General features: G+C 36.5%; 2 protein-coding genes across 3 annotated transcripts; one reads left to right on the forward strand and one right to left on the reverse strand.

Moving 5' to 3' along the window:
- Positions 1 to 17,419: 17,419 nt before the first annotated feature.
- On the reverse strand, positions 17,420 to 20,748 carry LOC143553976 (uncharacterized). The gene is made up of 2 exons (XM_077043853.1): positions 20,690 to 20,748; positions 17,420 to 19,703 (listed from the first exon to the last, which is right to left on the reverse strand). The coding sequence occupies exon 2, from the start codon at positions 19,395 to 19,397 to the stop codon at positions 17,598 to 17,600; it is 1,800 nt and encodes a 599-aa protein (XP_076899968.1). The 5' UTR covers positions 19,398 to 19,703; positions 20,690 to 20,748; the 3' UTR covers positions 17,420 to 17,597.
- Positions 20,749 to 39,051: 18,303 nt separating this feature from the next.
- Positions 39,052 to 42,121, forward strand: LOC143553975 (rhodanese-like domain-containing protein 6). Of its 2 annotated transcripts, none has more exons than XM_077043851.1 (2): positions 39,052 to 39,136; positions 40,208 to 42,121. In XM_077043851.1, exon 2 carries the CDS (start codon positions 40,213 to 40,215, stop codon positions 41,926 to 41,928), a length of 1,716 nt encoding a protein of 571 aa, XP_076899966.1. In that variant the 5' UTR covers positions 39,052 to 39,136; positions 40,208 to 40,212; the 3' UTR covers positions 41,929 to 42,121. The 2 variants fall into 2 exon arrangements, with proteins under 2 accessions (XP_076899966.1, XP_076899967.1); XM_077043852.1 differs by lacking the exon at positions 39,052 to 39,136 and adding an exon at positions 39,283 to 39,314.
- Positions 42,122 to 72,089: the final 29,968 nt, after the last annotated feature.

Consider the following 72,089-nt stretch of genomic DNA (forward strand, 5'->3'; position numbering starts at 1 on the left):
GAAAGAGAATGAACAGATGGTTAATGAAACTAATTCTTCTTATGCCCAAAGACTGGGGGGCATAGTGTATAATAATGTGAAAGCCGACCAGCTGTGGGCGAAGGATGGATCACTTATTTGAAACCCCTAAGGATTTCATTGTTTGGTTTGGCCCATAGGAAATAAGGTTAGTTTTATTTTATTTGTGTTTTTTTATTATCAAGCATTAAAAGTATTTTTAATATTTTTTTGTTTTGCAGGGAAAACAAAAGGCTGATAGGTGACTGTTTAGGGCTGCAAGGAGCAAACGAATCTTAGCCCATTCCGGGCTCTTTCAAGTATGGATGAAAAAGCGCACAGACAAAGATGACCTTGACCTTTTGGTGAAGATGGCTGCCAATGACGATCTGCTGCTCTTGTGGAAGGGATCAAGAGACGGTCTTTTTGGCTACACATTTAGAAAAAAAAAGTAGTTGGCCCAAGGGCATATGATTTTTTTCATTCAGTTGGTGGTTACTATTGATTTTATCTAGGAAATATGTTTACTCCTGCTGTTTGGATCTCCTTTTATGTTTGAATGTACACTTTTTTTAGTTAGTTTCAAAAACATGTTTATGTAATATATGCTGACTAGGTTATTGACCCGTGGGCGCCACGGGTGGAAATATAGAAATCGTCTACTAAACATACATAATTTTAATTGACAATATTGTCCGTTCTTGAAAGTAAGTTCATTGAACTTGTCTAAAATCGAAGGATATACAAAGTCTATTAAATCATATATTGGATATAATGAATTGTTAACTAAAATATCATTGGAAATTTGTACATTCATTCGTCGTCATTTGGACCCCCCAACATTCCCTTCACCTATATCCAATTGTTAATTCGTAAATTATTTTATCTTTTCACATGTAAGGATTGACATCCAACTGTGAGCCTCGTGGGTTTTTTTTTTTGATAATTTAAGTACGTTTCACTTTAACAAGATGTGGGAATAATTACTTGAAGTGTAATTTAAAATAAACACGAACAAAAGTCTATACAATTTAACTATTTATTTAACAAAAGGATTATAAATTTAGTATTTACAACTCCCTAAATACTTCCTTGTATACAAGGTTTATACTTTAATTTGTAGTATTTCGGTGTTGTCAAAGATTAATATAAAAAAGGAATAAATTGGCTTTTTTAATAGCTAATAACTAAACACTTAGAAACATCAATTGGCTTATATGACTTGTTAACGATTCATAGAGCCATAACTTGTATACACTCTAATCTTGACTTGAACTTGTTATGACTTGAACTCAAGATGCTAATAACCCATATTAGCTCAAACATGTTCTAAATCATGACAAGAATTTGCACAACAATACATTTTGGCATGCCTAACTACATATCCATATGGCTACTAATAACAGGCCGGATGTGGCAACCATTTGATATAGTGACGCATTTTATTTTCCATTAGTAAGATACTAATAATGCATTAATCTTTTAATACATGCAAAAGGTGAACTAAATAATTTTTAGTGGTTCGTAAATATTTAGTTCTCATTGAGCCCAACAGTATATATAAATCTTAAATTATTGGTTTTAGTTATTGATCTATATTAATAATCTTTATATCCATGAAGACAAGTGTCTCCAAAATATGATATATTAATACATAGCTTTCTTTTTACAGTATTATTTGGAATATAGACTTTCCTTAAATCTTGTCCATATGCAATCAATATATTTATTTTCCTCCTCTAAAGCATGCACTTGGCCATGAACATCTTCTCCATCTTATTTTTGCTAGATATTAACCTTGACTTTTGTTAATAGTCGTTGCAAAACATACTACAATTAGAAAAAAAACTCCATTCTCTTCAATTTGAACGAAAGTTTCTTATCTTAAGGTGTTAGACCACAACGAATTATATAAGTGCGATAACCAGTATTAGTATCTGAAATCACTTTTACTTCAACAAAACGCATACCCAAATTAATTACTTGCAATCTAGTTCCATTACTGTAAGGCCCCGAACCCGGTGACCCTACTTTAGCGTCGGATTTACTCATAAACACAGTTCTTCAAATCAGAGTTTATTAAAACTTTTCGCGGAATATAAAACGTCAATCATTTGTTACAAAACATTAAATCTTTTCCTTGATACCATAACACCAAAACTTTATATTTAAAACATCTTTACTTCTTTCTTCAGATGCCAGCCGTTCAATCCATGCCATGTGCCATCCTCATGCTAACTCTATAATCAGCTCACCTGCGTGCATAGTAAAAGTCAGCTACGCTGAGTGAGTTCTAGTTAATCACATAATCATACAATACATTCTTGCATTTCATACATTCTTACTTTCATACTTTTATACATTCATATATTCATACTTTTATTCATTCATACTTCTATACATTCATGTATTCATGCTTTTATTCTTTCATACTTCTATACATTCATGTATTCATACTTTTATTCTTTCATACTTCTATACATTCATATATTCATACTTTTATTCATTCATACTTCTATACATTCATATATTCATACGTTTTAAAGAGCCTTTCGCCCTATAACCTCACAGATATTATAAGGGTCTGGTCCCTAACATCACAGATATTATAAGGGTCTGGTCCCTAACATCACAGATATTATAAGGGTCTGGTCCCTAACATCACAGATATTATAAGGGTCTGGTCCCTAACATCACAGATATTATAAGGGTCTGGTCCCTAACATCACAGATATTATAAGGGTCTGGTCCCTAACATCACAGATATTATAAGGGTCTGGTCCCTAACGTCACAGATATTATAAGGGTCTGGTCCCTAACGTCACAGATATTATAAGGGTCTGGTCCCTAACATCACAGATATTATAAGGGTCTGGTCCCTTGTTTTCGAATATTAGAAGGGTTCGATTCCCTCTTCGTCACCATACAACCATACATCATACCTCGAGTATTAGTAGGGCTCGGTACCCTTTTCGTAACCATACATTATCATTTCTTTCTTCTATTATCTCTATCATGTTCATACACATAAACATACATATCATACTTACCTTACACATAGTGTTACAACCTGACAGTACGTGCAATATCCGAAGATCGTTCACGTACCATCAAGCAATCATTCCTATATATCATATCATTCACATAAGGCATACACTTATCTCTTAGGATAAGCGTATTAACAAACATATCGAGTATGCACACAGCCCCGAAAACATAACACATAAATGGGGCTAGAAACTCACCTGGATCCTGTTACGCTCGCCGTTGATCGTAATTCCTTTCTTTAACTGGGCTCGGCTAACTGTATAATATTTACATATATCAATTAACTACTAATACTCGTTTTGTATTTCTATCTATATATGACCCACAACGAACGGGGGTCCGGGGGCAGCGCCCCTGGCAGCGGGGTTCTAGGGACGGCAGCCCCTAGCGGGGTCCAAGGGGCAGAGCCCCTGGCTGGGGTTAAGCTGCCAGGTCAGCTTGGAAAAATTTTATTTACATTAACTGCCTTAACACATTTTCCATTGGGTTTTTAATTTATTTTATAATCGAACTTCACTTCAGGCGAAGTTAAACCTTAGGCGAACTTGGCTTCAGGCGAAGTTAAACCTTAGGCGAACTTGGCTTCAGGCGAAGTTAAACCTTAGGCGAACTTGGCTTCAGGCGAAGTTATACCTTAGGCGAACTTGGCTTCAGGCGAAGTTATACCTTAGGCGAACTTGGCTTTAGGCGAAGTTATACCTTAGGCGAACTTGGCTTCAGGCGAAGTTAAACCTTAGGCGAACTTGGCTTCAGGCGAAGTTAAACCTTAGGCGAACTTGGCTTCAGGCGAAGTTATACCTTAGGCGAACTTGGCTTCAGGCGAAGTTAAACCTTAGGCGAAGTTACGCTTGAAGGCGAAGTTACGCTTGAAGGCGAAGTTCATCAGGCGAACTTAATCTTGCAGGCGAAGTTATCGCGCTGCAGATCTGTTTGCCCATAACTCCTTCGTTTCTTAGCCAAATAACTCGATTTTGGTACCCACGGAATCGTATGATCGGCGCCTACAAATCCCAACCATCAAATCGGCCTAAAATCGACGTTTTAGGGGTCCGATTTGGGCAGTTGGGTTTCGGGTCCGGTTAACCCATCCAATCCTAACCATTTTCAGTAATATTAGCTTTGTTGGATTAGTTCTTACCTTATCAACTCAGATCTATTCAACAGAATCTCGGGTCTCGGCTTCGAATCTCGGTCGGTTATGTGTGTGTTTTTGAGGAGTGTAAAAGAGAAAGATGGAAATAAATGATATTTTGGACTTGGGATGGGTATTTATCTCTCTCAAGCCCACGGACCCAAGGCCCATTCTCATTTAACCCATCTTACGCAATCTAAGTCCAAGACCCACATACATTTCCCAACACTAGCCCGACCCATACCAACTCCTATTCTATTATTTATTTCCTGATAACCCGAGTAATCTTTCCCTCTATTGTTAAGTAATATAATTAATATTATCTCGAAATTTCGGGATGTTACAAGTCTTCCCTCCTTAAAGAGGTTTCGTCCCCGAAACCTAACTTATTCCCTATAAAAGGAAAGCTTCTTATATCTACACGCTTTATTGAATCACCTTCGTTCTCTGAGTTACCCTTCCTACTTCCGACTTTGCAGTCATCGAATGGTGGTCATGTGTTTTAGCTATTTAAGGTAGCTTGTCCATGAAGCCCTCGATGTACCAAGTCTCGTTTTGATCTTCAAGATGCTAAGTCTTATATCATACTATTGCTAAAACCTAAGTCAACACTCTATCACAACACAATAATTTATCAAGACTAACATGCATTTAGACAATTCGTATCATAATTAATAAACACCAGTCTAAACTTCAACATAAAATAACACGCATAGTCATTAATAAGTCAAACATAACATAAAATAAAGTCATGGCTAGTAGCTAGCCTTCATGAATGATCTTTTCCAAGCATGCGGAGGAATCTGTTAAACCTCAGGCACTCTTTCCTCCTTCCTGTTCTCCCTTTGGCGTCTTGCAATCCCTTGCTAGGTGCCCACGTCCTCCACAGTTGTGACACCTATGGTAATCATTACATTCCCAAGAGGAATGTCCTGCTCTTCCACACCTGTAACAAACACCTAATCCCTTTCTGCACTCTCCCGCCCCTGATTCCTTGCAATCCCTAGCCATGTGGTCAGCTTCCCCGCATTTGAAGCACTTTGGACGATCAGGGCATTCTCGAGAATAATGCCCACTCTTTCCACACCGATAGCACCTGTCTGTCCCAGTCTTGCATTCTCCCTGGTGCACTCGCCCACATGTCTCACATGTATCCTTGTTCCCACCCTTGGCCTTCCTCTCATCAGTTGTTGTCACCATCACGCCAGACCGCTTAGTAGAGGTAGCCCATTTCTTTTCCTTCTCTCCCCCCACCGTTCTTGTTTCCCCACAATCCCTAGCAAAGTGACCCGACTTACCACACTTATAACATTTCTGGTCCTCGGTGCAATCACGAGTTATGTGTCCCTTCTTCCCACATTGGTAGCACTGATTTGGACCAGCCTTGCATTCACCTAGGTGCATCTTCCCGCACACTTTGCACGTTTCCCTTCCCGCGACCCTTGGTATCTTTTTCCCAGCATACTCCACGACATCTACAGATCTTTTGGTTCCTTTCGCTCCTCCCTTTTCATCATCACCACTCTCACTGTCCTTTCCTGCCTTCAAAGTGGCCCTTGCATGGTTTTCAGCAGACCTGTCAGTACGAAATTTCTTCTCTGTAGCAGCTACAGCGTAGGAAATGGCAAATCGAACAGCAGGATCCAGCTGATATCCTTCATCGCTGCTTGGTCCTTGCAAAGTTTCACTTTTCTCCTTTCTCGAGGTAGTAACTAGTTCTTCAGAAGGTTTTCGGACAACGCGTAATCCAAGAGGACGTCCAGTGTGACCTCCCTTTCCAACAAACCTTCTTGCTCCAGCCATTAGTATTCTTAAATGGAAAACACAAACATCATCACTCAAGGAACTATTTAGTACAAGGATAGCAAGGCTAACAGGTAATAACAGTGGCCAGCTGTGACTAGCTGATCACGTTGCTTTCCGTGTCCTATACACTTCCCTTTATGAGTCTATTTGTGCTGGTTCTACTTAAACAGTTAGTCAAATCAATCAATCAATTACTTCTATCCTTATCGTTCACGTATCTTTTTCCTTCTCATTAACATATATCATTTAATCATACACCTTACCTTTACTGATTTTGCTTGAGCGACACATGGCATTCTTGAACTGGCATCTTCTTTCTTTTCTTACTTAAATCCCATTTTCTGTTCGAGTCTAAGCATGTAGGATGCTTAAATCTCTCGAACTTTGCTCTGATACCAACTTGTAAGGCCCCGAACCCGGTGACCCTACTTTAGCGTCGGATTTACTCATAAACACAGTTCTTCAAATCAGAGTTTATCGCGGAATATAAAACGTCAATCATTTGTTACAAAACATTAAATCTTTTCCTTGATACCATAACACCAAAACTTTATATTTAAAACATCTTTACTTCTTTCTTCAGATGCCAGCCGTTCAATCCATGCCATGTGCCATCCTCATGCTAACTCTATAATCAGCTCACCTGCGTGCATACTAAAAGTCAGCTACGCTGAGTGAGTTCTAGTTAATCACATAATCATACAATACATTCTTGCATTTCATACATTCTTACCTTCATACTTTTATACATTCATATATTCATACTTTTATTCATTCATACTTCTATACATTCATGTATTCATGCTTTTATTCTTTCATACTTCTATACATTCATGTATTCATACTTTTATTCTTTCATACTTCTATACATTCATATATTCATACTTTTATTCATTCATACTTCTATACATTCATATATTCATACGTTTTAAAGAGCCTTTCGCCCTATAACCTCACAGATATTATAAGGGTCTGGTCCCTAACATCACAGATATTATAAGGGTCTGGTCCCTAACATCACAGATATTATAAGGGTCTGGTCCCTAACATCACAGATATTATAAGGGTCTGGTCCCTAACATCACAGATATTATAAGGGTCTGGTCCCTAACATCACAGATATTATAAGGGTCTGGTCCCTAACATCACAGATATTATAAGGGTCTGGTCCCTAACGTCACAGATATTATAAGGGTCTGGTCCCTAACGTCACAGATATTATAAGGGTCTGGTCCCTAACGTCACAGATATTATAAGGGTCTGGTCCCTAACATCACAGATATTATAAGGGTCTGGTCCCTTGTTTTCGAATATTAGAAGGGTTCGATTCCCTCTTCGTCACCATACAACCATACATCATACCTCGAGTATTAGTAGGGCTCGGTACCCTTTTCGTAACCATACATTATCATTTCTTTCTTCTATTATCTCTATCATGTTCATACACATAAACATACATATCATACTTACCTTACACATAGTGTTACAACCTGACAGTACGTGCAATATCCGAAGATCGTTCACGTACCATCAAGCAATCATTCCTATATATCATATCATTCACATAAGGCATACACTTATCTCTTAGGATAAGCGTATTAACAAACATATCGAGTATGCACACAGCCCCGAAAACATAACACATAAATGGGGCTAGAAACTCACCTGGATCCTGTTACGCTCGCCGTTGATCGTAATTCCTTTCTTTAACTGGGCTCGGCTAACTGTATAATATTTACATATATCAATTAACTACTACTACTCGTTTTGTATTTCTATCTATATATGACCCACAACGAACGGGGGTCCGGGGGCAGCGCCCCTGGCAGCGGGGTTCTAGGGACGGCAGCCCCTAGCGGGGTCCAAGGGGCAGAGCCCCTGGCTGGGGTTAAGCTGCCAGGTCAGCTTGGAAAAATTTTATTTACATTAACTGCCTTAACACATTTTCCATTGGGTTTTTAATTTATTTTATAATCGAACTTCACTTCAGGCGAAGTTAAACCTTAGGCGAACTTGGCTTCAGGCGAAGTTAAACCTTAGGCGAACTTGGCTTCAGGCGAAGTTAAACCTTAGGCGAACTTGGCTTCAGGCGAAGTTATACCTTAGGCGAACTTGGCTTCAGGCGAAGTTATACCTTAGGCGAACTTGGCTTCAGGCGAAGTTAAACCTTAGGCGAACTTGGCTTCAGGCGAAGTTATACCTTAGGCGAACTTGGCTTCAGGCGAAGTTAAACCTTAGGCGAACTTGGCTTCAGGCGAAGTTATACCTTAGGCGAACTTGGCTTCAGGCGAAGTTAAACCTTAGGCGAAGTTACGCTTGAAGGCGAAGTTACGCTTGAAGGCGAAGTTCATCAGGCGAACTTAATCTTGCAGGCGAAGTTATCGCGCTGCAGATCTGTTTGCCCATAACTCCTTCGTTTCTTAGCCAAATAACTCGATTTTGGTACCCACGGAATCGTATGATCGGCGCCTACAAATCCCAACCATCAAATCGGCCTAAAATCGACGTTTTAGGGGTCCGATTTGGGCAGTTGGGTTTCGGGTCCGGTTAACCCATCCAATCCTAACCATTTTCAGTAATATTAGCTTTGTTGGATTAGTTCTTACCTTATCAACTCAGATCTATTCAACAGAATCTCGGGTCTCGGCTTCGAATCTCGGTCGGTTATGTGTGTGTTTTTGAGGAGTGTAAAAGAGAAAGATGGAAATAAATGATATTTTGGGCTTGGGATGGGTATTTATCTCTCTCAAGCCCACGGACCCAAGGCCCATTCTCATTTAACCCATCTTACGCAATCTAAGTCCAAGACCCACATACATTTCCAACACTAGCCCGACCCATACCAACTCCTATTCTATTATTTATTTCCTGATAACCCGAGTAATCTTTCCCTCTATTGTTAAGTAATATAATTAATATTATCTCGAAATTTCGGGATGTTACAATTACACAAACCGTTCTTCTGATTCATATTCCTTAGTAACATTATTGACACGCCGACTTTTAAAACCAATCTATTAGTCAAAATAATTTTGGTCTTTTTGATTTTATTTAGTATAATGTGTTTATGAAAATTTTAGTTCAAACTAAAATATAAAATAATAATTGGTATTATCTTACTTAACCAAAAAACTGATTTTTATATGGACCACATCTATATTTGTGAATTTTGTTGTTAAATATGGAAACAATATAATTTGAGTAAACCAAATATAAGTAAAAAATAACGGAGAAATATATTTGCGCCTCTAATTAACATAAATTGATTCGCATACACATATATTAATTGGTTTTAAGAAAATAAAATAATATTGGATAACTGAAAATTATGTTTCATATCATTTCTAAAAAAGAAAACAGAAAAAAAATGTGTAAACATACATTCAATGTTATTAAAAATTTGTTTATCAAAAAGGTATAATGTAGTTCATAATAAATATATTAAAAATCATTTATAATTTTATGTGACAAGTGCTTAATTTTTAGTTAATAACATATTAATACTTATTTACTATATTTTATTTAATAAAATTTTTATTTTAATACAATATAGTGTATTAACGAGCTTAAAATAAAATGTTACCGTTTAAAATGCTAGTAAGTAGTTTTTTTGGAGTTAAAGATGCACGTTTACAAAAAAAATGCATTCTTAAAAAACATTTAAAGGGTAACTAAAAAATATTAAAATGACTAACCGTTTGAATTACTTCTCTTATTGGAAGACGTTAATTGACTTTAAATTTCATTTTATTTAATTTTGAAGATATCTATAATATAATATAATATGTATAGCATATGAAAAAGATAAATAACATAAATATAAAAACCGAATTTTATAGAGCATGATGTTTCAATTTTGTTGACTTAATGAAAGATTTTAATACACAAATCAGAAAAACTAAAAAACCGGGAAACCAATACTATTAACTTTAGTGACAATTGTAGGTTATTTATATTTGATGTTCATAAAGATATTAAAGACATGGAAATTATAAATATTACAAAGGAAACAATAATAATACAACTTACACCACTGGATAGGAAGACATAGATGATCAGAAATTCATTTATGTAAAAGTATTTAACCCGTCAAATATTTCTAGAATAGTATCCCATGTTACACATGGGTTGAAAACATATAAACAACCATATAAATATAGACAACCAAAAAATTTCATAACTAACATATTAAACCAACACATATATTTAACATAAGTTTGTAACCAAAATATTAAACATTTAAATTGTGTATATAAAAAGTCAATACTTACACAAACTTACCATACACCTAAATTAAAAAACCAAACGAAGACATGAACATGTTATAATAAAATTAGCCCACCATCAACTTCTTCGACATTTCACAAAAAAAAAAGTCATTTTGCTTCACAATCTAAAAAAAATTAGCCTTAGCAGCCTAGTTAAATATACAACTAAAGTCTTAAGTTATTATGAGTTTCATTTCAACATTAATAAATAAATAAAGGTATATTTTATTATAAATTATTTTGTAAATAATCTTTTGTTTTATTTCGATTCAAAGACCTTTTAGTTAAATGTATTGCGTTAAATCGAAGCAATAAAGTTTTATTCTACTAACTTCATTAATTAAGTATAATTAAAATAATATAGAGATCATTAAAATTAAACCGATTAATTTTAATTTTATTACATAGAAGTCATTCCCTAATTAAAATTTTATTAAAGTGACTGCAATCTGCAGTAAAGTTTATTTCAAACTCTTTAACACCATTACTTTATTTAAAATCAATTTCATTATATAATTTTTTTTTTCAATTGTATACATTAATCTTGGCATTTATGCGTAACTAAAAATTGTTCAAATATAATAGATGGAAACTTTGTTTGAGATTGGAGACTATTAAAAACTACAAAAGAATTGTCAAATTCGATTGTTAAAAACAGAAATAAATAAATGTATAAATGATTGAAATGTATCATTAAAATTAAAGATGATGGTTATTTAGCATAAATAAGCAATTATAATTAATTTATAAGATTTTTTAAATATAAATTTGAAATAAGTAATAAACAACATATTAAATTGGTCAAATAAATTAATGTGTATTTAATACAAAACATATTAACTTTCGTAGAATCAAAAGTAAATTATTTAAACTTCCAGTATATATTAAATTTGTCATTAATAATAATTAAAAATTTGTCAAATATAAATGATGGAAAGTTTGATGACATTGAATATTATTAAAAACTACGAAAGATTGTTGCAAAAAAGTCAACTTCGGTTTTGTAAAAACAAAAATAAATAAATGTAAATATTATTAAAAAAGTTTTTCCATTTTTCTTGTAAATCCAGTAACTAAACAATGTACTATCAATTTTTTTAATTATCACGAAATTATTGTTAACACTTTAGCATCATTACCTTATTTAACAATAAATTTCATTAGCTAATTATTTTTTCAATTTTATACATTAATCTTGACATTTATGCCTAATTAAAAATTGGTCAACTATAATAGATGGAAATTTTTATTATTTATTTAGTTTATTAGTTTATTTTTTTAATTTAGCCGAAATAATTTAGAAAAATCGAAAATTCTTGACATTTATGCCTAATTAAAAATTGTACATATATAAAAGATGGAAAATTTATTGAGATTGGAGACTATTAAAACTACAAAAGAGTGGTCAATATTCGGTTCTCAAAAACATAAATAAATAAATGTATATATGATTGGAATGTATCATTAAAATTAAAGATGATGAATATTTAGCATAAATAAGTAATTATAGTAAATATCTAAGATTTTTTAAATACAAATTTGAAATAAGTAATAAACAACATATTAAATTGGTCAAATAAATTAATGTGTATTTAATACAAAACTTATTAACTTTCGAGTATAATCAAAAGTAAATTATTTAAATTTTCAGTATGCATTAAAATTTTCATTTATGCTAATAAAAAGCTAGTCAAATATAAAAGAAGGAAAATTTGTTGATATTGAAGACTATTAAAACCTACAAAAGATTGTTGCAAGAGTGGTCAATTTCGGTTTTTAAAACCAGAAATAAAAAAATGTAAATATTATCATAAAAAACTTTCCATTTTTTTATAAGTTTACTAACTAAACAATATAATATTAATTTTTTTAATTATCACAAAATTATTGTCAAGACTTTAGCTTCCTTACTTTATTTAACAATAAATTTCATTAGATAATTATTTGTTTAATTTTATACATTAATCTTAACATTTATGCCTAATTAAAAATTGGTCTAATATAAAAATGAAAACTTTTTATTTTCTATTTAGTTTATTAGTTTAGTTTTTAATTTGGCCGTAATAATTTAAACAAATTGGTAATTCTTGACTTTTATGCCTAATTAAAAATTGGTCAAATATAAAAGATGTAAAGTTTATTGAGATTGGAGAATATTAAAACTATAAAAAGTGGTCAAATTCGGTTCTTAAAAACATAAATAAATTAATGTATAAATAATTGGAATGTATCATCAAAATTAAAGATGATGAATAGTTTAAAATAAATAGGAAATTATAGTAAATATCTAAGATTTTTTAAATATAAAAATGAAATACGTAATACACCACATATTAATTTGGTCAAATAATACTGATGCGTTTTTAATACAAAACTTATTAACTTTCGACTATAATCAAATGTAAATTATTTAAAATGTCTAGTATAAATTAAATTTGTCATTTATGTTAATTAAAATTTGTTTAAATATAAAAGATGAAAAATTTGTTTAGATTGAATATTGCTAAAAACTAAAAAGATTGTTGCAATAGAGGTAAATGCTGAATTTTAAAAACATAAATAAATAATTGTAAATATTATTATAAAAAAAACGTTCCATTTTTTTGGAAGTTCGGTAACTAATTATTAAGACTTTCAAGATACGATTCAAAAATTTTAACACCTAAAAAATAAAGATTGTTATTCATATAAAAATGAATTAATTTACATGAATTGTCTAAGCTATATAAAATAAAAAATGATAGAATACCAATAACTAAAATACATTCGTAATGCCCAAAACAAACATAATCAACCCACTCTCTATCAAATAATTTTAGATTAATTAGAAAATAGTCAAATATTAAAATTGAAAACGTTAATGATATGAATAGTATCAATACATTAAAACTTTCCAAAAACAATAGTGAAAATCTGTTTATAAAATGACTATTAAATAAGTTATCAATATAAATAAAAAATAATGGGTATTAAATAAAAACATAAGCACATAAATGTGTATTATTTTAAAATATAAAGTTCGATAATATTGAAAAGTTAAAAATTTGTTAAATTTCGTTGAGATTGGTGATTTAATTGTCTATGATATTAAATTTAAATTAAAAATATGGACACATATTAAATAGAATTTGACCAATTATGATAACCATAAAATATATTAAAACGATTTTGCAAAATCATGGAAATTTATTAAATAGACTTTGACCAACAACAATATAAGATTAATTATGTAAAAATCAATTAAATTACATGAATTGTAAAAAATATAAAAATATATGAATAATAAAAATATATACATCTAATCTTGTAAAAAAAGCAAGACATTTTTACAACAAATACTCCATCCATGACATTAGCATTTCTAGTTGGGAGTCATAAGCTGAAATGATAAAATTAAATAAATGTTAAATAATATATTATTCTAACTAAACGGAACTTTGGTTATTAACCGGAATAATCATAATTAAATACAATAACAATTAATGTAAAATAATAGTAAAAATTACCAATTATGAAATATTTGAATTATGTAAACAAATGTAAAATTGTTGTTATAATGTATAGCCGGAATAATTACCAATAGCCGAAAAAATTGATATTGCAATAACTATAACCAGCATAATTAACATTAACAAAAATAATTTAATTCCAAATGGATGTAACGGAAATAACAAAAATAATAAAACCAATATTTGAAATGGCAAAGAAATGAATGAACAATGAAATAATAAATAATATGAGAATCGGGAATTATAGTATTTTCCATAATACCTTACGGGAAACCCGTAATAGTTCAGCATCTCCATTAAATCTTTGATTTTGATATAAAACCTAAAAAGATTATAAGAAAATTATATAATAATTAAAATTAATACAAACAAAAAAGAGAAAAGAAAAAGAGTTGTTAATGAAATAATATGAGAATCGGCCATTAAAGTATCAAATAAAACATTACCGGAAAATAATTAATCTCCCTTACCGGAATTGGTTCAACATGATGATGTCTTTTGGCTCCATTTTCCTAGTGGTTAAAAAAAATAAACAAAAAGTTCATTTTTGAACAATAAGAATTCTAAGCCAAAAAATACATCACAAAATGTAACAACAAAAATTAAAAACCTTAAAAAGAAAGATAATCGTTTTTTCTAAAGAAGTTTTGATAGTGTAAGAATGAGCGTATGGATGTTATTGTAATTAGAAAGAATAAATTAGGGAAAGTCAATTAACTTAAAATAAGGACAAAAATTAGGGAATTAGGATTAATGAATATTTAAAATTTGAATGTAATGTTCATAAATTTGGGAATAAGGATGAAAAACCTTAATGTAATGTTCATAAAATAAATCTATACTATATTTAAATATAGACTATACTTAAATAGAGAATTAAACTTACTAATGTAGAAATATAAATTAAATTTATGTATTTACAATAAATAAAATTATGTATTTCAATGCCATCAAATATAATGATTTATCAAATATAATAGGTTATATCTAAAATATAAAATTACGGTATATATTTATATATTGAATCCTCTGATTGATATTTATAAAATTATTGAAAATAATATAATTATAATCAACATTTAAATAATTCAAAACTTCATATAAGATGTGGAAAAATAAGTTACTAATATGGTTTTGATATATTAACATTAAAAGATTTTAAATAGAATTAAACTGTAATTATCGATTAGAATAATATGAATTAGAATTTGAATATTTAAAAGTCAAATCAAAACCATATATTTAAATCAATATTTACTTAATTTAGAAGTATTCAATGGGTCAACATCGGTATTTAGAGTAAACACTTAAAGCACACATTAAGGATGCTTAATCAAATATTCAAATCATTATTCAAATAATATACAACCTTTAACTAAAAAAAATACAATTTCCGTAAATAAATAATTCCTTGATCAAAATGGTTATTAATTCATAATTTACATAAATCGGAATCAACGTAGAATTTATACTCAAATGTGGTAAAATTGTATTTCTCAAATGCTAATCAAATATTCAAATCATTATTAATTAAAAAAAATACAACCTTTAACTAAAAAAAATACAATTTCCGTAAATAAATAATTCCTTGATCAAAATGGTTATTAATTCATAATTTACATAAATCGGAATCAACGTAGAATTTATACTCAAATGTGGTAAAATTGTATTTCTCAAATGCTAAATCTATATGAATATATAAAAAACATATATCAATTACATCAATTAAATTTTATAATACATATATCAACAAAATTTAAATTTAAAATCAACCTAATATATTTAAATGATTAACTGCTAAATTTAGAATAAGTAAATAGGTCAAAATCCGTATTTATAGTAAGCCTTATGGATGGTTAGTCAAATACTTAATCAAATAATAATTAATAATTAATTAGAATATACAAATTCCATAATTAAAAATGCACTTTTGTTAAGTTGTTAAAAGGTTTTAAATTTTAATTTTCAGAACCGTATATATGAAGAAATTGAGATTTGTGGATGGTTCTTATTATTTTATTCCTAAAAGGTTTGCTTAATAGTTATAAGTAAAATGTTATATTTATGTGACTCAATCGGTCAATCTTGACTCAATCTAATATCAAAACCAATTATTATAAACTTAAATCCGTAATATATGAATAATATGGATGAAATATCAAAAAAATATCAAAATTATCTATTATCTAAAATACATTAAAAATTATTTGTTAATGTGACATTATGTTTTTTTTTCCGGCTAATAAACTAATTTAAGAGATATGTTAAACTAATTTAGTAATGATAATTTTAAAAATATAATTACTTGCATAGAAATTCCCATAAATAAATATAATTAGCCGAAGTCAAATTATTAAATTAAATATCAAACAAAATAATTGAAGACATTTATTGCATCTAATTTAATTATATTATTGATTTATTTTATTAAGATGAAAAATGGAGAAACTATTGATATACATGAAAATTCTAATGAACAACCAATAGGAAGGGGGAATTTTGACATAAAGCCTATTGCTTTAATAGTATAGTTAGATTCTAGAAGAACTTTGTATTTGACCATCTGGTTTTCGTATGAACCTCTGATGCACATGTGGTTGGTAACTGTTGGTTTGTAACTGACCTCTTGATGACTATTATTCTAAAAACCGATGCAGATACGGTAAACACTTATTGGTCTGTCGCATGTGTAGGTGGTAAGTTTGATTTATGTTTTGTTAGTTATGTCAAAAAAAATTAAAAGCTTGATGAACCCAAACCTGAATTTGTTAAAAAAGCTGAGAATTCTGTGCTTACACGGGTTTTCTCGCAATGTGTTCATTTATTTTAAAAAAACTTCCATTTTAACGGTTCATGAACAAGCAGATAAATAATTAACTCCTTCATAAAACTTTCAGTATTGACTTTTTAGTGCTTATTTCACATTTTCATTATTGTATTTGAAGTAAAGCATAATCACTAATCGGGTTATTCGGGTTAACTCGAAACCCGATTATTTTCCAAAAATAAATCCGAAACCCGACCCTTTTAACAATTCGGGTCAACCCGAATAACCCGACTAATACTTTTTGACCATATTTAACCCGACCCCCAATTAGCTTATTCGGGTTTGGGTTGGGTTAATCGGATTCTGGTATTTTAGACACTTCAAGCGGTAAGATGCTTAAAAGTATATAATAGGTTTCCATGTTAAAAATCGATTGCTAAATTAGTGCAATGAAAACAGTGTATAAACGATTTCAATCTAACAAACTGCGAGAAGTGAAACACATCGCCAACGTAGCATGTTTAAATTGCACAAACCATAGTGATGGTTGGAATAAATTGTAAGCATTTAAGGCAACATTTGGTTACAACTCTCCAGCTTCTTCTTTATAATGTAGTGGCAATGTCATTAAAAGATATGTAAACCTCGAAGATGCAACTTTAAACTATTGCAAACGGGCAAGAAAATTCAGCTATTTTTAAACGAGCAACAAAGCGGACATATTTTCTCGACCATCTTCCATTCTCATGAAAACATAAACCATAGCAAAATATGAATGTTTGGTATTTTAAACTTTAAGATGACTTAAAAACAATAGAAAAGAGATTCAACTATACAAAAGCAGTTTTTAACATTTATATTCATGGAGGTATAAAATCCATGAAAAAAAAATAAAAAAGAGAAACAACACATCCTTATTAATTATGATACAGCAACATTAACAGAAAATCTCACCTATGAAAGGCATTTAATCATTTATACACACACATACAAATCACTTAAGAAAAACCATAACACTTCCCTAAAACTTAACATTTAAACCTTCAAAACCAGACCTTCCATTGATTCAATCACACCCCATCAACTGTGGCATTCTTCAAGTTCCCACCGAGCAACGACAGCAAGCCGCCACCATGAACCCGTCCCTCAGGAACCTCAAACTCCAAGCTCAACCGACTGTTGCCATTTGTAAACGACGATGAGAGTGGAGACTTCATTGACGGTGGAACCAACACTTGTGGTGGTATCAGTTGTTGCCTTTTAGCAGGCTTTTCAAGCGAGTCATTCGAATCTGAAACAATGCTCACTCCTGATGAAGAGTAGGTATTATCAAAGCTGCTCATAACAGTCGAACCTGGCCCCGCAACAACCCCGTGAAACAACCCGGGTCCAATGCCAAAACTACCCCTTTTGTTAGCGTTAGCTCCTTTCTCTTGAACCATGCTACCATGTGCTGCACATAACCCGCTCTTCCCTCTTGCAAACTTCTCACATTTCCCTTCACCACCCCAAATACACCGCTTCCCGCCACCGTGCGCCTTACAGAAATCAGTACTCCCTTGCGCCGACTTCGTACAGTTTTCAAATTTACACCGTTTCCCACCACCGTGCTTCACGCAGCAATCGGTCCTCCCACGTGCGCTTTTCGTGCACCCGGGCACCGAACACCGTTTCCCGCCACCGTGAGCGACACAAAAGTTCGTCCCCCCGTGCACGCTTTTAGGGCAAATCCCGCCACCGTCATATAAACACCGTTTACCGCCACCGTGCGCTTTACAAAGTGGGGTACTACCTTCTGCCCCCTTCGTACACCCTGCGAACACGCACCGTTTACCACCACCGTGCGCTTTACAATACATTGTACTCCCCTGTGCCCCCTTAGTGCACCCTTGAAACTGGCATCGCCGCCCGCCACCGTGTGATATGCATAAACCGATTTGTCCTTCAGCACTACGCGTGCACCCGTCGACTTTACACTGCTTTCCGCCACCGTGTTTGATGCATAAACCCGACTTTCCCCTAGCGGCTTTAGTGCACCCAGACGGGTGGCCGCACCGCCTCCCGCCGCCATGAGCAATGCAAAACTCGGTCCGACCCTCGGCGCTTTTCGTGCACCCGAGATGCTGGCACCGCCGACCACCACCGTGAGCTTTACAATACGCGGTTCGACTCTCGGCACCTTTATTACACCCCGGTTTTTGACATCGTTGACCACCACCGTGACCGATACAAAGCCCGGTAGAACCTCTGGCTCCTTTCGTGCACCCGTCGAACCGACATTTCTTGGAACTCACTGTTTGATGGTCCGACATTGTTCCCATTGAATAATCTGAGATAGCCGATGGCTCCGAGCTTAACTGTGGCCCGTGATAGGAGTTCTCACCAGGGTCCAACAGATTATGCATTTGCATACGTGGCGCGAGAAGTAACGATGGCATGTATCCACCCAATTTCTTAGCAGATGTCGAGCCCTCATCGATAACCTTGTTTGAATAACACGATGCATCATTAACCGATGTAAAACAGTGATCAGAAAGACCGAGTTTGAGACCCAAATCACCACCATCACATGACAACCCGGTGTGTGAAACCGAGGCGGGTTTCTTAGTTGAGTTTGAGTAATAATCATTAGAGTATACACTCGGGGTGGGGCCTAACCCGAGGACCAGTCTGCTCCCGTCATCGGCTGCAGTGTTTATATTCGATTCTTTCAATTTATCACAGGCGGGTTCGTGCACAGGACCCGTGTTTCCACCATACCCAAAGCATTCCAAACTTAATGTGGTGTTACTGTTAGCGTTACCATTTGCGTTACAAGAAACGAATGCGAGGCTGTTATTGAGATCCATTTGCGGGTTGCTGTAAACCATTTTGTGAAGTGTTTGAAGAAGTTGTGCTAAGATACTTACAATGATTTGTAAATCAAGATGAACAGAAAAAGAAAGGTTTCCAATTGAGTAACGCTAGCTCCACCACTCACAAAGCCAGATGTGTCTGACCTGTCCATTCAGTTGGCGGTTGCAGGCCTTATCGAGCTACACAGACACCTCGGTTGCGAGGCGTATCTGATAACATTTCTGGGATAAAATCCAATAACATAGTCGATATATACTGGTATGTTTAGATCTGCAAACGCTCTGTTTCTCCTTACTGACAAATCTTTAAGCTTCATTCACCTGCAGTAGTAAAACAAAAGGAGATTTCTTTAGAAAAACCGAATCAAATTCATACAAATATTTTGTATTGTATATGAATTGAATTGGGACTGAAAAGATCTAGCTCATACAGACTGGATATGTTATTGTATATGAATCGAGCTAATTCTTCCACAAGTTTGATTCAAGTTTCAAATGAAAAAATATATATTTTTATTTACATAGTATCATCGTGCTACAAAATAAATATCATAAAAATTCAAACATCATATGATAACGTTCAAAAGTTCCAAAATTAAATATAAAACATAATATTTCAAATACCAAAGACTCCAAACCAAACACATCTATTAAGAAAAGACAATAAATGTTCAGTTTGTTTTCAGGTTGCTCAGTTCGGGTTTTTTGTCCCGATAATCGAACCCATTTAAGGTTCGGGTAGGTCGGGTTTTCCAGGTATACTCTGATTCGGGTTTGGGTGGCTTCAAGTCAGGTTTGGTTTTCGGGTACGGTTAAACAACACACCCCTATTTCAGATGAACATCAGAAAAACCAATACAAAAGTCCTAACTTGTTCATTGATTTTAGACTGGAATTCCATTATAAACAATACTAGTATACAAATCAATTAAAGTTGATTAATAATATCTGAATGCCTGATATTATGTTGTAGATGAGGACAAATATAAATTTTGGGGGACAAAGCCAAAGATGAAGTAACAAAGTGAATTTAGCAATATTATACACATAATAAAATCTTAAAACTTCAAATAAAACATTGGATCTCTATCCAAACGTGCAACTAGAAAGAACATAACAGAACAGAATCAAACTCCTCAATATGAAACCTTAATCCTAACCTAAGTATCATATCATATTAAAAAAAAACAACATGGTACATCAAAAGCATCAGTAATAAAACTAATTCAACAGAATAAATCAAACAATTACAAACAGAGAGTAATTTAAATGCATGAGATTGTGAAGATGGATAGAAGTAAATATACCACAAGAGGCAAAACCAAAACCATGTAAAGGCAGTAGTAGATCTAAGAGGTGAAATTAATCTAATAATAATAAGATAAATGGGGGGTAAGGAAGGAGGATGTTTGCACAAGTGGAGTAATAGTTAGGTAATGACGTCAAAAATAGAGGATACGCATTCAATACAATATGTATTTTTCCCCCTTGTTATTATTTTAGACTATATGTTTGGTCCCTTGTTTTGTGATTTTCAACACTTATGACTGAAATTGTGTGTGGAGTTATTCGAATTCATGAATTGTTCATTTATAGTTTTATATGTGCAACGAGTCGAGTCGAGTTGAGTTAGAGTTTATCTAAGGTTTAGGTTGACTCGTGTATTTAATGGAAATAGATTTTCGCTCATCTCGAGTTTGATTTGTGGGTATTTTTCAAGCTTTAATTCAACTCGTGATCAAATTTCTAAATTGCAAATTGATTTGTTTATTTTAATTTAAATATATGTTGTAAAAATAGGTTTAAAAGGCCGAGTACTCGCTACAAGGTATGTCACCGGGGCGAGTTTCTTTAATGCGCCCAGTTACTAAGAATCGATCAAAAGTTTCAACCTCAACTAGAATCACATCTAATCGGTGAACTTGGCCCGATTTTGACTTAATAAATTAAACAATTTGTTTTCCTATAATATTAAAGAACAAATATTCTTTTTTTAAATTAATAATTAGCAATTTCTAGAATAACTTTATATATATATATATATATATATATATATATATATATATCTTATTTATATTGTTATTCACCTATTTTGTTATTAATATTAGTAAATTTATAATATTTGACATATATATAATACTCAAAAAATAATTTTCTCTATATTTATTATCCCCGAGTACACCCGACTCTCTAGTCAGTCACGACTTTTACAACCTTGGTTTAAATATATTTTAATCATTTTTTATGTGCATATATAAATAGATGATTATCTTATATATGCTATAATAGATGTACACAGCGTAATATATATTACTTTAGTTATATTTATAATAGCAATATTTATAATGTAATTATTCATTTATTGTAAACTTAAAAAATTATTATACTTAAATTAATAATAGGCTTGTGTACTCGGTAAAATCTATATATTAAGCTTCAGCTCAAGTTTGTTTAATAAATAAGCTTTAATTTGTGTTAAGCCTGGATTTGATGTTTCTTAAACTCTTCTCATTTTAAAATTATTTGAACTTGACTTGATTCAATGTCTTAGTAAGTCTATCTTGTATAGCTCATGAGTGATTTATCTCGTTTAAATCTTTGTTTAAAATTAAGTAACATATAGTCACATTAGTATCTAACTAAAGATAAAAATAGAAAAGGTTGTATGATGGATGCACTTTGGGCTTTAAAAATTTATTAATTATCATAAACTATTTATAAAATTTTTTATTAATATAAAGTACGGCTATTTATTCATAACTAGAATATGTCTTTAATGTGAAATCACCTTCCATGATTTAATAATAGTTAAAATGCAATCATTTTTACCATCAAATTTATTTATTTTCTTACAAAATTGAACCTATTCATGTTGATGATAAAGATATGAAATATGTACCTAAAGGGCTAAACATGACATTCTCATGTAGTACAAGGACCAAAAGAGAAAAACTAAATTTATATACTTCAACCAAAAACCAAATTATTTGGTGTGTGTGCAACAATAACATATTCGACTTCTTTTATTGCCTAAATTACCCAAAATACCCCTGGATATACAACTGTCTTTTGGACCATTCGAAGGAAGACGACGACGGCTCATTTGCTTACTTTTTAGCGACAATGACATCGTGTACATTGACCATATTACCCCCGTTACATGTGATGCCTGAGAAAACACAAGGGGCAAATCTGTCGTTTAACAAGAAACGGTGATGTCAGCTGGGGCATTGTAAATTAGTGGAGGAGGTGAAGTGTGACGTGGCAACCCCGTGCCAACAACCAATTAAAAGTGCATCTTCGCTCAGCGGTTTTTGTCTTATTTTATTCGGCTTCAAGCCGCTCCTTTTTTAGACGCGGCTAGCCGGCTTGTTCGAATGGAGGCCATATGCTAAAGCCAGGATGGCATCGCAATAAACGATTAAACGTTATATCAAATCATATTTTAACAAAAAGTATTTGATTTGATATGAAAAAGCTCTCTGTGTGTGTGTGAGAGGTTTAATAGGAAGAAAAAAGATAATGGCAAATACAAATAAAATATATATATATACAAGATATTAGTAAAAAGACAATAAAATAATAAATTCTATTTGTTGCCTTGAAAATATCATCTACCGTACGTTCTTGATATTTTCTTCATCATAGTTATCATTTTTTTTTATCTGATATAAAACAAAATTAACTTATTTGTGACAAAAAAAACTTTTTTTTAATAAATACTTGGTCATTTGACTAACTGCTTGATTATTTATCATCTGATTAAATTGTTACTTGCTTTATTTTTCGATTCTTTGCTAGTTTGTTGGATTATTTGATTATTTTAATAAATTATTTGTTATATTAACTTGAAACATAGTGGTTAATTTGAGTTTAAATTTGTCAATGTTGGAAATACAAAAATAAATATATATAAATAAACGATTTCCTAAATAAAACTTGATCGAGAGTATGTATTATCTTTTATCACGTGACCCGAGCGACCCTTAGAATTTCGGACCTCTAAAAAGTTTATAATTATGTTAGTAATTTGTATATTAGATTTTGCTCCAAACTGAAATTGCTATCGACGAGTGCGATATTATGATGGATTATCTATCGGAATTTTTAAAAATAACATTCTTGTTGTGTTGACGGAACCAGATAATTTAAATAAGAGGGTTCAAAATTTACCTTTTATAATGTAAACAGGTTACATGTAAATTATATCACTTCAGCATTTGACAAAAAGAAATTAAAAAAAATGTAGGTTTGAGTTGTTTTTGTAGTGTTGAGTTGTTCTACAAATGTCAACAAAAATGAGAAGTTATAATTAATTAAGAAAACAAAATGTAAAAGTAATAATACACATTTCTCTCTCCACGTTCAAGTCAAACGTATACAACTTTTTCATATGATATTTTTTATAAAAAAAAAAGTTTACCATAATAACAAGCGTTTTTAATCTAAAATATGAGTATGATTTTGTTACATCAAAATAAAAAAAATATATTACGTCGTTGTGTTTTATTGCTTATCATTGATTCTTTTTTCGTTATTGTTTTTTTTTGTCATTGTGTCTTTCAACTCATCATTGTGTTTTTTAAATACTAATAACACTGTGTAGTAATAATAATATCTAAATATAATGAAAAATACCAACAAATTATCTAATACATAAAACACAATGATGAATACATATTACACAATAACCTGGAATGTAAAACACAATAATGAATACATATAACACAATGGTCTGAAACGTAAGACACAATGGTAAATACATATAATACAATGACCTAAAACGTAAAACATAATGTAAACTAAATATTATACAAGGACTTGAGCGTAATACACAATGAATGTAATACTACTTTTCTCAAATTAAGTGAATGTTGAGTACAATGACTAAAACTCAATGATAAGTAGAAAGACAAATGTTGAGCATAAAGACACAGTGACGAACAAAAAGACACAATGACGTAATCTTTATTTTAATTTTCATCTTAATATGAGTACCAATTAAAAAACACAATGAGCAAAATTTATAACACAAAGCATAGAAAAACACATTTAAAAAACACAATGGACAACCAAATAACATAATATAAAAAAACCCACAATTTTTTTTTCATTTTTATATAACAATATGATATTCATATTAAAGATAAATAATGCTTGTTATTATTATAAAAAAAATTTCTAAAAGAAATGTCGTATGAAAAAGTTAAATACGTTTTAAAATGATTGGTGAATTGACATGTGTCTTGCATGTGAAGAGAGAAAGTCATCATAAGTGGGTTATTACCTTCATACTCTTCTCATCAATTTTTATTCTTAAATTAATCTACATCATTTCAAATTTAAGATCAATGAATTAGATTTCTTCTTGTTGTTGCAATGTGTCAGTAGTTCATTAGTCTTTAATTTATCATGTCTGTAATCAGAATATTGTTTGTTATGTTTTGGTTATGGTGAACTTACTGTTTAGCTTTTGGTATAGGCGGTGTTAGCCTTTGGGCGAAGTTAGGGACAACTTCGCATAGGTATGTTAAGCGAAGTTGTCGTTTACTATAAAACCTAACTTGGCCGTAGGGTTTGATAGGGTTTTAGGTGATAACTTCTGAACGCGGTGTTTCTTACGCGTTACAAGCACCGGGTTGCTGATAACATATGAGCATTTTGTTTACGTGTTTGTTTGTCGTACGTTTCCGATTCGTTCTTTCGTGTACACTCGTAATCGTATACATAGGGGATTCTGCACCCTTTGTGTACGAGATACTCCTGTGTAGATCCGGCTGGGAACCTACAATTGGTATCAGAGCTATAAGCGCTTGATTGTGTGGTTCGGGATTATCACACGAGTATTAAAATTCTTCCACGAGAATTTTAACGAATTCTACACTTAAAATCTGCCTGTTTTTGTTCCTTGTTGCCCTTACCATCCAACCTACAACCATATAGTCCAACCAGTACGTAAAAAAATAGCTCGAAATTGATGAACTCAGAATCCAGAGTGCAAGGCGAAGTTTCCGTCTTGGGTATTAGGGTTTATGCGATGATATAGGGTTAGTGAGAAGTTATCCTTAAGCGAAGTTCATAAGCGAAGTTAAGGGGATCAAGCATTAAGCGTAGTTGGTAGAGAAAGAAGCGAAGCTGGCAAAGAAAACGAAGTTATACTAACTTCGCCCCCTCACTGTTCACGAAACAAAGCTGACAAAATTTTCTTGTTCATTTCGGTTGACCATGTCTACGATAAATATCTCTGATCTGGTAAAGATGGAGGTCGAGGCTGGTTCAGCTACTAAAGCTCCAGAGCTTCTTAAAGGTACAGACTTTGTTTCTTGGAAGGATATATTTGAGCAAAACATGAAGTAACATGTTGCAAAGATGTGGTTATGTATTCTGGATGGTTATATTCCTCCAACGACAGAATTTGAAGAACGAGAACAACTAAAGAAATATAATAAGATGGAGGATGATGAAAAGAAGATGTATGAAGCAGAAAGTAAAGCCTTAGCTGCCATAACTATGGCACTGTCTCAAGAGATTCTACATACATTCAGAAAGTATAAGTCTGCTAGAGATTTGTGGGAAGTATTGGAAAATCGTTTTGAAGGGAATGCGGGCATACGAAACTCAAAGACAAAATTGTTGAAGACTCAACTTTCAGTATTCAAGAACTTTCAAAATGAATCACTTAATGACATCATCACAAGATACTACCACTTGTTGACTGAGTTGACTAACTACTCCATAAAGTATATTGAGATCGAAAAGTAGAGAAGCTTCTAGATGCTCTTCCACCCAAAGGGGAGATGTACAATGTGTTGATGAAAGAAGACAAGGATTATGAAAATTTTGATCTAGAAACGGTAGTCAATAAGTTACGTACCTATGAACTTAATATGAGAAGAAAGGAGACATTTACTGATCAGATTCAGTATCCGGGAATGTATGGTGCAAAAGGTTCTCCAAGTTCAAGCTCTAAAGGGGCCTCGAGTGCCTATTACTCTGGTAGCGAAACTAATCAACTCAAGATGGTCAGGTGATGATGAACATGGATGGAAACTTATGCTTTGTTGCTAATGGAAGTACTTCTTCAAAACCTCAGTCTGCAGTTGGCAACTCTACTGCAAATCCTCCAAGTATGAATTATTCGAAGATGTCTATGAGCGTAAATTCTGCTAAACAACGATTTGCTATTTATGCTTCTTTTATTGCTTCTTATGAGAACTACATCAAAGGAAAGATAGTCGGCCCTGCAACATTAGATGAGGACTATGATCAAACTGATGTTGATGATATTAAAGAGATGGATCTTTAATGGCAGACGACCATGATAGTAAGAAGGGTGAAAAGGTTTATGAAGAAGACAGGAAGAAAGTTCGTGGGGGATAGTCCGGGCTTTGACAAGTCAAAAGTTCGATGTTACAATTGTCAACAAAATGGACACTTTGCAAGAGAATGTACTAATGAGAGAGTTGAAAGGAGTCAAAATAGGTCTACTCATCAAAATGGAAATGGAACTGAGACGAAAGCTATGATGTCTGAACATGATGGTGGGTATAATTGGAACATTCAGGTAGAAGAGGTGAGTGAATAGGCTAATCTAGTGAACATTGTGCCTGGAAGATATGAAAAAGAAACAGTGGAGGACCAAGCTTACATGGTTGAAATGAACGACCAGCTCTCAGAGGTATGTTCTGAACTCCAATGTGATCAATGTGAAAAATTATCTGAACAATTAACTGCTTTAACTGACCAGAATATGAGTTTGGAAAAAGAATTAAAATGTTCAAAAGAAGAACACCACTATTCTAAGCTAAAAGAAAACAGTTACTCTGTAAAAATAAAATCAGATGAAAAGGACATTAGATGCCTTAAGGCCACCCTAGCTGAGAAAATACAAGTGATTGATTTAAGTTATGAGGTAGTGGAAAAAAAGACCAAACTTATAACTGAAAGAGACAAGCAGATAGCTGATTACCAAGTAAAAGTGGTGGAACTTAACAGAAAACTTGAACAGTTTAGGAACTCTTCCATGATACTAAATCATGTCCTAAGTGTTCAACGTTCTCCGAACAATAAAGATGGACTTGGATTTTATGAGGTTCCTCCACCTTACAATAATAACTATACTTATAATCCTTGTAATCAGCCACCTGTTTGTGTTCAAACTGGTCAAACCTCAACGGGTACCGTAAACTTGGACAAAACTATCACACCCATTAAGGTTGATTTAAACAAAGCCCCCGTTAACCTCGTCAACCTTGAAAAGGTAGACAAAGATGTTAAGAAATCAGCTCAGACAAATTCCTAAGTTGTTGATCAAGAGTCCCAATCTAGTAAGCCTGTCAACACTGGTAAAATGAATGATGAAGTTGTGTTACTAAAAAGGGAATCGAATGTTATTTTTGGTAATGAGAAACCTTCTTTAAACCCATTCGTTCCCCCCTACGTGAAACTCAATATCAGTAAGCCAACCTCATCTTTTGAAGTAACTCCTAAGAAGGATGTTCAGATGACCACTAGTAATTTGAATAAGAGTTGCTTTAGATGTCATATCAAGGGACATGTTGCTAGTATTTGTCCCTTGAAAAGGAAAACAACAAAGAGTATGAGACCAAACAAAGCTGAGAACAAAATGAAACCTAAAACTGGCGTAAGAACAAGTGTCAATTTCGTTAACACCAGGCCTAGGAAAAATCCTAGATTTCAAAGAAATCAACATCGTTTTTTCCCGGTTAACCATAAAACCTGTAACTTTGAGTCATCCGAAACTTTTAATACTAGAAATTCAGAGATTTTTGGTTGGTCTCATAATCGATTCTTTAGAAATCTTCCTTTCAGACCAAATGTCAGGTCTCCTCAATGGAACTCTAGACAGCCAGTTAGTATGATGTCGTTTAACAGGTTTGAACAACCCAAGACCAGGAGGTCTTGGCTCCCCCGCTTTTAATTGCTTTCTATAAATGTGCAGGAACGGTTTGAAAGGACTGTGAACAACAGGTGGGTTGTCGACAGTGGCTGTTCCCGGCACATGACGGGTAACAAGAAATTGTTACTAGACTGTAAGGATGTACAAGGAGGAAGAGTAAGTTCTGCAGGAGAAAGTGGAGGAAAAATTTCAGGCATCGGTACGGTAACTAACGGAAGGATCAAGTTGGAACGAGTCAATTTTGTGGAAGAATTGAAGTACAATATTCTAAGTGTTTCTCAAATTTGTGACAAAGAATACACCGTGCACTTTACAAAGGATGAAGTGTAAGGCCCCATTACCGGTAGCCCTACTTTAACGTTGGATTTACTCATAAACGCAGTTCTAAATATCATAGTTAACAAAAACTTTCGTGGAATAATAAAAACTTTATCCATAACATTTTACATAGCCATCAAGTTATGTCTTATAAAACATTCGTAGTCAATTAAAACAAAACATAGTCTTTAAAACATTACAACATTTCTTCGAGATGCCAGTATCTTCGATTTCATTGCCATGTGTCATCAGTCACGCGAGCTGCCTCAAACTATTTGCCTGCGTGCATACTAAATGTCAGCTATGCTGAGTGAGTTCTAGTTAATCACGTAACTTACTTTTCATACACATATACGTGCCCGAAGGTACGCATTACAACATATCAAGATCAGCATTCGTCCATACACATTCATATCTAACCATACATTATAAAGGTCGTTTCACCCTACATACCTCGGATATTTTTAGGGTCCGGTACCCTCCATCCTCGGATATTATTAGGGTCCGGTCACCCTTCATTCTCGGATATTATTAGGGTCCGGTCACCCTTCATCCTCGGATGTTATTAGGGTCCGGTACCCTTCATCCTCGGGTATTATTAGGGTCCGGTACCCTTTCTTTCATAGCTTCACACTATACCTGTCCTTAAATATTTTTCCTGACAATACGTGCAATCTCCGAAGAGCGTTCACGTACCATTAACTTATCATACGCACATTATGCATACATCATAAATATTCATACATACATCTTATCTTACATCATACATAGCAATCACGTCTTTAGCTACCACCTGACGGTACATCCAATATCCGAAGATCGTTCACGCACCGTCAAGCAATCATCATACATCCATCATAAAAGGCATACACTTACCACTTAAGGTAAGTGTATTAACTATCACATCGAGTATGCACACAGCCCCGAAAACATAACAAGAAAGTGGGGCTAGAAACTCACCTCAATGCGGTTGCGTTCACCGTTTACGGTTATTCCCTTCTTGAGCTGTGCCCGACTAACTGTATAATAATTATGGGATCCAAGGGGCAGAGCCCCTGGCTGGGGTTAAGCTGCCAGGTCAGCTTGAAAAAATTTTATTTTCATTAACTGTCTTAACACATTTTCCATTAGGATTTTGAATCCTTAAATAATTTGCTACTTAAAGTCCAAGGGCTTCTTTGTAATTAAATCTTTCTTTTCTAAGTCCAGGGACTGCTATTGTCATTCAGTTAAACTTCTAATTCCTTATTGGTTCATAGCGAATTGGATTATCCTAGCGAACTGGTTCTTATAACGAATTGAACCCTTAACGAACTGGACTCCTTAACGAATCAGTCCATATAGAGAATTGGACCTTCTAATTCGTTATTTCTTTTAACGAACTAATCATAACGAATCAAGGGTAATTCGTTACCCTTTTCCCTTAACGAATCAGAGACGAATCATAGACGAACTAGAGCTAGTTCGTTGTGCTCCCTTAAGCGAATCAACTAACGAATCACCTTCAATTCGTTAAGTCCCCATAGCGAACTAGGGTTAGCTCAGGGAATGTCAGAACATTCCCTGACATTCCTTATCCTCGTACCACTATTCCGGCGCCGCCTTTGCCGGAAAGCCGCCGGAAAACCGCGAACACGTCGGAAAAAACGAGTTTTAACTCGTTTTTCACCGTTTTTCGTCCCGTTCGATCCAGATCTGAGCTAGGGTGACCCCTAAGCTCATCATAGGTTCGGTTTATACCCGATTCCACCCGGATCTCGTGACTTAAACGGTTTAACAGTGTCGGCTCGTCGTTTAGTGACCATAACTAACGGATTTAAGCTCATACAACAAAATACTATCATACCTTGGGTCGGGATCCGTTTCTTCTTCTATATTTCAGCTAGAGAGAGACTAGAGAGAGAGAGAGCTTAAGTGTGTGTGTTTGAGAGGTGTAAGGGATATGTGTAAATGAATTAAATGGAGGATTAAAGGTATATATATATTTTTATCATGGGCTTAAGCCCATGGTCTTTCCTTCATTCCTCCATAACCCATATCCATTTACCCAACACAAGTCCATCTCGTATTCTATTCAACTAACCGATAACGACCGGCTATAAACTAAACGAACTTTATTTTATTAATATAACCGAAAGTAGGATGTTACATGAAGCCTTAGTGCTTTCTCCTAGTTTCAAGATCCCAGAAAGTTGGATAATCATGAAAGCTCCCAGAGAGAAGAATACTTATGTGATGGACATGAGGACAACCAAGGTAACAACAAAAGAATCATGTCTTTTGTCTAAAGCAACATAATCTGAATCTGAGTTATGGCACCGAAGAATGGGACACATCCATCTGCGTAAGATGAATTACATTGTCAAGAATGGTTTGGTGTTAGGCGTTCCATTTAAAAGTTTTAACTTTGAAGATAAATATTTGTCATGTAAGAAAGGAAAACAACACAAGAAGCCACATTACCCCAAGCTGATCAATTCAATAGTCACACCTCTGGACCTGCTCCACATGGATCTCTTTGGTCCCATAAATGTCAAAAGTTTAGGTGGGACATCTTATTGCTTAGTAGTGACTGATGACTACTCACGATACTCGTGGGTGTATTTTCTGAAAGCTAAGGATGAGACACTACATTTGGTGACTAATCTGATTACCAAAATGGAAAACATTATTGGAGGAAAGGTCAAATTCATCATAAGCGATAACGGCACAGAGTTCAAGAATTATCAAATTGAGATGTTTTGTCTGCAGAAAGGGATAGAACATCAGTTCAGTGCATCGTACACTCCACAACAGAATGGAGTAGCTGAGAGAAAGAATAGGACGCTAATTGAAGGAGCCAGAACCATGCTAGCAGATGCTAAGCTTCCTGTGGTGTTCTGGGCTGAGGTTGTCGCTACAGCTTGCTATATCCTTAATCGTGTTTTAATTGTCAAAAGATAAAAAAAATTGTTATGAATTAATGCATGGTCGAAAGCCTAATATGATAGGCCTTGAACCTTTTGGGTCTCCATGTTCGATATTAAAGACTAATTCAAAATTTGGTGAGAAAGCTAACGAAGGAATTCTTGTCGGTTATGTGGTTGGGTCTCCCAATAGAAGAGTCTTTAATCTATCGAGCAACAAGGTGGAGGTGGTCTGTAACACTGATATTACCAGTTACAAGTCACCAAAGCCTAGCATGGGACCATAAGAGGTTTTTTATTATGACAAACTATTTAAATCTTTTAATCTATTTTCTTATGAGTTTGCAGATGTGGAAGAAAGGATGGCCACTCAGATGTTAATTGATGAAGAAGAGGCCATCACGCATAGCTCAAGTGTTGAAGATAAAAGACCAACAATCTCCAGTGTTGAAGAAAGACCCGTTGTTTCAGATGAAGAAGAGTTCATAAATCCGTTTCATGATCAACATCATACCACTGAACTCACTCCTAATCTGGGTGAAGACTTAGTAGTTGCTCCTGTCCAAACAACAAGAATCCACAAGAATCACCCTCTTGAGAATGTGATGGTAAAAATATATTTTTTTAATAAATTAAAAATACTTCATTATTAGTTCTCTAGTTCTCTCTATAAAATAACTCACTTCTTATTCTAACCTCGCCCTATATATATGTGTGTGTGTGTGGTTCTACAAGTCTACAACACCATTAAAACAAAAACTCATCATTTACCGACTAGACATCACATTATACAAATCACCTAATTTTATGACCCCTTCACTACATGTATCCTTACACGCCTCGTTGATTTGTACTGTGGATGTGTCCTTTCTTTGCTCTACGTGTCATTCAGCCATCTTCTTACAAGCCATATGTATCTCTCACCCACTACACACATCATCTTTATCTACTTTGTTTTACACACACAAATCAAAATGACAACTCTGGGTTTATTCATATGCAACCGAATGCCTATATTACAAATATATCATTCATATATTGTTTGTTAAAAATGGCATTCAAGAATAAAAATTTAAAGGTTTATAAAGCAAACATTACAAAAACAAAATATAAGAAGTTAATTGTTGTGATTGATTCCCTCAACTTTGAGCTGATCAAACGTTTACACCTGACATCGGTCAAAGTCAAAGCTACGTGACATCTACTATGAACTAAGTTACGATTTTGCTGTGTGATATCTACTATGAACTAACTAAAGCCTTCACCGCGAAACGCTAGGGTTATTATAAAAGTGTGGTTTTAAAAACAATAATTTCTCATTGAAAGTAATAAGCTATACATGAAAGATGATAAGTCCAATAATAACCTAGTCAACTAGTCATACAAATGACGCAACATAAACAATCAAAAGATTAAATTCATATATACAATCAATAAGAGAGTAAAAAACTAAAAAGTAAATACTTAATACACATCTTCCTTTACTCTTTGTTTTGTAGATAGCGACACACAAAATATATTTTCAAATATAGGAGAAAATAATTTATGAGGTGTAGAGTTTAATAATGTCAACTTTCAACCTGTGATCTAGTGATAGAAGATTTGAATTCTTCAGTGACAATTCAATTTTGAGCATCCACTTTTGTTATTTTTTGCAGTGAAAACTCAATTCTTTAGTGAAAACTCAATCTAGTGATAGGAGATTTGAATTCTTCAGTGAAAACTCAATTCTTCAGTGAAAACTCAATTGCCCGACTAACTGTATAATAATAATGTCCACTTTTGTTACAAGAACCATAAAAGAGATAGTTATTACTTGTTGATGTGATCGTAATGCAAGGAAAAAGAATAGAAGAAGATAACGAAAGGAAAATGAATTTATACATATATAGAGGGATGTGTTATATACATAATCAGTTTTAAGTAAATTACCATAATCATATGATAGAAAATTATCATAAGTGCATAGTACTTATACTTGCTGCAATGTAAACGATAATTTGACACTTTTTAACCATATTTGTTTCTCTTATAAAACTATATGTAATTAACTTCAATGCAATACATACAAATGTATATGTAGTTATCATAACTTTTCATCTAGAATTTGTTTTATATTCATGCATCTCTATAAATATACGGCCTTTGTTTTTTATTAAAATTATTCTTCTGAACTTAATCATAAGTAAAATCATTCCAAGCTTTAATCTCAATGCAATAAAACACATAACCACCAAATTAAATACTAAAAGAAAATAGAGATGATGAATAAATAATTATTAGCGATCAAACGTCATCAAATCGAGCATCGTGTTTATTTCAACTGCCAACAAATATTATAAACTATTTGTTTAAAGTATATTAAATTCATTTATGTCCAAATTGAATTAGTTTTATTAAGGATGATGGAATCTAAGTTGATGATTCTGCCACCATCAGGCTGAGGGGTGTGGGGGGCGCGAGAGGGGGGCGCGAGTGGGGGCTCCAGCCAATAATATTGTGACGTGTGGCAGAGAGAGAAACTTGATAAGATGGGTGTTGGTTGTGGTGCTCGCGCCCCGGGCCCTGGTGTGGAGGGCCGCGAGAGGGGGCGCGAGCGGTTTTTTTTTTATTTTTTTATAAATGTATTAAAAAAACGTATTATTAAAAAAACTCATAAATTATTTAAAAAAACACACATTAATTAAAAAAACACATTAATATCTAAAAAAAAATAAAGTACTAAAAAAAAACATTATTCTTATTCTTCGGCTTGGTCTTCTTCGATCAACCTCTTCCGGATACGTTCCTTTTGTTTTTCCATCAGCATTTGGTCGACCGGATTTAGGTTACTGAAGTCATGTTTTTAAAAAAAGGTTTGGGTACCAATTTCCAGCCATGTTTTTAAAAAAAGGTTTGGAAGATAGGGTGATTTTGGGTTTTGGGTGTGGTATGTGATATTGGTTTTGGGTGGTATGTGATATTGGTTTTATAGAGAAAAAAATTTTTTTTTTAATAAACAAAGAGCCCAACGGCTCTATTTACGCATTCCCAGGCCACTTCACGCGTTCTCCCAGCCGCTACCCCTCTTGCGCCCGCCTGGAAATCCGCGCTCGCGCCCCTCTCGCGCCCCTCTCGCGCCTCGGTGGTGTGGTGCTCGCGCCCCAGGGCGCGAGCGGATGGCCTCACGCGCCCTTTCTCGCGCTCCACACCCCTCGGCCTCACCCATCGGTATCAACCATCTTTTATTGGTGTTAACGTAATATTTAACTATTTTATCATTTTTAATAATAGTTTTTTTTTTGTTAATAATGGGTGTCTTGGAATTTCTAGGCTTTGGGACCATGATGACGATAGCGGACAATAATTTCAGTTGAAATGTCCAAACTTGATCATTAAACATTTTTGTATCTTTCGACTTTATATAAAATGTGACACCTTCATAAAATGAAGTCGGACTTACTTAGAAAAATACTATTTGTTGATTTTATATTTTACAAACTGTGAAAACATATTACGTATGGAGTTTAACGATAGTTAATAGCCGACCCACCGTCCCAACCGGGGCCTTGGTATTGTCACCACAAACATCAACTGTCACCCCACCTCCACCCCACCATCGTCATCCCAACCTACCAGGTCCACAAAATCAATAATCATATATGATATAAATTTTCAAAATAAAAAAAATTCTTTTATGTGACATTTAAAGTATGAAAATTCGATCATGAAATAAGAGATGTTTTCCTTATATACATGTCGATTTGGGACAAGGGTTGGGTGAAACGTCACGATTGTTCAGAGACAGTCACAACTTAACCAAGGAAGGGAAGCCATTTTGAAAGAAGTTATTCAGAAACAAAGGGAACGTTATATACTTCAGGAACAAGCAGCATAAACAAATTGATCAACCCACCGAAATAAGTTGAGTAGTGCCTGCGATGGACTTGCTTTTCCGGCTAAGTATTTGACTTCAAAGAAACTAGCTAGTTTCATTCAATAAGACTTACCTTGACATCAGCAAGTGTACTTTGGTAGGAAACCTAGTAACTATCGACCTGCAAAGACACTACCAATTAACCTTCAAAGTCACTATCGACCTTTAGTTTATTACCGAACGACAATAACTTTTAAAAAATCATTTTCATGTAACCTTTTCTCTTTCATGTCGGTCTAATGCGGTCTAATGCGTTTCCGATGAAGTAACTTTAAAGGTAAAAATGAAAAGTTTCACGCGCCTTCAAGTCCCCTTAGACCTCACAAGAGGCCAACTTCTTGACCCTGCTAGAGTGCTACCTCTTACCTGCTAATGAGCAACCCTGGCCTTAGAAACACCCTCATAATATATGAAGGTTTCTCGTTATTGAAGTCACATAGTCTTCTATAAATGCGTGCTTTACACCTTTTAACTTATGCCATTGTATGTTATGAATTCACATTTGCTTTACAAGTAAATACTAAATACTCAAAGGGATAGCTTGATGACACTAAAATTACCAACAAAAAGAAGATACAATAACGAATGAAATGTTGAAATTCATGAATTGACTTAACTGACAAACTCTTAAGCCTATTAAAGTTTATTTGGATAGTTATCGTGTCAACCAATTGTCTTAAACATGAAAAATTAAAAACTTGCATAAGATTTAACATCTCTAATTTTCTATAAAAAATATAAGCATAAAAACTTTTTAAGGAGAGTGCATAAACTATCTTGAATTATCTACTCATGAACAATAAACACCAATATTAGACCATTCTTATACAAAAACCAATCAAACCCAATATTTATTATAGACAGAATTACAAATTTTGTTCTTTAAAAAAAGCCAAATTACGGTTCGTGTCCTTTTTTAGTTTATTTGCAGGCGGTGTACTTTAAACATTTTTTCCTACACGTTATGTCCTTTACGCTAACTGGGTTAGAAAAACTCAGTTAAATACCCTCACGTGAGGCGCATGTGAGGGCATATTGGTCTTTTCGTCTACACCTGCAAAAGTTTATCACCACTCCCATACCTCCGATTTCCGGCCACCTGAACCACCACCTCCGTTTCCGGCCACCTGAACCATCACCTCCGAAATTCCGGCCACCTGAACCACCATCTCCTTTTTCGGCCACGCGAACCACCACTGCCGTTTCCGACCACCTGAACCATCCGGCCGTAACCCTACTGTTTAAGACCTCCATCAAAACCCTAGCCGTAACCCTAGCGTAACTGGCCGTAACAATCGCCCACCCAAATTCGTAACCCTAGTCGCCGCATCATAACCCCCTCCAGCCACCCACCAACATTAAATCCACCACCACTACCGTAACCCACAGACGTCGCCACCACACTCCGCCAACACCACCATCCTCGCCACAGAGCTCCTCCAACCATCCTCGGGTTAAAGGGTTAGTAATTAAAGGGTTTTTTTTGTGGTGGTGTGGTGCTGCGTCGGTGGTGCGATCGTAATGGTGTGGTGGTTGTGGTGGTGGTGGTTTAGAACTAAAAAGAAGAAAGTGAGGGATGAGGGTGAAGGTGCAGACAGAAAGAAATTGAAAAAGTTTTTTATAAGTTAATTATTACATAGATATCTTCTTTTCTTTTTTTAAATTTAAGGATACATTAGAATTACAATTATGCCCATCACTTGTCTGGCACATGTCATACTTAACTGAGTTTTTCTAACCCAGTTAGCGTAAAGGACATAACGTGTAGGAAGAAAATGTTTAAAGTACACGGCCTGCAAAAACACTAAATAAAGGACACGAACTGTAATTTGGCTTTTTTAAAGAACAAAATTTGTAATTCTGTCTTTATTATAAAACTAATCTTTCTCTCTTCTACTAACCCAATCCAACCAAACCAAACTTTCAACACTCATTAGCAAACCAAACTTCATTTCTTTTTATTAAATAAGTATAATTTATAATTGTTTTTTATTAATAATTGTTGTTTTTTATAAAAGTGTTTAGAAATAATAAAAAATAATGTAATTCATTGATTAATATTTATTTTATTGTAAAATATTTTTATGCAATCTTATGTTTTTTAATAAAATTTATACTAGTGTGTTCAAAAAAAAAAAAAAAAAAACTAAACAAAACTGTGTTTTTAGATTTTTTTTTAAAACTTATTAATTAAAAGTTATTAAAGAAAAACAGTTTTAGTGTTAAAATTAATTAGTATGAAAAGAAAAAAGAAAAATAAATTAAAATGTGAACCAATGATCTAGTGACATGTGGCCATGCAAGTGGTGGGCAAACTAGGTTGTTCTTACGAGTTGTTTGGCCTAGTTTAAGGGCTTTTTGCATTTTTTTTAATTAATTTTCAAATAGTGTTTCAATCCAAACTAGTTCACCAATGAGAATGGTCTTATTGATCCAATGATTATGTGCTCAATATAGTTGCCAGCTAGAGAAGTGCTTAAATTAAAGAAGGTACTTGTATAGTTGTATCATCGCAATCAATATATGCAAAGATAGATCCAGAACGCTTATTAATCTGAGTCAAATTATATACTTTCAAAAGTTTCAGAGCTCCAAATCAAACCAATATTACAAAGCCACTGCATTCGTAAGTGTGTGATCATAAAATGTACCACTAGGATAGTAAAGATAGGATGGCTCTTCTTGTTAAGAAAGAGTATGGGCCATATAAATTTAAATAGAGTAAATGTGTCTACATACTCAAATGCATTATTAATATAATTTTCGAGCATTAAAATGTTCATTCGTCCTCAAACCGATTCCAAGTTTTCAACCCGACCCAAATTGCCACTTTTTATACCCCTTCACTCATTGAAACTGGTTCGTACCCAACCCGATTCTTCTGAAACCGGTTTTGAACGGACTAAATGCCCGAACCGATTCCTCTTCAAATCGATTTTTACCAAAGTTGACCAAAAAGACTCGATTTACAACCGGAATCAGTTCGGGCCCATAACCCGATTTATCCTTCCACAACCAATAACAACAAATCCCCACTTTGTGGCCTAGTGTAGAAGGCTTGGGTTCTCTAGTGGAGAACCAAGTTTGATCCCTGCTAGTGTCACTCTTGGTGGATTATGGTAATAGAAAATTTGAGCTAGACCTTGCAAGGTTGTTAGTCCAGGTTTTCGTCCCACGGTCCCACCGCATGTTACGCTAGAAAGTTATTCTATTGTGGTGGCACAACGATCGCCAAATGGCAGTCATCAGTATGATTTTCCGGGGGAACACCCAAACCAAACTTTGAAGTCAGCGTCAACCCAGTTAAGATAATATAATCTGGTCAGAATGGGGCAACATGACTCTCCATATTTGAAGAGTACGGTAACCTAACACACAATAAAGTCGTTGCTTAAAAAAAAACAATACCAGTAAAACCTCCTTTTGATTGTTCGGCCCAACGCAACAAATAATCTAATATTACTGAGAAATTTTATTAGGCCCAACACCAAGAATAATTTAACCGGTTTATATAGCTTAAATTTTTGAACCGGACCGGACTTCACCATCCATCATCACAAAACCGAACCGGTCCGCACAAGTAAATCAAACTTAGGTTCGGAAGTTGATTTGCAGGTTTTGAAAACCCTAAGCCACCGGAGAAGAATATAAACCCACCATATTAGATTCCGTTCATCATAATCTAACTCATCAGGTATTCCATTCGTTACCTTGAGCTTGAATTTGTTTGTTTGGGTTTTGCACACCAGGTGTTTGATGAAATGATTCAATGGGTGGATTGACTTATTAATATGGGTTTGAATCATGTTTCAGTATTGGTATTGGTTTTCTGATAAAGGGCTTCAAGTTTGTGCACTGATAATCTCAAACTGGTATTCTTGCTGTTTGTGTTTCTTGTTATTATGTGAATATGTGTTTCTGATAAAATGCTTCATTGCCAATAGATTTAGAGCCCATATTAGAAAGTGCAGATAGCTTTGCTATTGGTGGGATTTACTGAGTACGATGATGATGATTAGAAAGTGCAGATAGCTTTACAAACATCCCCTTCAAATTGTATTTAGGTGACTCGAACTTTGACTGCATTTTAGCAAAAAAGGGTGAAATGATTGGTTTTTTTCTTTATATTAGTTTTGCATTTGATTTCTGAAGTTGACTTTGAGTAATTGTTTTATGAACTAAGTTTATGATGAATATGAAAAAAAAGATCATAGAACACAAAACCCGAATGAATATTAACCAAGTTTAAGATAAAAAAAATGCATATTAATGCTGCATTTGATTGATTTTACTGCAGTTTGGAGACACGTGTTTAGAAACTTATAAGAAGATTTTGTAATTTTGAAAACCGGTCAAATAAATCAATGACATGAGAACTAGAACAAAGTGTATAGTATACCGATTAATTTGCAGAATGTTATAAATAAATTGAGAAAGTAACAAGAAGATGAGGATAATTTTAATTTTAACGGTTAGTATACTTTTGATCTCTAAGTTTAGAGAAGTTAGTTACACAACAGGATGATAAATCTAATTTTAATAGTCAGTGCATCTTCTGGTTTTAAGGAAATGATGACTAAGTTGTTATATTAACGACTATGCAATTAGATTAACAAATACAAATTTGAGAGCTTTTCTAGATAAGTTGAATATATTTTCTGTAGTTGATATGCAGACCTCTGTTGACCCCACTAGTTTACCAGTTAAGTAAAGTCTAACTTATTTTCGTAGAAACATAATATGATGATTCTTGTTCTTGTTGCAGAAAACATGACAGATAACAACAGCACTAATGATGACACATATGGAGTCTTATTGTACTACAAATACGCCAAAATCCCGAATCTTGACGGCCTCTACACCACCTACAATTCCAACTGCACCTCACTCTCCCTTCTCGGGCGTGTACGCCTGGCCCCACACGGTGTCAATGTCACCATTGGTGGAAAACTATCATCTTTAAACGAACACATCACATTAATGTCCAAAAATCCATTATTTGAAGGAACAGATTTCAAGTTAGCAACTTGCAATGAGCCCGTTAATGACAAAATAGCAGAAGAATGTGGTTTCACTTCTCTCTCAATCCGAGTCGTTAAAGAATTAGTCACACTTAGCTCCCACCCGCTTCTAAAACCACCTGAAATATCAAACGTGGGACAACATTTATCCGCCACTGAATTTCATTCGCTACTTCAAAACGCTTTTGAAACCTCAAAAACATCAAAAAAATATGTTCTTTTGGATGCAAGAAACTTATATGAAACCAGAATCGGGAAATTTAACGTTCCAAATGTTGAAACACTGGATCCCGAAACTCGGCAATACAGTGATCTTCCTTCGTGGATAGATAATCACTCAGAGAAATTGCGCAATAATAATATTTTAATGTATTGCACGGGTGGGATTAGGTGTGAGATGGCATCAGCATACATCAAATCCAAAGGTCCCGGTTTTGAAAACGTGTTTCAGTTATATGGCGGGATTCAACGGTACATGGAGCAGTTTCCCGATGGTGGTTTTTTTAAAGGGAAGAATTTTGTTTTTGACCATCGGGTTTCGGTGGGATCCTCGGATGCAAATGTGGTTGGTAACTGCTTAATTTGTAACTTCCCCTTTGATGATTATTCTTCTAGAAGCCGATGCAGATATTGTAGAATGCTCGTGTTAGTCTGTCACGTATGCAGGGGCAAGAGTTCGGTTTATATTTGTGAGTTATGTCAAAAATATGGTAAGCCTGATGAACCCGAACCTAAATCCGAAGCTGGTTCAAAGGGTTCAAAAAAGCTGAGGATATTGTGCTTACACGGGTTTCGCCAGAACGCGTCTAGTTTTAAAGGAAGAACCGCGTCGTTAGCTAAAAAGTTGAAAAATATGGTCGAGTTTGTTTACATCGACGCGCCACATCAGCTTCAGTTTATCTACCAAAATCAAGAAATCGGTGAAACAAAATTTCCACCAAATAAAGTTTGCAATAGAAAGTTCGCATGGTTTATTGATCCCGATGCCGATAAAAACCCAAGTTTAAACTGGGAAATAGCTCAAACTCCTTTTGATTCTCTTCAATACCAGAAACAAACTTCTGGGTATGAAAAATCAGTAACATATTTGAAAGAATTCGTGGCTAAAAACGGAGCGTTTGATGGAATCTTTGGGTTTTCTCAAGGGGCAGCAATGGCTGCTTGTGTTGCTGCTCAGAAATTGAGTTTGAAGGGTGAAATTGATTTCAGATTCGTGATACTGTGTTCTGGGTTCCGTGTTAATTTAGCAGAAAATGAGAAGAGCGTAATTAACTGTCCTTCACTTCATATATATGGTAGTGATCATGGTAAAGATACACAGATAGCGTTTGATGCTAGTAGACAACTCGTGTCATTGTTTGAAGAAGGGTCTTCGGTCACAATCGAGCATGATTATGGTCATATTATTCCTACAAGATCGCCTTATATCGATACAATCAAAGATTTTCTTCAACGTTTTCTCTAGATTTGAAGTTTTTAATCTTTAAGTTCACTTTTTGTTTAGATTAAGAAGAAAATATGATGAAGAACTGAGGCATTGTTAGGACCTAGGATCGTTTTGTTATTATGTCGTATCGTATTAGTATGTCTTAGAGAGACGGTTAATTACAGGATTTGGTTGTTGTATTTGGTATTAGGTATTTGCTCGTGTACTGATTCGAAGTACTGTTATGTTGGTTGGTTAATTTAAGTGTTAAGTAAATTTACTGGCAAATAGTCGGCATTGTTACAAAGATAGTCAAAAGATGTGAATCATTAATAGAACATAATGATTATGTTTTAAGAATTTATTCTATGAAAAAGTTCTCCACAATTGTGTGTTGAGAAAGTCACTCGAGGTTGTTTGTATAGTTTAGTGTTCACATGCAATTTACATTAGAAACCGGTATTAAGTCTAGTTGTTGACTAAGTAGGACATGTCTTGATTTAGGTAACCTTGCTTAGGTGGTATGTGGGAAAGTTTGTTAAGATAAAATATAACACAGTATAAAATAAAGGAATTGCATAAATTTACACCGAGTCTAGATATCCTTGTAAAAATGGGATCATGAAACTAAACGAAAAATTGACGTGCAGAGAGAGAAAAATATTTGACATGCGCTATCGTGTTATCATCTATTTGTTAAGGTGATGGTTGTCATCAGTAATATACATCACATTCTCTCTTTTACATGAGCGCCAATTTTTCCCTAAACTATCTATAAAGCATACAAAGAGGTGCATAAACCGGTTCGAAGGTAAAACCCACTCTGGGTTGGTCAACAAAAATTCAATATTAGGTTGAGCGCAAACCGATTCCGTTTGAAACCAGATTCAATGAATAGGATTACAAACAGGCCCCGAAATTACGGTTTCTATCGATTCCATACCGCTTTCTAAGAGATTGGTTCCATATGGCATATGTAACCAAGATCCTAACATATGGGTGGCATATGCTTGTTGAGGGAACCACATAACCAACTTTTGAATTGTTAAAAAAACTAACAGTCACTATCATCCAATCAGTGTCATATCAGCATTCATATCATCAACATATGAGACTTTTACCCAAATACAAATACGAAAAGTTGCTTCATTTTTCTCATAAAAAATATTTTGACTTTGAAGCTTCACAAGTTAGCAAAAACCAATAACCATGTCATTTTTGTTGTTTTATACCATAAATATTCATCACATAAGTATTTGCTAAGATTCATAATGTGTATCAGAAAGGTGTGATGGATAAGCATCTTTTATAATGAATACTAAGACTCGAATGTTCAAAAAGACACCTTGTTGTCAATGATTAGGTGATAAATTACTTGAATTTATGTCATTCTTACTTTGGTGAGATGGTAAGATGGTTAAATATATATAATTAGAGGTCAAATGTTTAATCCTTGAGAAATGTAGCATTTAGCTGACAAAAGAAAAAAAAAATTACATGAATTCACACATCAAATGAAAACATTTGAATCGTAGCCAGTTTCAGAGAAAATAAACACATATCTGCTCAAGTAAACGTGCAAATTAGAAACTAATTTACAAAAATATTTACTTCCACATAATGAGAAAATAAATAAGGAAAACCATTTATTTTGAATTATCAATTTTTCCTTAGGTTATTCCCACTCAAAATAAAAAATAAAAAATTAAGAAGGTCAAAGTTCTAATCACTATAATTGGATGTAGAAAAGAAGGTCAAAGTTTTAATAACTATAGAGTGTAACATATAGCCATTCAAAAAAAGAAAAATTAAAACTAAGAAAACTACTTTATAATTTGATATTTTGATTATCGGAATACTTTGAAGCAAATAAAACTGCTCAGTTACATTAAGAGCATTCTTAACCCATTTCATATTCATATCTATATAATTGCATTAAAAATTATTATATTCTTTTCTTTCATTTTCAATTAAATATACCTTTATTATTATACTTTCTTTTTCTTCTACTCACAACAACTTTTAAAAAATATTAAAAAGTTATATGGTGAACAATAAAAAATTAAAAACCAAAATTTAACTTTCCCACATAACATTTGTTCTCTCATTTACTTACTCACAATCAGTCATAACCATACCATATAATTTACAAAAGTCACTCTCATATTTATAGAAACGGAGTAACGGACTAGGAGTGCTATAAGTTATACATAAACTAAACACAATAAGTCATACATAACCAATTGAACATGACGACATAGCAGATAGTTATAGGCTCCATGATTTTAAGCATAGTATATTTTATAAATTTTGTACATTGTTTCATTCTTAGGTATTTGCCTAAAGTTAATTTAGGGTATTTTTTTCGCTTTTAGAATATAAATAAAAGATATATACATATATGTATATTTACATACGTTTATTTAATTAACTGTCCACTACGGACGTAAACTCCGGGGGGCCATTTACTAGTCATATATTAAATCTTAACATCACCCAAAATTATATGGATTATAATATGGATTTTGTTTAAAGGTATCAAAGCAAGAAGAATGAATATTAAATCTTAACATAATAACAAGTTGTATAAATTACGAAATGAATTATGTTTGAAATAATGAAGACAAAAATCAAAACGATTTATCTTATGATTATATCATCCAACTCAAAAAGCAATTTATCACTGATAATGTATCGTAAAATAACGACTTATTAGCAACACATATATGTGGTATATAAACAAGATAATTAAATAATATAAGAGAGAGAGAGATAGAGAGAGAGAGAGAGAGAGAGGAATGAAAGAATCACTTCTATTTAGGTGTATCTTGTTAAATAGAACTCATCTTGTTAAATAAAACTCATTTTATATAGTATAGTTAAGAAACCCGTTACTTTGTATATAACTTTTTTTTTCTTTCTGAATTTTTAACTGGTGAAGATTTTTTAATTCAAGTTACTATTAAAAAAATTGAAAGAACTCATTTTATTTAGACATTACCAATATAATAATGAATGGATAATCTCTTTAGAGTTACAAAATGGCAATGGTATTGGTAACAATCTCTTAATTATAATTATAATTATAATTATTATTTGTCAGGTCAGCAAATAGTTGATAATGCATAATGCATCTGGATACCTGATTAATAATTAACTATAAATAAATGATGCCAACTGAGTGACTAGAAAAAAGACACATCTTACACTATATATCTTACCCTATAAATCAAGCTTTTTCATAGTTTGTTGTGATATTATAGTGGCCACATTTCTTCATCCTAATTATCATATACACAGTCAGGAATCAACTACTAAGAAAAAAACAAAGTTTAGCACATAACTAGAATAAATAAAATATATAATAGCAACTTTCAGAAGTCAATCCGAATTTTAAATTCACCGTCGACAAGTTTTTATAGTTAGCGATTTTATAATTATTGAATAGTTTGATCAACTTTTTGCACATTTTAATCGATGTATATAAAAAAAAAAAAAAAAAAAACCGCGCATGTGCATTGAAGCGTCGTCTGGGTTGTAGCCTAATTGTAAGAGGCAAAACTTTTTTGACGAACACTCAGATTCAAACCTATACTAAGTGATTTAATTATTAAAAGGCAGATAGATAGAGATGTGTGCGTTTAGCAATGCATATGTGAATTTATCAACATTTTCTATAAGCAATGTTTCCAAATTACGAAATTTTTTAACGAAGGTGCTTGAAAACTAAACTTTAATCATAGATTTATTAACTTAAACGATTATAGTTTGATTATATGATACACTTGAAAACTTCATAACACTAACTACTTGTTTTGAGTGATAAACTTGCATACTCCAAATTTGCATGCTCCAAATCACAATTTCATAGAAAGATCAACAACTTGAATCACCTTGCACTATACATTTGCAATACTTGTACAAAGGCGATCACTTTCTTGAAAAAAGTGAGTAACTCATGTTGATTTTTTTCATCTTATAGTAAGAGACGTGTCGTGATCTCTACACTCTTAATAAGTATCTCTACACCAATTATAGACATTGAGTAAATAACAACTTTTGTTGGAAGGTTAATAAACTGTTGTATATGGATTTGTTAATATCCCACTGAACCACTCTATTTTTCTCTCTTTCTTATTTTAATTAGGGGTGCGCGAATTGTGTTTCAATGTGGTTATTACAATTAGGCATAACTGCTAGATTTGGTCATGGGATTTCTTAACCATAACCATAACCGAAATTCAATTTCAGTTAATTGATTATGAAGCTTGATTATGATTCAGTTTCGGGTAACTAGTTTCAGTTAATTAACCAAGTCAAGTTCAAACTACTAAGAAAACTAAATGAACAAGGAAAAGAATCGGCAACAGATATGGGAATTGCATGAAGGTTAATATATAAAGGTTGGCACATGTACCCAATGGCCAATTCACATATATACGTATATTTATCTCAATGTTAATTAAGGCTGAGGGTAGTGGGGCGCTAACCCCAGGGCTCGATCGATGTGGCAGCCGCGCACACCATTACCACCCTCACGCGAGCGGGGGCGCGAAGGTGAGGGGCGAGCCGGACCACGGGGCTCAAAAGAGCCGTTGGGCATGTGTTAGCTCAAAAAGAGCCGCTGGGCTTTATTTTTTTTTAAAAAAGTTTATTTTATTTTTAATTACAAACCCTACCACTTCCACTATAAATAACAACCCCATTTTATAAAAATAACACACGAATCTCACTCCCTTTCTCTCTACTATTATTTAAAAAACCTCTCTAAATTTCTCAAATTTATAACCATGTCGGGTTTGGGTTTCTGTTATATCAACATCAACGACCCTCAATTTCCCGAAGGATTGAACTACTTGGACGACGAATCGTTTCAAGCTTTCATGTACTCCGATATGTCACAATCCGAATATTCGGTCCCGGACACACAACCGGAGCTGGCTAAACCCGCAAAACAATCCCACAAAGGTAAGGGGAAGAAAACCGGAGAAGCAGGTGGTTCATCGGCACCGGTTAAGCGGAAGGTTACTCCGTGGTCTAAAGAAGAGAAACTCGTGTTGACAATTGCTTGGATTGAAATATCCCAAGATCGGAACGCGCGTAAATTATTTTGCGAATTTTATTTTTTTAATATATCTTTTAAGTTTTGTGTGAAATTATTACATTTTTTGTTATTTATTTTGTAGCCGACTTTCAAAGATGTCGAGTTTTTTGGGCCAAGGTTCGGGAATGTTTTTATAAGCAAGTGGAGAGTAGGGATCGTACCGAAAATATAGTATATTGGGTCGGTGGACCGATATTCGTAAATTTGTAGGGTTTTTTACCAACCTACATAACTGAAATGCTAACCGAATGCGGCCGAGTGGGTCCGATGATCTCTCGTCTTACCAATTCACTTGTGATAAATGGGAACAAGAGGTGTTTAGGAGGTACGGGATGGTGAAGACGTTTGACGAGGGCTACTTGTGGGAGTTGTTAAGGAAGTGCTCGAAATGGATGCAACTATGTGTGGAGGACTTTGCCGAAGGGGAAAAACTTACGAAAACTAATACGTCCGGCACATACGTCTCTTCGAGAGGGTCGGAGAATCAAATTGACTTCGACCTAAACTTTTCCGAAGGTCATTTGAAAGACCAAGGTTGTAGCCGCACTCCGGGTAGGGAATGTGCGAAAAAACCGGTTGGTGATGACGGCTATAAAAAGGAAATTAAGGAATTGTCAAGTGGTCTCTTCTCGATTGGTGAAGCTCGACATACAAAAAACCGGTTCAAGAGTTGGCTTTTCTAGCCAAAGAATTTAGCCACCTACCACCATTCGACCAAGCGATAATGGAGGAAGAAAAAGATCGTATTCGGAAGGAATTGACGAATAAAAATAAAAACGCTAATTTTTTGTATTTTTTTTAGAGGTTGTTACATGTTAAATTTATGTTGTTTATTTTCTTTTTTATTTATGTTTTAATGAAGTATTTTAATTTAGTATTTTTGTGTTTAACAAAAAAAAATTAATCAAGCCCCGGATCATCTGGACCACTACACCTCTGGGGCTTGATCCTGTGTCACGTCAGCACCTATGTGTCGTAAATATATTGGATCACTTGAGGGTGGATCAAACCCCACTACCCTTAGCCTAAGAGTGCCTTAATTTTTTTGGTTGGGTTTAGTTAAGGTTCAGTTATGGGCTGCCGGGCCTTAAACATAATTAATTAATCATTTAATCAAAATATCTTAACCATAATTGTCGGTTAAGTCTAGATTATCAGTTAATTTGGTTCGTTGACAGTTTGATTGATGTCGAAAGGTCAATAAAAAACATTTATAAAATACCTTTACTAGCAAGGGCAAGTAAGGTGTCGAATCCACAAGGGAATCGTTGGGAAGTGCTAATCAAGTTCAATACTTAATAACTAATTATGCTAGAAGCAAAAACGATGTCAAGCAAATTAAATGTTGATTTGGTTGTAAAAAAATTAGAGAAAAAGTAACCAACTCCGGGTTTTACTTTGTGAAGCAAACTAGACCAATTGATTATACCTATTTGGAAAACTCGTTTGATTACACCCATAATCAAAAGACTAGATATTTGACTTTGCTGATCGTCATAACTTAATCCGAACAATTGGCTTAGCTGAAGAATAACCTAATTGATTACCAGTTTTAGGGTTTGATATATATAAGTGATTTAATATCTAATGATAAACGGGTCAATGACTCAAAGAACTTAATCCTAAAAGTTGATGACCATAAATCAATAAATTGATAAAATCACAAAACATTCAATTACAAAAAACTGTTGAATGCATAAACAAACATTAAAGGTTAATTAACAGAATAATTGATCAACTCTAGTTCCAATGTAAATATTCAAATACCAAAAGTTCTTGCTTACAAACACAGCCCTACTTCCGGAGATGGTCACAAACGGTTTAGCCTTGTATCTTGATCTTGGATAGCTTCATTGATTGTTGCAAAGATGATAACATGGATGATTATGACGATTGGTTGGTGTTATGATGGTGGAGAATGGCCCCAAATTCGCTCAAGTATGTTATGGTATGAAGGATATTCGACCTAGGGTTTAATTGGGCTTAAATATGGAAGAAAAAAAGAAAAAAACGATTTCCCATCAGACCTGGCTGTAGCCTACGGTCTGGCCACCATAGCCTATGGTCTGGCCGTAGCATACCGGCTTTGTTCTCTGCCTTACGGTGGCTACAGCACCAAAACACCGTTTTCTTCATAAAATCTTATTTCAACTCCGTTTCCTCCCCGTTTGTGGCCGCGTCTTTGTATTTTGATTCTTATCATATCATATATCATTACTTTCATTTCCAATATATCCTAAATTCTCCAAATTAACTCCTTTAAGCACTGATCATCTGTAAACATAAAACCAATCAAGTACTTGTGTTCGATACATATAAACAAGTAAAACACACAATATAAAACACTTAAAGCACGTTATTTGATCCTTACATCAAATCCACACACTTACCATTTGCTTGCCCTCAAGTAAGCTATCATGAAACACATACAACTCGATTGATGGTTCATCAATTATCAATATTAATACTAGTGAGGTATAAAGCCATACCCAATTCCCAAGAACTGACATTGTCAAGGTTGATAACCCATCAAATAATTTAATGATACATTTTAAAACTATGGAACAGCCCAAACAAGTGTACTTTGTTTCCGGTTAAGGAAAACATGTTCATACCCCTCATAATATAAAATATCTCATCTCGGTTTAATATCCGGACCAACAAAAAATGTGCTAGTATCTCTTTGCTCTCAATACCAAGTATGAACACAATGTAATAAGCTTGGAAGCAAGTCATGTCTCCACCCATTACCCACCGGTTGCATAGAGAATATAACTAAGGGTTTTGCTGTGGCTTAGGTTAAGTTGTGGAAGCAGATTTATTTAGTGACTGATGGTGGATGAAACCTGTAGGTTCCTGGACGGATCGTACACGGGATGTCGCTATCTGCGCAGGTGCGGAATCCCTGCGTAGTTAGATACGAGCGTAGAATACGTATAAATCAAACACACGAGCAATAACCAAAACACGTTATATTGATAACACGAACACGTGACACGCGGTCACTATTACAGACTCTGACTTGTAAACACGTAACCCTAACCAATCTCGCGAACTCACGAACTCTCGAACTCCTCAAACTGTTGCGGTGAACAGTTTAAATAAACATGACAACTTCGCCTCAGGCGAAGTTGTCCATAACTTCGCTTGTTCAACAAGTTCGCCTGAGCGAACTTGTTGACAACTTCGCTCGTTACATAAACATAAACATAATCAAAAACATAATTACATTACAGACTCGATTACAAACGTTAGACTATGAACTACTGACATACATGTACCAACAGACTCCCCCTTGGCAGTAGCTTCATATCTTGATATTCAAAGCTTGAGTCTTGTAATCATGTATCTTTATGCGTGCGCTCCTTCTCTAACACATACCGACACCACCCTTTGATATTTCCTTGCTTGATCCTTCCAAGCAGGAATGTAGAAGATCTTCTTTTCGTTGAGCATCTTCAGATCAGCTTGCGATAGATTAACAAGATGCATCGGGTCGTAAACCCTAAGCACTTCTTGTTCATCCTCATCTTCCATTACCGCCTCCGCTGTTTCACAATCCACGAACCACCATTTTAGGTCTTTGAGCACGTCCTTGGGCATAAGCTTCATCGGTACTTCTTTAAGGCACCGGATCGGTTTATACTTCATAATCATCCAAGGCTTTCCATCAGCTCTCAAACCTCTATCCTTGTCTTCGACAAGTTTCCCCTTTTGTGGTTTCAGCAGCTCAAACTTCTTCTCTTTAATGCTCTCTTTCCATACAATCTTTCCGATGACTCTAGCCATGTTATTGTCACTTCGATTTATCAACCCCAATCTGGCTAAGTCTTTAACCTCACATTCAGGCAGTGTGTTTAATGATCTCAAAGTTCTCCTGAAGTACTGAATCCCGTCATACCTTTTGATCACGAAGAGCCGCAGCTGCTCATCATATATCCAGCAGATAATACCTTTCTTTGCTTCAGTGTATCCCTTAATATTGTAACTCTTTTTGAACATTTTAGGGACCGCCGGTTTCTTCGTCTTTACAAACCATTGAGCACAACCTTCCTTCCAATTCGGCTGCTCTTCCCATTCAGTATCTTCCACAACTGTCTCATCACCCATATCGGGCATCTCAACCTCTGGAATCTCGTGTTCAATATCTTCATCTACTATCTCCCCTTTTTCTATCACACTTTCAACAATAATTTGCTCACCGATCTTCTCAATCTCATCACTCGGCAGCACATCTTCTTCAAGCATAAAATCATCATCATCATCATCTAGCTCTCTCAACGCATCGATTACATCATCAACATCATCACCAGCATCCATATCTACCACATCATCACCAGCTGCGCTTGTAGACTCCCCCTCAGCTGTGGAAGTACCAAGAGCTATAGAAGTTCTTGGCAGCTCACCACCTGCACCTTCCGGTGCATTGGGATCATCGTCATGATCTTCTCTCCGTTTTGTCCTCAACTCATCTCCCCTACAGCTCATCTCCCCCTGAGATGCCAAGAACGCTTTCATAGCGTCTATGATCTTCCCATGCTCGACCAGGAGGGAGGCCTGTAGTTGGTTTGCTTCCACTAGGCTTTGAATGGTCTTGGACTGCTCAGCTACAATCCTCTCTAGTGAAGCTATCCTTTCGGAGTCTGAAGTAGGCGTTGGAGTTGGCGGGACATCAGCAGCAGAAGTGACCGCAGGTGGTACACTTGGTAACCCTGCAGCAGTAGTGACGGTAGACTCAACAAATCGTGCTACTACCACCGATGGAGTAAGCGATTGAGGTGGTAGAGACACAATTGTTGGAGTCGACGTCTGGACGGCAGTAACCTGTGCTGTAGAAGGAATAAGAGACATACCAGACAAGGCAGGTGGAGCAAAACGTACCAGCCTTGAAGTTTCTCCAGCTCCCGAACCCATACCTGTCCGTTCTCTTCTTGAGCGTCTGAGCACTAGCTGAACTGCTTCTTCTTCATCACCTTCCTCGTCATCGTCGTCAACCGTTCTCATCCTCTTCCCAAGCGTTCTCTCCCTAGACACCAGCAAACTTCTAGCTTCAGCAAATGTCTCATCAAGATCGGAGTCAGCTACCGAAGTAACTGCTCTAGTAACATCCATGGCCTGAGAACCCGCGACATCCATATCAAACAATCCTTGGCCGCTAAAAGCAGCATCAAGGTCGACGTCTTCAGCAGCAGGCACAGCAGGCGCAGCTGATACAGCATGAGGTGCTGCCGCCTGTTGTGGTCTTGGGTCTCTGAACTCGTCCCCACCAGCAGGAACATACTCCGGGTTGACAAGATACCCGAACAGTGGAGTATGCCTGGGACGCAGCTCAGGCTTGCTTCGTTCGCTAGAAGTGCGACACTGAGCAAAGATACGCTTCGTCACACATTCAACGTATCTAATAGGGCGTCTCTGAGGTAGCAACGGAGCCACATGATTGAGAATCATTTGTAAGAATCGAGGATACATAATAAATCGCTCACGCGCCACAGCCCTCCTTTGACGATCAATCTCGTAAAATATCAGCTGACTAAATGAGTATCTTCTGTTTTAAGTCAGGGCAGTCATGGCAGACTGCATCGTCGCGCCCATTCCATCAGTTCCTGCCTTCCTCCCAGACATGCACACGATCAAGACGTGCATTAGGAAGCGCCACTGATCTAGCAAAAATCCTTTTCTCCTCTGCGTGTCCCCCAACGGACCTGAATAACCCATCCTGAGATATGCCCCATCACGAAAAGGAGCTACGAACTCTGTCGGGTCATCCCTCGTTTCTTCTCCAAACTGCAAAGCCAACCGTATATCTTCTGAAGAGAACTGCACAACATGACCATTTACAGTTGCTCGCATCACCGGGGGATCAACCCGGCAATCATACTCTACCGACTGCCAAAAGTCTTCAATGTTAGGTAGTGAAATAGGCAGGGTATTCGTGATCGCATGGAAGATCCTTGAGCGCAGGAGAAATGTGATTATTTCCCTGTAGTCCTCCACGCCACTTGCGTCTGGGTCTAGCATGATGTACTGGTTATGTGCTGGAAAGAACTATCTTTGATCATTACCGTCATCACCACCAGCACCGCCAACAGCAGCCATATCTGCACTTAAACAAACCAAGTTAGATAACTGTTAAGCAGCTCACAAGTTCGCGTTATACCATGAGCGAAGTTGTGATTAAAATTGTATAGGCGAACTTAAAGGTGAGGCGAAGTTGGGAACAACTTCGCTTCATCTGTAAGTTAGTCTAAATAACTGTTAAACAAATTGCTTTAGGCGAAGTTGAAGATAACTTCGCCTTATCACAACATCGCCTCAGGCGAAGATAAGTGTTAGGCGAAATTAAGCTTCAGGCGAAGTTGTGTATAACTTCGCCTCAAGCGAAATTAAGCACCAGGCGAAGTTGCGGATAACTTCGCCTAAACCCTAACGGCGACTGTCCAGATTCCAACACCGGAAATCCGGTGTTTTTGGCTAAGTCCGACGATCAAGAACATCAATACACATGATATTAAGGATTTGAAGTTGAAAAGGATGTCCATGCACACGTTAACACAAGTTTTTAAGATTTCGGTTTCGAAGGTCCGACGACCCGAGGTCTCGAACCGGGTAAAAACGATCAAGAACGAACAAGTTTGTGAGAGATATCGACAACACATACCCTCAATGATAATAGAAACTTGAAGCAAAGATCGAAATCGGAGATAAAAATCAAGTTCGCCGGAGCTCTCGCAATTTCGCCGGAAAACTCTCAAGTTCGCTGATATATAATGAAATTTACTGTTGAAAATCACCTTATATAGGGTCAGAGTTGGTCAGGCGAAGTTAAGGATAACTTCGCCTAGGCGAAGTTAAGCACAAGTTCGCCTGATTCAACAACTTCGCCTATATTTTCAGAATCAACCCTTTAAGTTTGAACATTTTGCAATTAACATTTGAAAGTTTCATAAAGAGTTAAACAAAAATGATCAAGTCTAAGTAACCAGTTATAAAATAATACAACTACAAAAATAGAAAAACTTATAAAAATTTAACGAAATAAGGGATCAAATTTCAGTCTAGTCAGGGACCACTATGTTTTTAGAAAAGATCCTAACAGGAATCACACTCACTACGTGACTGTCATATAGATCCGTGTTTAGCCGTATTATGACATAGAGAAACAGGTTGTAAGCATGTAAATAACTTAAATGGTTTTCATCGTTTCTGTGATACGGATTAAGGTTCAATTTAGCTCAAAATTTAAGTGGGCAACAACTCAGAGATAATGAAGCCTTCTATCTATTCTCAAAGCGTATTTGGCTATACCCAAGTCACCCCGAATTGACTTCGACCCATAGTGTTTGATTAACTTGTAGATACTCGTTGTCTGCTTCCCGTTCTCTTCTTACTCCAGAATTGAGAAGTCTTGATTGTTACAATAACTCATAAGTACTTAATTTTTTTTTTTTTTTATCACACATACTTATAGACTTCGGAGTACTAAACCACTGCAAGTCCCGAATATGGATCACTGCAGTGTCTTGAAATGCTTTCTTCACGGGAATCAGAACACTTACGGGCTCGTGTATGACTGGGTAGTCGCTTTTCTGCCTATCATTCGGAAAGAAATGCATGAAGACATTCAAAACTCTTAAGGAGTTTCCACGTAAAATCGAGTAATTTAAGTTAATATCACATACACTTTTACGCACCATAAAAATTACCATGACATACAATGGCTGTCCTATAGTCTTTTAAGCCTAATAACTTCACTAGTTAAGCACACACAATCAGTATATATATCATTTTCCAAGGTTGGATCAACTTTCTGTTAAACATAGCACATTTACTTCATACGAAGTAATAGACTTGAAAAGTAATTTCATTTCCCATAAAAAAATTTTGACTTCAGTCACCCCGATCAAGTCAAAGTCTTCAGGTAAACGACAATCCTGAAGATCCAATGGATCAACTGGACCGACCACATACAAGTATGTGTCCTTCTAACTATGTATGACCGACTAATTTTCAGCGACAGAAAGAAAACACATCATAACTGCCCCGGTCACTTTCAGTCATCTGGTTAATGGCGACCCTCATTTTCTAAGTAGAAACGAGGACCAAAACATATCCGTGGATATGTCCATCAAACTGAGGTAACCGACTAATTTTAAGCAATAGTGATTTTTTTTTTTTTTTTTTTTTTTTTTTTTTTTTTTAAGACACAAAAGAAAAGCATGGTTACTCGGGATTGATCATCCCGTTTAGCTCAATTAGGTTTTGAAATCTGGATTTATCAAACGCTTTTGTAAATAAATCAGCGAAATTCTCGAGCGTATCAACTTTTTCGATCTTAATCAGTTTCTTCTCAGCACAATCCCGTATGAAATGATGACGAATGTCAATATGTTTGGTTTTACTATGTTTCACGGGATTGTTAATTACTGAGATGGCTGCAGTGTTATCAATTAAAATAGGAGTGAGTAAGAAATTCAGACCATAGTCGCGCAATTGTTGCTGAATCCACAAAACCTGTGAACAGCAGTTGGATGCTGCCATATATTCAGCTTCACATGTTGAGATTGCAACTGACGTCTGTTTCTTGCACTGCCAGGAAACTAGTCTTCCACCGAGAAACTGACATCATCCTGTTGTCGACTTCCGACTCTGATTGCACCCTCCATAATCAGAATCAGTATAAGCAACTAGTTCCACGTCTCCTCCCTTCGGGTACCACAACCCTAGCTTCGGCTTGCCCTTGAGATACCGTAGTATCCTCTTTGCACCTTTCAAATGAGATTCTTTCGGATTTGCCTGAAAACGTGCACAAAGACAAACAGCAAACATTATATCAGGCCTAGAAGTAGTTAAATACATTAATGAACCTATTATCGCCCGATACAGAGTTGGGTCCACATCTGCGTCACCATCTGATTCAGCGCCCAATTTGTGATTGACGCAGATTGGAGTGTCGTATGGAGAACTGTCCTCCATCTTGAATCGCTTGAGCACATCATGAACGTACTTCGTCTGATGAATGAACATCCCGTCCTTCTTCTGATCAACCTGCAATCCTAGAAAGAAAGTTAGTTCACCCATAGCACTCATTTCGAACCTTTTCTTCATGACATCCTCAAAATCTTGACACATGGAAACTCTTGATGCAGCAAATATGATGTCATCCACGTAGACTTGAACTAGTAGGAAGTCACTTCCTTCTCTCTTCACAAACAAAGTACTGTTGATCAAACCCCTTTCAAAACCATTCTCTAGCAAGTAGTCCGATAACGTTGAATACCAGGCACGAGGTGCCTGATGTAATCCATACAACGCCTTGCTCAACTTGTATACGTGATCAGGAAAGTCTGGGTTAGGAAAACCCGGAGGTTGCTCAACATACACAACCTCATCCACTTTCCCATTGAGGAACGCACTCTTCACGTCCAACTGAAACACCTTCATTCTCTTACATGCAGCAAACGCCAAAAACAATCTTATCGCTTCCAAACGGGCGACAGGAGCGAACACCTCATTGTAATCAATACCCTCTTGCTGATTAAAACCTTTAACAACCAGCCTTGCCTTGTTTCTAATGATAATCCCCTTTTCATCCCTCTTGCACTTAAACACCCATTTTGTGCCTATAGCATGCACATTCCTTGGTTTTTCAACCAAAGTCCAGACTTCCATCTTTTCGAATTGAGCCAACTCTTCTTGCATGGCCTCGACCCATGAGCTGTCCTTAAGAGCCATCTGATAATTTTTCGGTTCAATCTGGCTAATAAAGCAGGAGTACAAACATTCGTTCATTATACCCGTTTCTTTAATGCTTGTATAAACACAGGTGTGCTCATTCAAGCTACTTCTGGTTTGTACACTGGAGGACACATCACCTATAATATTCTCCAATGGGTGATCTCTGTGAATTCTCGTGGTCGGAACAGCACCGACATGCAAATTATCTTCCAAATTTGAAGAGATCTCATCAATGGTTGTTTCTGGCTGAGAGTGAAATGGATTGATAAACTCATCTTCAGGTAAGGCAGCAGGGGTCTCAATAGTGTTTGATGTGGAAGGTTGACTTTTCTCAATAAGCTGTCGTTGCAATAGATTCTCTTCCTCATCAAGTATCATCTTCGACGCAATTCTTTCTTCTTCTTCAGAAATTTCCAAATAAGGGATGTTAAAAGACTTAAACAGCTTAACATAGTCGAAAAGCTCAGCAGGTCCATTGCTTGGTTTTGGCGATTGGTAACTAGTAATGTCGGTGTTACACACCACCTCCACCTTGCAAGTCGACGTATTGAAGACCCGTCTGTTGGGAGTCCCAACAACATAACCGACTAAGATTCCTTCATCGGCTACTTCACCAAATTTCGAATTAGTCTTCAAAATCGAACAAGGAGACCCGAATGGTTCAAGACCGTTCAAGTTGGGCTTCCTTCCATGCATAAGCTCGTAACATGTTTTTCCAAGTCTCTTAACGGTTAACACCCTATTCAGAACATATCAGGCTGTAGCAACTGCTTCAGCCCAGAATATCACAGGAAGTTTTGAATCTGCCAGCATAGTTCTGGCTCCTTCAATTAAAGTTCGGTTCTTCCTTTCAGCCACTCCATTCTGTTGCGGAGTATACGGAGCGCTGTATTGATGTTCAATTCCTTTCTGAAGACAGAAGATTTCCATTTCAAAGTTCTTGAACTCTGTTCCATTGTCACTTCTGATGTATTTAACTGATTTACTCATGACGTTCTCAACTTTTGTAATTAGATTCTTCACCATTTGAGCCGTCTCATCTTTCGATTTCAGAAAATATACCCACGAATATCGTGAGTAGTCATCAGTGATCACCAAGCAATAAGAGGTACCTCCTAGACTTTTTACATTCACGGGACCGAAGAGATCCATGTGAAGTAGTTCTAGAGTACCGGCAATAGAGTTGACCTTCTTGGTGAGATGAGATTTCTTGTGTTGCTTTCCCTTCTTGCATGCTATACATTTGTCTTCAAAGTTAAAACTTTTTAAGGGAACGCCCATCACAAGCCCATTCTTGACAATGAAGTTCATCTTCCGAAGATGAATGTGCCCCATTCTCCTGTGCCATAATTCAGATTCTGATTCGCTTGCTTTCGTCATTAAACAAGATTCTCCCGTTGCCATTTCAGTAGACCTCATATCCATCACATATGTATTTGTTTCACGTGGAGCTTTCATTACTATCCATTCGTCTGGTATCTGGAAACCAGGCTTCAACACGATCGCTTCATTCTTTGTGAAATGGACAGTGTAATCTTTATCACAAATCTGCGACACACTCAGCAGATTGTGCTTCAATTCCTCCACAAAATTCACATTCTCAAGTGTCATCCTTCCATTTGACACGGTACCTCTACCAGTAATCCTTCCTCCAATTTCACCAGCAAAACTAACTCTCGCTCCCTGAATAGGTTTTAAGTCTTGCAACAAGTGTTTGTTGCCCGTCATGTGCCGGGAACAGCCGCTATCTACAATCCAAAGACTGTGGGCAGCCCTGTTCAACTGTTCCTGCACAATAAAACAGAGAATTAGAATCTTGGGACCCAAGACCAATTGGTCTTGGATCGATACGTCCCGTACCCTGGCTTTCCAAAGTTAGCATCAGGATAATTCCTGTAAGTCCTGTTAGGAAATCTTCTTGAAGATTGAGTGTGATGCCTTCCAAACCTATGTGAATTGAAAGTGTTATATCTTGTGGTTTGGTTGAAAAACTGAGGTTTGTTTTTATGAAAACTTGAATTAGTTACATTTTGGCATTTTGAAAAGTTTTCATTTTTAGCAGTATCAAACTGATGCTTATTCTCAGTTTTATTTGGCCTCACACCTCTGTATCTCGGAGTCAGAGGGCAATCTGCAACAAGATGTCCTAATTTATTACATCGAAAACAACACCTATACTCCATTTTCTTTTCAAATGTTGGTTTGGATGTAGAGGCAGTGTTACCAGCCGTTCGTCTCACATAAGGTGGGACATACGGGTTGAGTGGAGTACACTTTTTAGAAGATTTATTTTTATCTCCACCGGTGGGTAACACTACCTTCTCTTTCGTCTTACCTGATTCGGACAACTTATCCGAATCCGATGAGACTGGACTCATAACAGGAATATTTTCACTAGAAACAGGCAAACTCGTTTCGCCATTACTAACAGTTGGTTCTTTATATGTAACCTTGATGGGAACTGTCTGAGGAACTTCAAACTCAGCAGATTTCTGTACACTAGGGTTAAAAGTGTAATTATGGTTATACGGTGGTGGAACCTCGTGATAATCAATTCCTCCTCTCTTTGGAGAGGTACCTTGATCACTAACAAGGTGATCAAGAATAGCTGAGGAATTTCGGAACTGCTCGAGTTTTCGGTTCAGTTCCACCACTTTCACCTGGTGGTCAGCAATCTGCTTTTCACGTTCAGCAATAAGTTTAGTCTTTTCTTCTAAAACCTCATAACTTAGGTCAATTACATCAATTTTTTCAGCAAGTTTAGTTTTTAAGCTTTTGACATCTTTTTCACATGCTTTTATTTTAACTTTATAACCGTTTTCTCTTGCCTTAGTAAAATGATGATCTTCTTTAAGATTTTTAAATTCAGCATCTAAACGAACATACTGATCAGTTATGGTCGCAAGTTGCTCAGACAAATTCTCACATTTTGTACAAACAGGTTTAGGACTTACCTCGGAGGGTTGACCATCGTTATCTGCCATGAAAGCTTTCTCCTTACCAGTAGCTTTCTCCTCTCCAGTCATCTTCTCACAATCTTCATTTTCTACCTTAGCCATATTCGCCTGCTCACCAGTTTCATTCGCATGCAGGTTCCAGTTGTATTCACCAGCTTCTCTAGACAACATAGCATTGACTTCTTTACTAATCCCAGTAGGCTGTACAGACCGGCCTTGACCCCGTTCAACTCTCTCGTTTCTGCATTCTTTAGCAAAGTGCCCATACTGTTGACAGTTATAGCACCTCACTTTAGACTTGTCGAAACCGGGCCTACCACCAACAAACTTTCTCCCCGTCTTATTCATGAAACGCTTGACTCGCCTCACTATCATGGCCATTTGCCATTTCAAATCCATCTCCTCCAGATCATCAGCATCGATCTGGTCATAATCCTCATCCAAAACAGCAGGGTCCACAATCTTCCCTTGTATGTAGTTCTCATATGAAGCAATAAAAGATGCATAGACTGCAAACTGTTCTTCAGCAGATTTGACACTCATTGGCATCTTGGAATAGTTATTGCTTGAGGCACTGGGTGAGAAACTACTGTTGGATGTTTGAGGTTTCGAAGCACTTGAACCTCCAGCAACGAAGCAAACATCACCGTTCATGTTCACTGAAACGTTTCCTTCCTGAGAAGAGCTAGAACCCGACTCTCCTTTGGAGTAGTAAGCAGCAGATTCAGGCTTCGAACTTGAGCCTGAGTTAAGTTTGGCACCATACATACCAGGGTCTTGAATCTGATCTGTTGGTGTCTCTTTACGTACCATATTAAGCTCAAAGGTTCTGAGCTTGTTTACTGCTGTCTCCAAATCACAATTAGGAAAGTCTCTGTCTTCCCTCATCAGAACTGTGTACATTTCCCACTTTGGTGGGAGAGCATCGAGAAGCTTTTCAACTATCTCCTCTTCTCTGTAAGCAATCGAATAGTTGTTTAGCTCTGTCATTAGATGATAATATCGAGTGATAATATCATCCAGAGATTCGTTCTTCAAATATTTGAAGACAGAGAACTGAGTCTTCAACAGTTTAATCTTCGAGGCACGAATGCCTACGTTCCCTTCGAATCTATTTTCAAGAGCATCCCAAAGCTCTCGAGCCGATGTATACTTTCTGAAAGTATGAAGGATCTCCTGTGGAAGAGCCATAGTGATAGCTGCGTGAGCCTTGCTTTCGGCTTCGTACATCTTCTTCTCCTCTTCATCCATCTTGCTGTACTTCTTAACCACATCACGACCTTCGTACACCATGGTCGGTGGGATATATCTATCCTGGATGCACACCCACATCTTTGCATCCTGGTATTTAATATACTGAATAAACCGATCCTTCCATGCAACAAAGTCGGTTCCTTTTAACAGCCTTGGGGCCTTATTGGCTGACCCCGCTTCGACTTCCATTTTCACCAATTCAGAGATGTTAATTTGCGACATCTTCTCAAAAACCCGAAAAATTCAAAAATTTGTCCAAACAGTACTAAAGGCGAAGTTAGGAATAACTTCGCTTAAGTGTTAACTTCGCTGGAAAAATTCTTAAATTCGTGTGACTCGGCGAAGTTGAGAATAACTTCTTAAAGTAAGCGAACTTATCAGGTAAGCGAAGTTGAGGATAACTTCGCTTAGGCGAACTTAGCAGGAAAGCGAAGTTGAGGATAACTTCGCTTAGGCGAACCTATGAGGCAAGCGAAGTTGTGAATAACTTCGCTTAACCTTATATCTTCGCCGAAACCCTACTTTCAGTGACGGCAACTTCGCCTGAAGAACAGTAACTTCGCCCGATGAACACTGAAAATATTCAGATCTGATGACGACGAATCTGCAGTTTCCGGTCGTTGTAAAGGCTTGAAAATGACTGTATATAGTGAATAGAACTCAAAACGAACAAAAACTCGTCTCGTGAATAGGTCAAACGAGACGTTTTCTACACCCGCGTGAAATCCCAAACCTCACAATCGAACCTGGCTCTGATAACAATTGTAGGTTCCTGGACGGATCGTACACGGGATGTCGCTATCTGCGCAGGTGCGGAATCCCTGCGTAGTTAGATACGAGCGTAGAATACGTATAAATCAAACACACGAGCAATAACCGAAACACGTTATATTGATAACACGAACACGTGACACGCGGTCACTATTACAGACTCTGACTTGTAAACACGTAACCCTAACCAATCTCGCGAACTCACGAACTCTCGAACTCCTCAAACTGTTGCGGTGAACAGTTTAAATAAACATGACAACTTCGCCTTAGGCGAAGTTGTCCATAACTTCGCTTGTTCAACAAGTTCGCCTGAGCGAACTTGTTGACAACTTCGCTCGTTACATAAACATAAACATAATCAAAAACATAATTACATTACAGACTCGATTACAAACGTTAGACTATGAACTACTGACATACATGTACCAACAAAACCCAATTTATTTAACAAATGAACAAACAAACAAACATACTCACTATTATTTACTAACGATACTGACTCAAACATTGACTCTTTTTGAGCTTTCCTTTGACTTTTTTAACTGATAACACTAATATCACATACGCCAATAACTGACATTACATAAACAGAGACTGACCTGAGACATACATACATTGTGTACTATACTAGACAAATAACTCAATTACAACTCTTAATATACCGGGTTTCATCCGCAGGGTTAAAATAAAAGGGCAAGGCTAACATGGCTTGTAATGTGGGTTAAAACGAATAAAGAAAAACGGAAAAGGCAACAACTGGCTCCTAAGGGATAATGTAGGGTAGGAATTTTTTATTATTTTATTTTATCTTTTTAAGGCCAATATAATGTGGGTTTCCTACAGTCCTAATTCTCTATACAGGTGGTGGTATTAAGATCTCAAAATGCATGAGACAACCAAGTTCTAGATATCGTGGGCATACTGGTTACTCTCTATAATGACACTCATAAGACATGTGTATATACTATATATTATATGTGTATTATATATAAGGCAAATCTCACACATGTACCGGAGGAATTAGGCTGCCGACATGAAACATGTGTACCCGTCCCCATGACTCGTTATCCCCATCTAAACGGTCAATTTTAATTTTCTTTTTGAAAACATTTTCATGGGAAGACTTTCGAGAAGCTTAAAAACTGTACAATTAACAAGTTAAAATTCCGGCTTTTGTGCACAATCAAGCTACTCTAAGGCTAAAATTTTTGATTTTTCCATCCCCACACTTGAGATTAACATTGCCCTCAATGTAACATATATTTTCAAAAATAGATGCAAAATACTGGATGTTCATACCAGTCACAATTAAGCAACAAACGACGACCCATCTCGGGATTCAAATAGAGTTGCACACCATAAAATAAAACACACATATTTTTAAACATAGACACAAACACAAACACAAACACAAACACCAACCATACGACCTAAAAGTTCAACACGCCACCCGACAACCCATAAACACAAATATCAAAAGTCAACAGAATATAAAAGATAGGGAGAGACCCATGGACCTGATCAGCGGATCAACGAGTGCTTAATAATAAGGTGGATGTGTGTCACCAAAGATAGATCTCATGGTATCCATAATACCAGAGAAGTTAAAAACATCCGACAAACTGCCTGCACCAGCATCACGAGCTGCATCCACGTGAGGATCCACCCACCTCCATTTGATAAATCTGAGGTGGTGGATAGTGTGTACTCCCGTCAAACTGTCCCAGAGTCGTGTAGTCAATCCTTGGTGCATTATCCACCACTGGCTCACCCCGATGATATGCCTCATGCGCTCGACTCTGGCGATCATCCTCATATCTGTCATTGATCTCTTGTTGCCAATTATATGCATGAGTTTGATTCCACAACTCCATCTGATCATACAACCTTTGAGTCTCCCCTAGATGCATCTCCGTATTCCTGTTCTGTTGATCAAACATATACTGAAACTCACCACTCCAACTATCATAGACTGGTAGCCTCGACGCCTGAAGCCAGTGAACCATCCCTAAATCATCCTGAACCATCTCATGTGGGTGCTGAATCGGGGCCTGTTGTGGCTGTTCCGATGAACTTCCACCCTGCTCACTTCCAACTGTACCTCGTGAAACCTGATGACCCCGACTACCAGGAAGAAACACGTACGGTTCCTCAATCACATTCTCCCCATGACCACTCTTTAATGCCCTTATTTGCATCTACGTATCAAAGTGTTGGATATAAACAGATCCCCCTTGCTCGGGGTAAATCAACCCCTCTTTCTGCAATTGCTCTTTATCAAAAGGGATAAGATTGTTTTCAATCGTGGGTGTATCCGCTCGAATAACTCCTTTGCCTTCAACAATGTTTTAATCAAATGATAGTGTGGCACGATTAACTTTGCTTTCGATTCTCTTTCCTTCCAAATGTTCATTATGACCAAATATTGGTAAGAAATCTTCGGTGTACCCGTCATTAATGCATATAACACCGGAATTTCCCATTTTCGAGTTTGAGTTTTATCACCTCGCCTTGGCATGACATCATGAATCACCAAACTCAACAACAATCTCGCTTGCATCTTCAAATTATTTCGCAGCATCGTATGAGAAAATCCCGGTTTAAAAAGCTCGAGTTTCATTCTCTAATACAAATGATGTTTATCTGGGTTTGCATACAATTTCTCCTCTGAGGGATACACATACTCTGATGATGGTTTCAAATCAAATGGTGCTATACGACTCAAGGTTTCCAATGACATAACTTCTTTGTTACTTGCCCTTCCAATCAACCTCATCATCTTTGGCGGATTATGTCCCCAATTAACTCTCAATGATGCAACCCATTCTTGAATAGTGTCCATATAAATCTTCTTATCCTCATCATTATAGCATTTCAGATTCACTTCCCAACCCAAATTTTCTAACAGAGTCACAATACCAAACGACTTCAACTGACTCTTTGACACCTGTTTTTCATACATAAACTCATTTCTCTTTTTTTTTAGTTTGGCTATTTCATCATTATATAACTCTGCTTGCCAATACAGATCCATTCCCGATAGAGCCCCCCCCCCCAAGGTGGCTTAAGGGGAGGCGCCATCCCTTCGTCTTCGTATCGTTCTTGCATTGGGTCCTCCTCATCCTAGAAATCACGTAAAATCAACCTTCGCTTGAGCAAAGGCGGTGGGTCAGCCGACGATGAGGCAGCCTTTCCCTCGTTCCTCGACGGGTTCTTTCTCGTGTCACCAGTCCTTCCCATCCTACACAATCATAACCAACCAAATAGTGTAAGTTAACCGACATATGCAAAACAGTATATCCCCCCAAAACTTCCCCACACTTGTTGTTGGAAACGGGTATGTGACTTGTTACTTTAGTGCTTATAGGTATTATTTCAAAATTTAACTTGGAAAGGTTTGATATATTCAATTAATCACAACATGCTTATGTTAATATTATAAATATCAATCAAACTATCATCAACTTCCATCTTGTAAAAATTCAATGAGTCAACATAACCAAATCGTTATAACCAATGTCACCCATATTCCAATCCCCTAAAAAAATATATCTTACAAGCATGGAGGAATTATTCCCACAACAATCCCTAACCCCACTCAACATCCATAATGTAAAAATTGAAACTTTATCACCTTAGAAATATTCAATCAAAATAAGTAAAATACATACATTTTTAGTGATGATACAAGATGTACTAAGCTTCAATTACAAGAAAAAAAACACTTAAAATTGAAAATCCCCAAACTTGGTTCTTAGGGTTCTTCACACTCAACTCGAATCCGGAAAAAAACGAGAAGGAATTAACGAAAACCGACACCACCCGTGAATTCCTCTCGCAAAAATAATAAGATTAGAGCATGGAATCAAAGGATTTTGTTAAGAATTGAGAGAGTTAGAGGATTAGAGATGGATGATTATGGTGGGTGTAGGGAAAAAGATGAAGAAGAAGAATGAGAAGAAGAATGAAGAGAAAGAAAAAGGAAGTAGGTTAAATATGTGGTTGAAATTGAAGTATTAAAAAAAGTTATTATTATTATTATGTAAGGCCCCGGTACCGGTGCCCTATTTTGGTGTTGGATTTACTCATGACCACAGTTCTAAATATAAGAGTTAATTAAACACTTTTCGCAAAATATAAAACTTCAAGCATGTAACACCCCGACCAAAGGCGGATTATACATCGGGGCGCCACATATTGCTTCATTACTCGCGACACTATTGGTGTCAATATTTATTAATACACATTTTATCGCGCACGCGCAGCGGGGAAAATAAAGAACATAAATCAAACATAAATCAATATATTATAAATTATAACATTCAAACATCATTAACTTGTCCTGATACATTTTAATTCTAGGTCCAAAAGTAAAAACGTCCTACGTGTCCACAAGCTCCAAAACAGCTACTGCAAACCTGAACATGTGTTAAAATAAACGTCAAACACTTGCGTGTTGGTGAGAAATCAAGTTTAATAGATAATCATAGATAATCACAGTAAATCTGCGCGCAACACGTGTATGTCTAGAGTTTAACAAGGGTGTAATCAGATTGTGATCAAGCCTAAGATAGTTCATAGATCATAGTTCAATCCATGCTCCCAATTGAGCATAAAAACGAGAAAACATCTGTGCAAGTGTAAACAAAGAAAACCGTAAACGATAGGTCTCCCGTGTTCAACTAATGGTACCAACGGAACTGCGGAATAGGCCGAACAAAGCGGTTAATGATACACACATACAAATAAACAGCCAAGTAAACGTCCTCAACACATGGGATACTGCGCGACTAAAGTTCATAAACAGTTTAAGACTCTAAGTTTGTATGAACACATGAACATCCCAAAACATTTAAAAGCAAAAAGGGATTAGGTACGAGATTACTCACTTGATAAACGATGCGGTGATAGATATGCAAGAATCAACTCTTAAACAAGCAAAGTTAACCTATAATTAAAGATTATTGTTTTAACGATTGGTTTTAAGTCTTGATTATAAGTTAGCATAATTAATAAGTAAACTATTATATATAATATATATTACCGGAAAAGCAGGAAGAACAAGGAGGAAGACGGAGGCAGAGAGGGGGGCGGCAGGAGGACAACGGCAGAGAGCAAAAAGGGAGGAAGAGATAATAAGTGTAGTGTGTGAAGTGTTAAGAAAATACTACTATTATTTATAGAAAAACCCTAGGAGACATAATCCCTAGAAAAGGGAAAAAGATCTCAAAAAGCAAAAGATTCCAAAAGCATAAGAATCCAAAAGCAAAAGATATCAAAAGATATGGCAGCTGCAGGGGCAAGATAAAGCTGACAGGGAACAGTAACAGGCATGGGCGGTTCAGATAAAGGTACTGGTCAAGCATGGCAAAAGCAGATTTCAAAAGATAATGTCAGTCACTTTTTCTACCAACCAATGGGGGTTGGTACGCATGCTGCGCCGAAAGTAACTATTCAGACAAAGCAGATTAGGTCAACAGCTCAAAAGATAAGACAACACAAAAGCAAACGGCTAGATTTAAACAGAAGATACAAGGGTTAAGCGCGGGAAGGCTGAGTGCGCGAGCGCGAAGGCTGGCACAACAATCCTTAGCGCACTGCGGAAAGAATCACAAATCCTTAGCGTGCTGCGTGAAGAACAAGAATTCTAAGCGCATCGCGGGAAGAACATACATTCTTAGCGCATTGCGGGAAGAACATGCATTCTTAGCGCGCTGTGAGAAGAGTTCTCTTCACGCATCGCAGGAACAAGATGTCTTCACGCAGGCTTCCATGTAAGGAGTCTGGCGCGTGGAGCTGCAGACATCCTTAGGCGGGAAGAACCAAAGGACAAGCAAAGAGAAGAGGGAAACAAAGCGGAAAGAGAGAAGGAAGAGGGACGGGACGGCGGAAAGAAAGAGAGAGAAAGAGGCGGGAAGGAAAATATATATTATTATTAAAAGTAAAATATAAGTATAAATATTAAATAATAAAAGAAAGAGATCGGGTCAGAGAAACGGGTACCTGGGTCGGGTCGGATCAGGGCAGATGTCACAGTCTCCCCTACTTTAAGAAATTTCGTCCCGAAATTTATCTCGAAGTAGGTTGCGCAGAGAACAGGTGCGGGTACTTGATCTTCATCTGATCTTCCCTTTCCCATGTAAACTCGGCTCCGCGCTTGGACTCCCAACGAACTTTCACGATAGGGATACGACTGCGCTTGGTTTGCTTAACCCCGCGATCCATAATCTCAACAGGCTTCTCAACGAAATGCATAGATTCATCAACTTGAACTTCATCGAGTGAAATGTGAAGGTTCTCGTCAGCTAAACACTTCTTGAGATTGGATACATGGAACGTTGGATGCACATTACTGAGCGCGGGCGGCAGGTCAAGTCTGTAGGCAACTTTTCCCACACGCGCGAGAATCTTGAATGGACCAACATAACGAGGAGCAAGCTTACCTTTCTTCCCAAAGCGGACAACACCTTTCCAAGGCGACACTTTGAGGAGAACAAGATCACCAACTTGAAATTCGAGAGGCTTTCGCCTACGATCTGCGTAACTCTTCTGTCGGCTTCTGGCAGTCAGCAAATGATCACGGATCTTGGCGATTTTATCGGTTGTCTCTTGAACAAGTTCGGGTCCTGTGATTTGAGTTTCACCCACTTCGCTCCAACAAATCGGGGAGCGGCACTTACGACCGTAAAGTGCTTCAAATGGGGCCATACCGATACTGGAATGATAGCTGTTATTATAAGAGAACTCAATCAAAGGCAGGTGTGAATCCCAATTACCTCCAAAATCAAGAACACAAGATCGGAGCATATCCTCAAGAGTTTGAATAGTTCGCTCAGACTGACCGTCAGTCTGAGGATGATATGCCGTACTCATGTCCAAGCGGGTTCCTAGCGCAGATTGGAGAGATTTCCAAAAGCGAGATATAAAACGGCCATCGCGATCGGATATGATGCTCAAAGGAGTACCATGGCGGCAGACAATTTCCTTGACATAAAGCTGCGCGAGTTGCTCAACACGGTAGTTTTCACGAATGGGCAGAAAGTGAGCAGATTTAGTCAATCGATCCACTACTACCCAAATGCTATCATGTTTGCTTGCTGTCAAAGGTAACTTGGTAATAAAGTCCATCGCTACACATTCCCATTTCCACGTAGGAATTTCTGGTTGTTCGAGCAAACCAGATGGGCGTTGGTGTTCAGCTTTAACTTTAGAACAAGTCAGACATCTAGCTACGAACACAGCAATATCCTTTTTCATGCCAGGCCACCAATAAGTAATGCGCAAATCCTTGTACATCTTATCAGCGCCGGGATGAATAGAATACCGAGATTTGTGCGCTTCACTCAGGATATCAGCGCGAAGATTCTCATCACAAGGGATCCAGATGCGACTGAGATAGCAGAGGATTCCACTCAGATTAGGGACAAAGAGTGCTTCCGCGCCACACGCTAACTCGGCGCGAAGGTTACCATTACTGATGGATGCGCGCTGCGCGTCACGAATACGCGATCCAAGGTTGCTTTGAATCGGCGCGAAGTGAAGCTGGGTGCGCGGCAAGATACAGTTAAGTTGGCAGGGTTTTCGGCTGAGCGCATCGGCTACCACATTAGCCTTACCAGGATGATACCGGATCTCACAATCGTAATCGCTGATGAGTTCGTTCCATCGGCGTTGCCTCATGTTAAGTTCCTTCTGATCAAAGATGTGCTGAAGGCTTTTATGGTCAGTGTAGAGGATACACTTAGTACCATAAAGGTAGTGTCTCCAGATCTTCAAGGCAAAAACAACTGCACCAAGTTCGAGGTCGTGAGTTGTATAATTCTTTTCATGAACCTTAAGTTGCCTCGATGCGTAAGCGATAACCTTGCCTCGTTGCATAAGAACACAACCAAGACCTTGGTTGGATGCATCGCAATACACGACAAAATCATCATTACCCTCAGGTAGCGCAAGAACAGGAGCTTCACACAACAAACGCTTGAGCGTCAGAAAGGCTTCTTCTTGCTTCGAGCCCCAAATATACGGTTTACCTTTGTGCGTCAGAGCTGTTAAAGGCAAAGCGATCTTCGAGAAGTTCGAAATAAAGCGCCGGTAATAACCAGCTAAGCCTAGAAAGGAACGGATCTCAGAAGGAGAGGATGGCGTAATCCAGTTCTTGATTGCTTCAATCTTGGATGGGTCGACATGAATACCCATCTTGTTTACAACATGACCAAGAAACTGTACTTCATCAGACCAGAATTCACACTTGGAAAGCTTAGCATAGAGCTGCTCGGTTCGAAGCTTCTGCAACACCAACCGAAGATGTTGCTCATGCTCGGCCTTGGTCTTAGAATACACCAGAACATCATCGATAAACACGATCACGAATTTATCCAAGAAAGGCCTACACACCCGATTCATTAGATCCATGAAAACGGCGGGTGCGTTGGTTAGACCGAAGGACATGACCAAGAATTCAAAATGGCCATAACGAGTTCGAAAAGCAGTCTTCGGAACATCTTCATCGCGGATGCGCAACTGGTGATAGCCAGAGCGGAGATCGATCTTCGAGAAACAAGAGGCACCTTGGAGTTGATCAAAGAGGTCGTCAATACGCGGTAAGGGATACCGGTTTTTAATGGTGAGTTTGTTCAACTCGCGGTAATCAATACACATGCGAAACGATCCATCTTTCTTTTTAACGAACAACACCGGAGCACCCCAGGGCGAAGAGCTAGGGCGAATGAATCCTTTAGCGGTCAACTCTTGAAGTTGACTTGCCAATTCTTGCATCTCAGCGGGTGCAAGACGGTAAGGAGATTTAGCAACGGGGGAAGCACCAGGGACAAGATCAACACGAAACTCGACTTCACGAGCGGGAGGGATACCAGGAAGATCATCAGGAAAAACTTCAGGAAAATCACGCACAACAGGGATATCGCGAAGCTTCTTTCCTTCATCGGGTTTAACCACATGGGCTAGAAATGCAATACACTTCTTCCGCATGAGTCTTCGGGCTTCGGCGCAAGACATAAGTTTAAGACCACTGGAGGGTTTTTCGCCGTAAATATGAAGATCACCATTTTCTCGAGGTATGCGAATCAATTTCTTGGCGCAAATAACTTCGGCGCGATTCTTCGAGAGCCAGTCCATACCAATGATAACATCAAAGCTTCCAAGAGGCATAGGGATGAGGTCGATCAGAAAATCGTTTTCGTTAAGGTTAAGCGTGCAATCTTTAATTACCGAGTTTATTAAAACAGTTTCGCCATTAGCCAATTCAACTGAAAAATCTTCTTTTAAGTTATCGCGCGGTCGCGCAAGCTTCCGCTCAAAGGCGCGAGAGATAAAACTTCTATCGGCGCCAGTATCAAAAAGCATAGATGCATAAAATCCGTTAAGCAAAAATGTACCATTAACTACGTCGTTATTCGCTTGCGCTTGGTGCGCGGTTATGTTAAAAGCTCGGCCACGCGTCACTTGGTTCGAAATTTGGTTCACCGGATTCGCTTGAGTAATCTGAACTTGTAGCCTTGGGCACGCGTTCCGGAAATGACTTGGATCACCGCAGTTAAAGCACGATCTGGGTCGTGGGTTTTGGTAAGTTGGCTGTGGGTTCTGCGGGTAGGCTGGTGGTGTTGGCGCAATCGGATTGGAGGGAGGGGTTCTACAGTACTCAACGGAGTGACCTACGCGGCCACATCGGTTACATTGTCGACACGGGACTTGAGGTGGGTGATGAAGTCTACAGGTTGGGCAAAAGGGTTGGTTTCCTGTGTAAGGTTTCTTAGTTGGCGGGGCAGGAAGTGCTGGATTGGTTAAGGCATAGTTGTGGACTACAGGAGGTGCTGGGTAGGTTGACAGTGGGTTAGGCGCGTAAACTGGAGGTTGATAAATGGGTTGCTGGACAATGGGCGGGTTGGTAAGCGCATAGGCTTGTCTGCGCCTACGTTTCTGGTTATGGTTTGAGGGTTCTGGTTTGGTTTCTGTTGGTTCAGGGACAGTCTTGGTGGGTTTGGTCTTCTCAGTTCCCCGCAGGAACAGGGTTCCTGCTCTGACATGGTTGTCGCTGAGCACAGCGGCCAATTCGATGGCGTCAGAGAGGGTTACTGGGTTTCTGGCCCATACAGAATCTTGAATTTCCATGGGGAGACCCCCAAGAAATTTCTCGATGGCTCGGCGGGAAGGGGTAACAAGGTGAGGGACCAGTAAGCTTAGCTCGTGGAAGCGCGTCGCGTACTCGCGCGCTTCACCGCTGTATTGCTTCAAGTTCCAGAATTCTTCCTCCAGGCGCTTAACTTCGTTGGGAGGGCAGAATTCTCGCGTAAGAATTTCCTTGAATTCCTCCCATGTCATGCTAGAAGCAGCCTCTGCGCCACGCGCATGAGCTACTCCAT

The sequence above is a fragment of the Bidens hawaiensis genome, unplaced genomic scaffold (assembly GCF_021521415.1).
Source record: "Bidens hawaiensis isolate Kalapana, Puna unplaced genomic scaffold, B.hawaiensis_p1.1 tig00017465_1, whole genome shotgun sequence".
In the NCBI taxonomy this organism is placed as follows: Eukaryota; Viridiplantae; Streptophyta; class Magnoliopsida; order Asterales; family Asteraceae; genus Bidens; species Bidens hawaiensis.

Bases quoted from the DNA above. Each gene is read 5' to 3' on its own strand.
- LOC143553976 (XM_077043853.1), bottom strand. From the start codon at position 19,397: ATGGTTTACAGCAACCCGCAAATGGATCTCAATAACAGCCTCGCATTC.
- LOC143553975 (XM_077043851.1), top strand. From the start codon at position 40,213: ATGACAGATAACAACAGCACTAATGATGACACATATGGAGTCTTATTG.